Here is a 72089-nt window from a genome sequence, read left to right on the forward strand (position 1 = left end):
AGATAGATGTGATGGGCTGAGGGAAGCTGAGGGTTGGGATGGGCTGAGGGAAGCTGAGGGTTGGTATGTGGAATTGGAGACAAGTCGGAATGGAGTTGCTGTGTGAGAGAGAGAATGATGGTCAAAAGATAAAGGAGAAAAAAAAGTCAAAATAAAACATAATAAAAGTACATTTGAATTACACTAACTGGCAGTGTTTTTACAACTAATGCCGGCTGATAAAGCCAGTGACTGATGTGATGTACTCCTCAATGCCATCGGAAGAATCCCGGAACATGTTCCAGTCTGTGATAGCAAAACAGTCCTGTAGTTTAGCATCTGCTTCATCTGACTACTTTTTTATAGACCGAGTCACTGGTGCTTCCTGCTTTAATTTGTGCTTGAAAGCAGGAATCAGGAGGATAGAGTTGTGGTCGAATTTACCAAATGCTTTGTACGTGTCTCTGTGTGTGGAGTACAGGTGATCTAGATTTTTTTTCCCCTCTGGTTGCACATTTAAAATGTTGATTGAAATTTGGTAGAACTGATTTAAGTTTCCTTGCATTAAAGTCTCCGGCCACTAGCCTACCTGGTTAAATAACAGTGGGGAAAAATAATGTTTTTGTCATTCTTCACAATAGATAGCTAAACATGCTTTATCCCCCTACATTTATTTTAGTTCACATACTTTCTCCATGTGCATAGAGGGAACCACTATGTTTGTCCATGACTGAGGATTGTTCCATGTGTTTACTATGGGAAGGTGAAACTGACTATAGCCATTCACTGTCCTTGTTCTATGGGCATGATCACCCTCAAGCTCAGGTGGGAGAGAGGGAGGGAGGGAGATAGCAAGAGGGAGGGAGGAAGCAAGTGTGAGAGGGAGAGAAGGAGGTAGAGCAAGACAATGAGGGAGGTGTAGAGAGTCACATGGTTCTTGCCATTCAGAAGCCTGTATACAGGCTTTGAAATTACATGAAAAATATCTACTGTACCTCCATTGTGTTGTCATTTGGAAACAGTAGAGCTTGTTTTCCTTTCCATCAAGTACTGAGGAAAGTGGAATTTGGGTTAACCAAAAAAACGGCCACGTGAGTCTCATAAACCAAGGGCCTTTCTGTGACAACAAAGACGAGAGGAGTGCACTCCTCACCCCAACCCGCCATGAGTGGACAGCTGTTACCCCTCACTGGCTACATTCATCTAAATATACAAAGCACAATCGGTGTTCATTCATTCATTCTGACCCTACAGCCATTATTTTGTTTACATTCTGTCATATACCCATGCTCACCCCTCCTAAGAAAGGTTCACAAGTCAAGATCCATCCATTCAGCATAAAATTTGGCCCAAAAAACAATCAACATCATCTTAATGTGTTTGAACAGACACACATCCTCTGCGGTCCTGTTCACTATAGCAACTAGGACAGGCCTGGTGGCCTGTTGTATGAGAGGAGGATGAATCAACATGAAGAGCATGGCATGCTGCCTAGAGGGGAAAGTCCTGCTCAGCCAGAACATGCTGTTGACTTGCCGGGTGCAACGTGACTACTCAGGGCTGTGTATAGTAATGGCACAAGTCCAACATGGTGGGCTAAGGTGACCGACCCCTAGCATTAATGATGTGGTGTACAATGGCACTTACACGGTGAGCAACCGTAGATCCATATAGGCTGTATTCACCTTATAACCAAGTTATTTACTATCTAGTGTATCAAAATGTAGCCATATAGATTGAATTGTTGCATGCAGAATATTTCAAGCTCTATAGCATGTAACCAGGCACCGCATTCAGGCCCCATTGATACTGAGTTGGTCAGGCTTGGCAAGCTTACATCGGCACTATAATATAGCAGCTGTGTGTTAAAGACACGAGGCTGGAAACTAGACCAATACAGTGCCAACTGACATGGTAAAATGTTTTCTCTCAATCCAACAGGCACCACATTTACCATTTTGGTACATATTGCAAGCTGTGATATAACAAGTTCCAGGTGATTTGATTCATATGGTTATATCAGGCATTTGATAAAATGCAGGTTTCTCTGGTTTCCAGAGATAGGCACCTGTTTTGGCAATATGAGTGTGTCCAGGGCAGGCTTATATAATAGTGTAGACCTACAGATACACAGTGTTAAAATTTCAGGAGTTGTGGGGATGCTTCAAAGCCTATACTTTTAGGTGCTGCAGACAGGACCTCTGTATTGTGATGAACTGCTTCATTAGGTATGTTTGCTGCTGCAGCTCGATCAGTGTGTCCCTCACATGAAGGGTTCAGATTCAAAAATAGCTTCCTGGGGTCATAATGATACGTTGATAACAACAACTGTATACTAAACAGTATGACATTCTCACCAATCCAAATATATCCAGGCATATTTGTGTTCTCTCTCTCTCTCTCTCTCTCTCTCTCTCTCTCTCTCTCTCTCTCTCACTCTCATATATATATATATATATATATATATACATGTCCTGGGGCTCTGTGGGGTCTGAACACAGCCCCAGGAACAGCTTGCTTAGGGGGCTCTTCTCCAGGTTTACTTATCTGTAGGTGATCTCTCTCTCTCTCCGTGTGTGTGTGTGTGTGTGTGTGTGTGTGTGTGTGATGAAACAGTATGCACCCGTGATGTTCCTCACAAATATGCTTACCTTTTAAATAACTTTATTACCTACCACACCCTCCCCAGATTTGTGTCCCTAGCCCAAGGCCCGGTTCTGTTATACAGGTTCTGTGTTCTATGTATTGTATTTGGACAGTGAAGCAATTTAACAACACATTTGGCTCTATTCTTCAGCATTTGAGATATTATTTTTAATAATTTTAATATTAGGCAGCAGAACAGAATGAGAGTACTTTCATACATATCTGTTTTACTGTTTAGAAATAAAAACACAATGTGTCAAGTCCCCCATTTGAAAAAGTAATGTATTTGAACAAATTCACTTATAGTGCATTAAAGTTGTCAAAGTTTAGTATTTAGTCCTATATTCCTGGCACATTTCTACAAACTTATTGGATGCATTTGTGGTATGTTTCGGTTGTGTTTTGGATTACGTTCTGTCCAATAGAAACTGAATGGTGAATAATTTCTTGTGCCATTTTGGAGTCACTTTTATTTTAAGTAAGAATATATGTTTCTGAACACTTCAACATTCATACGGATGCTACCATGATTATGGATAATCATTGATGAACCGTGAATAATGCCTGTTCTCAAACTAGACACTCTAATGTACTTGTCCTCTAGCTCAGTTGTGCACCGGGGCCTCCCACTCCTCTTTCTATTCTGGTTAAAGCCAGTTTGCACTGTTTTGTGAAGGGAGTATTACACAGCGTTGTACGAGATCTTCAGTTTCTTGGCAATTTCTCACATGGAATAGCCTTCATTTTTCAGAACAAGAATAGACTAATGAGTTTCAGAAGAAAGTTCTTTGTTTCTGGCCATTTTGAGCTTGTAATCGAACCCACAAATGCTGATGCTCCAGATACTCAACTAGTCTAAAGAAGGCCAGTTTTATTGCTTCTTTAATCAGAACAACAGTTTTCAGCTGTGCTAACATAATTGCAAAAGGGTTTTCTAATGACCAATTAGCCTTTTAAAATGATAAACTTGGATTAGCTAACACAACGTGCCATTGGAACACAGGAGTTTGAGGTTGTGGACAGGTGTCTTTTATACTGATAACAAGTTCAAACAGGTGCCATTAATACAGGTAATGAGTGGAGGACAGAGGAGCCTCTTAAAAAGAAGAAGTTACAGGTCTGTGAGAGCCAGAAATCTTGCTTGTTTGTAGGTGACCAAATACTTATTTTCCACCATATTTTGCAAATAAATGTTCACCATAGGTACACTTCAACTATGACGGACAAAATGAGAAAAAAAAATCCAGAAAATCACATTGTAGGATTTTTTATGAATTTATTTGCAAATCATGGTGGAAAATAAGTATTTGGTCACCTACAAACAAGCAAGATTTCTGGCTCTCACAGACCTGTAACTTCTTCTTTAAGAAGCTCCTCTGTCCTCCACTTGTTACCTGTATTAATGGCACCTGTTTGAACTTGTTATCAGTATAAAAGACACATGTCCACAACCTCAAACAGTCACACTCCAAACTCCACTATGGCCAAGACCAAAGAGCTGTCAAAGGACACCAGCAAAGAATATGGGACCAACTTTTGACTACAAATGAATTTGTCCAAATAGTTATGACTTCTTTACATGGGGCTACTAGACCCATAAAGTGCCCTCATTAAAAAAAGTAAAAACCCTCAATTGAAAGATGACATTCTGTACCGTTGCATCATGAATAATTTGGGGCTTGATTTAATCCGTATCGTTGAAGATCAGGGTGTGATCAGGGTGTGCGATGAGACAAGATAGTAGCTACTACAACAATTGGATACCACAAAATTGGGGAGAAAAAGGGGTAAAATTAAAAAAAATAAAAAATAATAATGTATGTTGTGGTGTTCTCAAACTAGTTGACTGAAGTGGGCCATTTGGGGTTGTGCAACAGTCAAGTGGACCTTTGATAAAACAAGTAGGATGATAATGTGAGAGGGCAGGACATTCAATGATCTGATGGACATATGGTGCTTGAGATGCTCATACAGACCAGGGTGTGGTAGCTAATTATGTTTCTATTTCACTGGTGAGCATATATGTGAAATCACATTTCTGTCTGGCAGGAGATGACATGACCAATGGGGTTGCATATTTGTTTGTGATGTTGTGATGTCCTCATGAACCCGAACAAGGGTCAGTTGGCTATTCTGGAGCAATGAACAGCATAGTGAGTACAGCTTTGGGGATAGTCCCTTCTTGTTTTTATAGACACATACTTTTGTTTCAGAAGGGGATTTGAAATAATCTGAATCATACCATAGTCTGTATTATACCTAATAAAATTTAGTAATCAGGAGATGAATGAACAATGAACCTTTTAAAACAATGAACCTCCTAGAATTATTTACAACCATGATCGACCAGTAATATAATTCCATAAAAATAACATTTTTTTTTGCGTTCAAAGTGATTCATTCGTTTTTTTATGCCTCTGCACCCTGCAAAGCTCAAGTGGAATGTAATAATGCATCTTGTAGAGACTATTTACTTCCTCATCCATGTAAAACTCTCAGCAATGGTGGAGCATGTTAAATATTCCATGTATAGGAGTTCTCCCTGCCTGTCAACTTCATATTTCTGAGGTAGAAAGTGGTGAGTGGGGACAGGAATTATGCTGCTTTTGGTGTATGTTTGTGTGTGTGAGTTTGAGAAAGGGGGGAGGAGTCAGGTTGGGTAGACTTGGTGCATACAAGGCAGGAAGAACAGTGTTATGCTATAGCAAACGTATTGCTCTACAGACATGGATTGTGGGTAGTTGCAAAACTACTGGTAATTTACTGGAATCTTCAGTAATTTCAGTAATTCAGATAATCTATGCCATTTATTGTAATTTGGGGAATTTCTATTTGAATAATATACATATACTATTAATTAAAAAAAATCTGTGTCCATCTTGTCCATGCGTTTCTAGTAGATAAACTATATGGTTCAAGAGAAAACAGCCTAATCAATGAAAAAAAGCATCTAAATCAACAATGGCATTATTTTCAATGAACTCCGCAACTCTTTCAACTGTTGACTTTTTCCGCAACTGGAAAAAGTCAGTTTGACACAAAAATATTGACAACAAATACATACTGACATAGTCAAATAAGTGTTTAAAAAATGTAAAGGATATTTCATGCTGAAACCCTCATATTAAACACCAATGGTATTCACTTAGTTCATGGTTTATATTTAGGATAATGTTTCACAGCTTTGTCATTCAATTTTTTGCTTAAAATCATTTGATTGATTTCATTATTTTTGCGTTGCAAGTCCACACAGAGGGCCGGAGATAATTACAGACACCTGTGATAATCTGAAGTTCCCAAAAGGGTCTTGTGATAGATTACATACAATTCTTGAAAGATACCAAATTTCTGGTCGTTTACTGGTAAACTTAGAAAGTTTCCAGTAATATACCCTCCCTTTGCAAACCAAATTGTGGGTACTGATTTGATGTCAGATACTACAATCACCACCAAGGTGTTCTAAAACATGGCCATGGCACGGAGGAAATCATATTCCTGGGATTTAAGTCTATGCTTTATCACAACAACTTGTGGTTAGACTGCATCACGTGAGAACAACCCAGAGCACTCACAACGGAAGTTGGATATAATGTTAATATTGTCATAATGTCATATTAATAAGTATTTTCTTTAGTTGTTGTTCTATGATTATTGTGCATAGTATGTGGTTATTTCAAAAGTTGTACTAAATGTTGCTTAAACAACGCACCCTAACGTGTAAATGATTCATCACACCTCTGTCTGGCTCATTTCCCTAGGTCACCCTGTAAGCACAGATGGTTCCTATTCTGGTACACTTGATTTAAGCTGCAGGGACAGAGTGTTCTGCAGCGGATTGTGAACTTTGTGTCGACAATGCTACTCCTCCTCATCACTCTCTCCCTTTCTATCACTCTCTCTTTCTATATATGACACTGGTTTACAAGCCACTCATCAACATGCTTTAAAGAGCCAATGCAGCCATTTTTATCTGAATATCAAATCATTTCTGGGTAACAATTATGTACCTTACTGTGATTGTTTTCAATTAAAATGGTTGAAAAGAAACAAAAGCCAAGAGCAATTTCTCAAGCAAGAATTTTGCTAGGACTGTCTGTGAGTGGTCTGAGTGAGAGGTTTGAAACTCTTTCTTATTGTTCTATGTACTAATTTACTGCCTGGCCATGTCAAAACCCCAACCCACCAAAACAGTCTGACATTTAAGATAGTCTTTTGAAACCGCTCCTACACTAAAAGGGCCTCATTTTCACAATTTTGCAGTATTATTCCAACCTCATACTATGGAAATATATATAAAACACAGGAAAATCAAATTTGACTGCACTGGGCCTTTAATTATGTTTCTGTGGCCTATGACCCTGGCTGTGTATCAGTCAGCTGTCAGAATGCGGTACCTGACTTATTAGCCATTTCTGAAAATTACAGCATGTTCCTCTACCCCTCTCTTAGGGTGTCAAGTCCTCTGTGCTCCTCCTCTTCAGGCAGGCCGTTTTGACCTGTTAAATTACGACTTGTGGTAGTTCAAACTCAGATATGGTTGTGTGAGGCTGAAATATAGATATGGGGTATTAAGTTGAATGGAGCCACATTAAACCAATTACAATATCTGTTTTGCAAAGCAACGCCTGATAACAGCTCAGAGATTCTGCCAAATGGAATCAACCTTCGACATTTAACCTGGCCCTGCACACATTGTCAGATCGTTCAGATTCACAACATAAAAGATTTACCATCAGACAACTTCATTTTTGAGTGTAAAAACCTCAACGATAAGTTTATTACTTGGGACTAGACAGTAATTTTTACAAATAAATAGAAACACAACATAACATCATCAACAGTCAGTTACATTACATATCATGGACTTGCTCTAAAGATACACATTATAAACTGAGTGTACAAAACATTAAGAACACCTTCCAAATATTGAGTCACACCCACTTTTGCCCTCAGAACAGCCTCAATTTGTCGGGGCATGGACTCTACAAGGTGTCGAACGCGCTCCACAGGGATGCTGGCCCATGATGACTCCAATGCTTCCTAGAGTTGTGCCAAGTTGGCTAGATGTCCTTTGGGTGATAGAAAGAGCAGGTGTTCTTAATGTTTTGTACATTCCGTGTAGCTCTACAGTCAGAATAGAACATGCATTATTATTAATTCATGTGACAGACTCTGACATTGACATATGATTAGTTACTTTGTAAGACAAGAAAGTGATAGATTAAATTCTATAGGCAGATTAGTGTAGTAAAACATAAACAGAAATATGTTGGTAAGTTTTCAGTCTAATGAGCAGATGTAATCATTTTGAGCCAACGGGTTGAAGATACAAGTCTATCAGTCTTAGAATGGGAGGCTTTCATAGTCACAGGCTACTTCTATGATAAATGTATCAAACATCTATTATTAGCTTCCTGAAAGTTGTTGAAGGCAGGATGGTGTGAAGATACTGAATTACCCAACCAATCTGGGTTTGACTTACATGTGATGCTCTGTTTGTTTAAATGATAACGCTAATGAGTGTGCCTTTTACTTTTCAGATTTATGTTGATAATGCTTTGTTTAACCAAAGATCCTGCACAACGTTTCTGACCAAAGGATTCTCTTTACATTGGCAGTCTACCAGGCAGGCAGAAATAAGGCCACAAAGCTACTTACCGTAATAGTTAGAGAGATAAACAAACACACAACCAGACACAGTCATGGTTCCACTGCTACCATAGAAACAGGAGCTCACATTTCTTATTACTACCAAACAAGTGAAAGATTCTGCTGTGCCCATCAACAGGCAGCAAATACACATCCTGGACCTCACAAGACAATCTATATCTCATGACACAAGTAACATTCTTTAACCAGCAAAGCCTTAGTTTTGAATATTTATAACAGTGTAATACAAATCAAGCAAAATACACATTTTGACCTCACAAAAATCCACTATTTATACACAAAAGTATGTGGACTCCCCTTCAAATGAATGGCCACACAAGCTCACAGAAAGGGACCGCTGAGTGCTGAAGTGCGTCTCTCCTCAGTTGCAACACTCACTACCGAGGTCCAAACTGCTTCTGGAAGCAACGTCAGCACAAGAACTGTTCGTCGGGAGTTTCATGAAATGGGTTGCCAAGGCTGAGAAGCCGAACACAAGCCTATGATCACCATCCGCAATGCCAAGCGTCAGCTGGAGTGGTGTAAAGCTCGCTGCCATTGGACTCTGAAGCAGTGGAAACACATTCTCTGGGGTGATGAATCACACTTCACCATCTGGCAGTCCGACAGACAAATCTGGGTTTGGCTGATGCCAGGACAACACTACCTGCTCGAATGCATAGTGGCAACTGTAAAGTTTGTTGGAGGATAAATAATGGTCTGGGGTTGTTTTTCATGGTTCGGGCTAGGCCCCTTAGTTTGAGTGAAGGGAAATCTTAATGCTACAGCATACAATGACATTCAATACGATTCTGTACTTCCAACTTTGTGGCAACAGTTTGGGGAAGGCCCTTTCCTGTTTCAGCATGACAATGCCCCAGTGCACAAAGCAAGGTCCATACAGAAATGATTTGTCGAGATCGGTGTGGAAGAACTTGACTGGCCTGCACAGAGCCCTGACCTGAACCCCATCACCGTTGGGATGAATTGGAACGCCGACTGCGAACCAGGCCTAATCCCTCAACATCAGTGCCTGACCTCACTAATGCTCTTGTAGCTGAATGGAAGCAAGTCTCCACAGCAATGTTTCAACATCTAGTGGAAAGCCTTCCCAGAGGAGTGGAGGCTGTTATAGCAGCAAAGGCAGGACCAACTCCATATTAATGCCCATGGTTTTGGAATGAGATGTTCAATGAGCAGGAGTCCACATACGTTTGGTCATGTAGTCTATATCAAATTCTATTTTTGAAGGAATGTAATTCTAAAGTACATTTGGAAAGGAATCACCTACTCTCATCTTACTGTGAATCTCATAGCTGCAGACTGAGTCACTCTAAGCCAAAGCCCTCTGCGTTTGAGATGGCGATGGTTAACTTCTGCTTCAGTTCCTTCCTGCTTTTATAAGGTGGGAGGCAGATCTGGTTGAAGCAGGTGTGAGATATGGGTAACCTGAAACAGACAAGGATAACCTGTCTAAACAATTACTGTAAGGGCCCTTCTGTTGCCATTGCACTAAACCTGGCTGCATTATAACAGATTACAATGACACCACTAAATATCTGTCCACTTACACTCTACAATACTGTATGCTGCTCAACATATAGCATTTGCAGTCAACCAGTTAATTAAGTCAACATATAATAGCTGTTCTATTTAGATATTGTTCTATATGGTTGGATATATGTGAGAGTAAGAGGCAATGAGTGATGAGATGACTGTACAGTACCAGTCAGTGGACACGTCGATCTTGGCAATCTTGAAGTTGAGGTCGGCCAACCCTCCCACGGGGACACGGTCACTTCCTGTGGCGAAGTGGAGCAGCTTCTTCTGCAACTCCAAGGGGAAATCCAGCACCACGTCCCAAAAACAGCTAAACACACACACACAAGAAACAAACATAGCCAACGTGACTTTTCTGTAAGGAAAGGGGGGTGGGGGGTGCAGCTGGAGTAAACAGGCCTGGAAGGGAGCGGAGTAACTTACAGCTGTAAGGGGGCACAGGCTGGCTGCAGGCATCCAGAGAGTGGAGGAAGTATGAAGAGTTCAGTTCTAGGTTCCTCCAACAGAGTGAAAGGCCCTATAGCACTGCATGGGTGTGTCATAATGGCTTGTTGCTGTAGGCTTTGTGATATTGGATATTTTCTACTTCACAGCAGGATCAGGGTTTGCTGGCCAGGTGAAAGATGAAAAAGGTATGCATAGTTGTATAGATTGGATGCACTGGGTGTTTGTGTGCATGACCCTTACCGTACTGTGAGGTCAGCTTTGCTGTAGCCCTCGTACTGAGCTGCTCTCTGTAGGGTGCTCATGTCCAGCTCTGGGCTCCCACACACCAGCATCTCCACCTCCTCTGGCCTCAGCAGCTGCACAACCACAACATCATCACTAAGGAGTGCCCTATAGTGTAAACCAAAGGAGGCTGGTGAGGGGAGGACAACTCATAATAATCTCTACAATGGAGTGAATGGAATCAAACAAATGGAAACCATATGTTTGATGTATTTGATACCATTCCACTAATTCTGCTCCAGCCATTACCACGAGCCCGTCCTCCCCAATTTAGGTGCCACCAACCTCCTGTGATATAAACATAACGTCTTATATTATGCCTACTGTAATTCAGTAACATCACATATTGTACTATGCATCCAGGGCTTAGTTTGAGACATAGCTTTAGATGAGGGATTTATATCACACAGCTGAGCACAGAGCTCTGACTTGAGTCCCTGACATGAGGGATTTGCTGACAATGCCAACAATACATACAATGAGATATTTTTAAGTTCAGTGCTTTATCTTGTCTATCAGTATTGTGTTTGAGTCAATGCACATAAATTCATTTTGGCCTACAATGTGTGCTTCACAGTGATTAGCATATATTCTACATGACCATACATCTTGGTGGTAATATTTGATCTTAACTAGTTTAGGATTGGCTCAGACATACAGTAACTTGGCAGGGTGCAGACCATACCCACAGTGTGTGTGTGTGTGTGTGTACACTTGTGGACAGACCAACATTGAACATAGTCAACCAGCCACAGATCCTGGAGATGCACCAATATTAACAACGTTCTTACTTATTAACTCAGTGTGTTACAATACAGATGGATCTTAATTTAATTTGCAATGTAAAACTTGCACTGTATTTTGAGGTTTAAAAAAAGCTTCTGAAGTTTGTAATTTCCCTTACGAAACATGTGTGAACCCCTACAAAAATAAATGACAATCCACATAATTATTCACATTTCCTCTTGCTGAGCATTATTTTCCTGCTGCAGCAAACTGGCTCAAATTAAAGATCCTACATCTGTAACTCCAAACTATTCTGTAGGTCATCAAGTTCTTCAGTGTCAGCAGGTTTTCAACCAATACTGAATGCCTATTCTAGGATGCTTTAGTGTCTCTGACAAACAGATATGTCCCACTAACATTAGTATTTTGTTTATTTAATTACCAGGCAGGTAACAAACACTAAATTACCTCTCTGTCAGGAGATAAATAAATTGACAAATCTATTGAGAGTTCACAATCTGAACAAACATTGATTCCATTGTATTTTAGCTAAAGTATTTCAGGAATGTACAGTATGAGTAAGCATACACAGTAACAGTCGAAAGTTAAGACACACATACTCATTCCAAGGGTTTTCTTTATTTTTTACTATTTTCTACATTGTAGAATAATAGTGAAGACATAAAAACTATGAAATAACACATTTGGAATAATGTAGTAATCCACAAAAATGGTTAAACAAATATATATTCTATAATTGAGATTCTTCAAAGTAGCCACTCTTTGCCTTGATGACAGCTTTGCACACTCTTGGCATTCTCTCAACCATCTTCATGAGGAATTATTTTCCGACAGTCTTGAAGGAGTTCACACATATGCTGAGCATCATTTTTGATTGCTTTTCCTTCACTCTGCGGTCCAACTCATCCCAAACCATCTCACTTGGGTTGAGGTCAGATGATGCAGAACTCCATCACTCTCCTTGGCCAAATAGCCCTTACACAGCCTGGAGGTGTGTTTTGGGTCCTTGTCCTGTTGAAAAACAAAATTATAGTCCCACTAAGCGCAAACCAGATGGGATGGTGTATCGCTGCAACCATGCTGGTTAAGTGTGCCTTGATTTCTAAATAAATCACAGACAGTGTCACCAGCAAAGCACCATCACACCTCCTCCATGCTTCATGGTGGGAACCACATGTGGAGATCATCTGTTCACCTACTCTGCGTCTCACAAAAACACGTTGGTTGGAACCAAAAATCTCAAATTTGTACTCATCCCACCAAAGGAAAGATTTCCACCGGTCTAATGTCCATTGGTCGTTTTTTTGGCCCAAGCAAGTCTCGTCTTATTATCGGTGTTGGTGGTTTCTTTGCAGCAATTCGACCATGAAGGCCTGATTCACACCGTCTCCTCTGAACAGTTGATGTTGAGCTATCTGTTACTTGAACCCTGTGAAGCATTTATTTGGGCTGCAATCTGAGGTACAGTTAACTCTAATGAATGTATCCTCTGCAGCAGAGGGAACTCTGGGTCTTCTTTTCCTGTGGCGGTCCTCATGAGAGCCAGTTTCATCATAGCGCTTGATGGTTTTTGCCACTGCACTTGAAGAAACTTGAAATGTTCCGTATTGACTGACCTTCATGTCTTAAAGTAATGATGGACTGTCATTTCTCTTTGCTTATTTGAGCTGTTCTTGCCATAATATGGACCTGGTCTTTTACCAAAAAAGGCAATCTTCTGTATATCACCCCTACCTTGTCACAACACAACTGATTGCCTCAAACGCATTAAGGAGGAAATAAATTCCACAAATTAACTTAACAAGGCACACCTGTTAATTGAAATGCATTCCAGGTGACTACCTCATGAAGCTGGTTGAGAGAATGCCAAGAGTGTGCAAAGCTGTCAAAGGCAAAGCGTGGCTACTTTGAAGAATCTAAAATATTTAGATTTGTTTAACACTTATGTTATTTCATAGTTTTGATGTCTTCACTATTATTCTACAATGTAGAAAAAAATTAAAATATAGAAAAACCCTGGAATGAGTAGGTGTGTCAACTCTTGACTGGTACTGTTGTAGAATTACAGTAATTTCGGATAGAATTCCATCTATTGCAGAATGTGGATAGCAGGCGGACGCCATTTTCACCCAGATAAATTCCATCATTGACGAATTACCTCTGTTTTTTCCAAAAACAATCCAAATTGGCAACAAATGACGTGCCCATGTCTTTAGAAAGGCGCATTAGCCATAGATGAAAAGACCACATACGATAAACACGCTCCATACACTAAGGTTAGAGTAAAGAATAGATCAAACCCATGGTTTAAGTCGGACATTTCTGATGCTATTTGTAAAAGAGATGTAGCATGGGCTAAGGCTAGGTAAACTTATTATAGCTCTGACTGGCTGATTTTAAGGCAGCTAAGAAACCTGTGCATCAGACTTGTTAGAAGAACAAAATCGGATTACTATGTGACTAGTTTAAAATGACTGTTATGGGAATCCAGACAAATTCTGGAAAGTATTTAAAACATTAAAAGAACAATATGCACTCTACACTCCCAAATCAGATAGGGTTGGATACTGGTCTCATTACTGATAAGAACGCCAATGCTAATGCCTTCAACAATCACTTCATTGCAGCAGGCAATCTTGTTGAGAAAATGCCAACCACAAATGAAGGAAGAAAAGATACATATGCATTATGCATGAGTGCGGATGCTGATGGTCAGGGTTTCTCACGAAGCCTCTTCACAGAGAAGAAAGTTATTGGTGCCTTGCTAGCCATAGACACTAACAAAGCGATAGGGGCTGACAAATTTGATCCAGAGTTGCTGGCTAGAGCTGCACCACTTATCTCTGGTGCTCTTACTCATATTTCTAACCTCACGTTGACCTCTGGGGTCATACCTAAGATTTGGAGAACTGCCTATGTGCTGCCTCTGCACAAAGGTGGGGATACTGGTGACCTTGATAATGATCGACCAATCTCTAAGCTGTCTTGTCTTGTAAAAAAGTTAGTCATTGGTAAATGTACAGCTGCGATCTTTCTTGTCTGACAACTGCATACTGAACAAATTTCAGTCCAGTTTAGACCGGGGCACAGTACCATCACAGCCACCACACTGGTTATAAATGATATTGTAAGGACATTGGATAAGAAGTTGAACTGTGTTGCTTTGTTTGTTGACCTGTCAAAGGCTTTCGACACAGTTGATCATTCTCTTCTGCTGAAGAGGCTGACCACATTGGGGTTGGCCTCAGATACATGTTTATGGTTTCAGAATTATCTCAGTGATAGATCTCAGGCTATTATTACAGATGAGGTCAAATCTGAGTTTGTCACTGTTCACAAAGGAGTCCCGCAAGGTTTGATTTTAGGTCCTTTATTATTCACTATATACATAAATGATATCTGTATCTCAGTGAAAAAAATGCTGCTTTAATTTCTATGCTGATGACACAGTACTTACTATATGCCACAGCCCCATCACTCAGTAAAGCATTTGACTTTCAATTGCTTCAAGATGCACTTGTAGATCTTAGGCTGGTGCTTAAGTAAAACTAAGTATATGGTATTTTCACGATCCAAAAGTATACAATTTGAATTTCTGAACAATGCTAACCATGATGGCTGTCTTTTGGAACATGTTCCCACCTATAAATAACTTGGAATTTGGTTAGATGATAATCTCTTTTTTAAAACTCGTATAACTGAGCTGGTAAAGAAGCTGAAATTGAGAATAAGATGTTTTTGTAGAAATAAATATTGTCTGTCATCACAGCACAGAAAGAAAAATTGTACAGGCCACTTATGTCAGTGCTTGATTATGGTGATGTTTTATATATGCATGGATCAGCATCAGTAGTGAAGAAATTGGATGCATTGTATCATGCAGCGTTGCGCTTTGTTACTAATGAAAACTTTTGCACACATCATTGTCTTTTGTACATATCGGTTGGCTGGGACTCCCTGACTTTTAGAAGGGCCAGACAATAGGGGATACTTGTCTATAAAGCGGTCTTATAGAAATTTCCTAATTATCTTAACTCAAACATTCAGTGGTCAAACAGTATTTATCAGACTCGGTCACGGGACATGCTAGTGCTAGAGATACCCCGGATTCACTGAGGCAAAACGGCATTTGAATATCATGCTTCACACTCATGGAATGAATTTCAGAGAGAACTCCAGTTAGATGTTTTGGTGCCTGAAAGACAGTTTAAATGCACATTACATTAACTTCTTATTATAAACTGTGATTGCTTTTTGTAATGTGTGTTTTTCTTATAGAAGTTCATTTATTTTAATATTTTTAATCTCCATCTTGTACTTTTTATGTTTTAATTTTGTTTGGTTTTTAAATTCTTATTCATTGTTGTGTTGTTTTTTAATTGTTGTATCACAGGGCACAACTGTAAAAGAGACCTGATCTCAGCTTGTTTCCCCTGTTAAAATAAAGGTTAATAAATCAATCAATCAATAAATAAATAAATAAATATGAGGCTACCCTGCTGGCCAAGTCTGGGCCAAGGAGAACATAAGCTATTCTGTGTCTCTGGCTGATCGGTATTCAATGGAGGTCAGCTGTGTTAGATTTGTGCTGCTGTAACGAGATAAGTAAAAACATTCTTCCCAGGAGGCCCTAATCCCTATAGTCTGTCTAAATAACTAAATCAACTCATCACCTCTATTCTTGACCCACTTAAACGGTCCTGTTTCGCAATATAGGGTGGCTACAGTATCTGAGCAATGTCACTCAGTGCAAAATATACCCCAGCAGAGGGGGTCAGGAGGTGGCAGGTGGGTAGAAGTTGTGTATATTTACATTAACAGTCAAGAGAGACTCCTTCATACAATTGTGTATGTGTGAGACACAAGCATGCACACCACAGGTGGCTAAGTGGCACCTTACTTGGGGAGGACAGGCTCATAGTAATGGCTGGAATGGAATATATGGAATATATTCCAGCCATTATTATGAGCCATTCTCCCCTCACCAGCCTCCAGTGAGGTACACATAGTGATATTAGCTTTTTTCCTCCTCTTACTATGAAACCTGTATTAGAACTTTCGTCTGGAGGTTCTGACCACAGTGATGTGAATAACTTATTGTAACAACTTATTGTAACCCTCCAAGAACCTGGGAACCGAGCCGACCTTAACCCCACCCCCACAGAAAGCTTGGAGAAGTCCCGACTCACCATCAGAGCGTCTGACGCACACACACTGTGGAAGCCACGATAGAAGGCTGCAAACTGCTTGTAAATTGACTTATTAAGCAGGAAACCAGCATACAGCTGAACATACTCTGCAGAGAAAGAAAATAATTTAATAAATCACTCAAGCACCCATAAATTGAGACACATAAGTCTTGTGCACGTGACATTGAAGCATAAGTACAGTGTGATGCATTTCTTCAAGTTCCAAAACCAACAATGCAGTAATCGATATCAATGTAGCACTAAACACAAGGTAGAACTAAAACACACAAGAAATAAAGAAATAAGAACATGAGAAAGTAAGAAGCTACAGCTGAAGTCAGAAGTTTACATACACCTTAGCCAAATACATTTAAACTCAGTTTTCACAATTTCTGACATTTAATCCCAGTAAAAATTACCAGTCTTAGGTCAGTTAAGATCACCACAAAATTTTAAGAATGTGATATGTCAGAATAGTAGTCGAGAGAATGATTTATTTCAGCTTTTATTTCTTTCATCACATTCCCAGTGGGTCAGATGTTTACATACACTCAATTAGTATTTGGTAGCATTGCCTTTAAATTGTTTAACTTGGGTCAAACATTTCAGGTAGCCTTCCACAAGCTTCCCACAATAAGTCGGGTGAATTTTGGCACATTCCTCCTGACAGAGCTGGTGTAACTGAGTCAGGTTTGTAGGCATCCTTGCTCGCACACGCTTTTTCAGTTCTGCACACACATTTTCTATGGGATTGAGGTCAGGGCTATGTGATGGCCACTCCAATACCTTGACTTTTGCCAGAACTTTGGAAGTGTGCTTGGTAGGCATTTGTATGCATTTGCGACCAAGCTTTAACTTCATGACTGATGTCTTGAGATTTTGCTACAATATATCCACATAATTTTCCCTCTTCATGATGTCATCTATTTTGTGAAGTGCACCAGTCCCTCCTGCAGCAAAGCATCCCCACAACATGATGCTGCCACCCCCGTGCTTCACGGTTGGGATGGTGTTCATTGGCTTGCAAGCATCCCCCTTTTCCCTCCAAACATAAGGATGGTCATTATGGCCAAACAGTTCTATTTTTGTTTCATCAGACCAGAGGACATTTCTCCAAAAAGTACGATATTTGTTCCCATGTGCAGTTGCAAACAGTAATCTGGCTTTTTTTATGGTGGTTTTGGAGCAGGGGCTTCTTCCTTGCTGGGTGGCCTTTCAGGTTATGTCGATATAGGACTCGTTTTACTGTGGATATAGATACTTTTGTACCCATTTCCTCCACCATCTTCACAAGGTCCTTTGCTGTTGTTTTGGGATTGATTTGCACTTTTCGCACCAAAGTACGTTCATCTCTAGGAGACAGAACGCGTCTCCTTCCTGAGAGGTAGGACGGCTGCGTGGTCCCATGGTGTTTATACTTGCATACCATTGTTTGTACAGATGAACGTGGTAACTTCAGTCTTTCGGAAATTGCTCCCAAGGATAAACCATACTGTTTTCTGAGGTCTTGGCTGATTTCTGTTTAAAGGCACAGCCAACTTAGTGTATGTAAACTTCTGACCCACTGGAATTGTGATACTGTGAATTATAAGTGAAATAATCTGTCTGTAAACAATTGTTGGAAAAATGACTTGTGTCATGCACAAAGGAGATGTCCTAACAGACTTGCCAAAGTTAGAGTTTGTTAACAAGAAATTTGTGGAGTGGTTGAAAAATGAGTTTTAATGACTCCAACCTAAGTGTATGTAAACTTCCGACTTCAACTGTATATACAGGGTCAGTTCCAATACCTTATTAACAATGTGCAGGGATACTGGAGTGATAGAGGTCGATATAGTGCATTCGGAAACTATTCAAAACCTTTGACTTATTCCACATTTTGTTACGTTACAGCATCATTCTAAAATTGATTAACTCGTTTTTCCCCCTCATCAATCAACTCACAATACCCCATGATGACAAAGCAACAAAAAAAGCAAATGTATAATATATATGTTTATATATTTTAATATCACACTCAAGTACTCTAAAAAAATATATATATTTTATACATTTGCTTTTTTTTGTTGCTTTGTCATCATGGGGTATTGTGAGTTGATTGATGAGGGGGAAAAACGAGTTAATCAATTTTAGAATGATGCTGTAACGAAATGTGGGAAAAATTCAAGGGGTCTAAATACTTTCCGAATGCACTGTATGTATAAGGGTAAGTTGACTAGACATCAGGTAGAGGATAATTGTGACATAACATGGGGAACAGACAAATACACAGAAAGGTGAATTAGTGAACAGCACATCGCCGATTTTCTAACAGAAATGTGGTCCCGGAGGCCCGACGTGTGATTTTATTGTGGTGTGGTCTAAATTGACGAACAGAACTAGTTGAATCAGCTGCGCTAGAGATGGGATGGAACAAAACAAAGCACATCTGTGGTCCTGTACATGAATGTCTACCCTTCATATATTCATCTACAGTATAGGCCTACTCACCCTTTCTGTTCTGTTTGTTGACTGGAATCTTGTCACCTCCAGGTTTTAGGTTATAGGACCTGACCACCCCGAGCTCCTCTTGGAAAACCTAGATACAATGATACAGTCACTAACTTAAAATGATGAGAGTGGATTTCTTGGGAAAGGCCAAAGCTTATTGGTTTATGGTCAACATTCACTTACGGCAAACATGTGGGCTTAAAAATGGCCTACTGTAATCAGAAACCAGAGGTATAGATAATGTATTTGCTCTGGTGTTGAACTCAGCTGGTGAATAAAGGATATAGAACATATGATACAGTGCCTTCAGAAAGTATTCAAACCCCTTGACTTATTCCACATTTTGTTGTGTTACAACCTGAATTCAAAATGGATTATGTCGATTTTTTCCCCTCACCCACCTATACAAAATACCCCATAATGCCAAAATATTTTTTTGTTGTTGCAATTTTTGCAAATATATTGAAAACGAAATACAGAAATCTCATTCACATACTGTAAGTCTTCCAAATTTAGCGTAGGTGCATCCAATTTCCTTTGATCATCCTTGAGAGGTCACTACAACTTTATTGGAGTCCACCTGTGGCCAACTCAATTGTTTGGACATGATTTAGAAAGAAACACCGGTCTATATAAGATCCCACAGTAGACAGTGCATGTCAGATCATAAAACTATACCATGAAGTTCAAGGAACTGTCCGAGATATAACACTTCTAAGGCATACAGTACCAGTCAAAAGTTGATACACCTACTCATTCAAGTTTTTTTTTTTTTTTTTTTTACTATTTTCTACATTGTAGAATAATAGTGAAGACATCAAAACTATGAAATAACACATATGGAATCATGTAGTAACCAAAAAAAGTGTTAAACAAATATGAGATTCTTCAAAGTAATCATCCTTTTCTTCAAAGTAGCCACCCTTTGCCTTGATGAAAGCTTTGTACACTCTTGGCATTCTCTCAACCAACCTTCATGAGGTCGTCACCTGGAATGCATTTCAATTATAAGGTGTGCCTTGTTAAAAGTTAATTTGTAGACTCTCTTTCCTTCTTAATATGTTTGAGCCAATCAGTTGTGACAAGTTAAGGGTGGTATACAGAAGCTAGCCCTATGTGGTAAAAGACCAAGTCCATATTATGGCAAGAACGGCTTAAATAAGCAAAGAGAAATGACAGTCCATCATTACTTTAAAACTTCTTATGGCTTGGGGGCAGTATTGAGTAGCTTGGATGAATAAGGTGCCCAGAGTAAACTGCCTGCTAATCAGGCTCAGAAGCTAAGATATGCATATTATTAGTAGATAGAAAACCCTCTGAAGTTTCTAACTAAAACTAAAACTGTTTGAATGATGGCTGTGAGTATAACAGAACTCATATGGCAGGCAAAAACCTGATTAAAAAATCCAACCAGGAAATCTGAGGTTTGTAGTTTTTCAACTCTTTGCCTATCCAAGATAGTGTAAATTTGGTTTGATTGCACTTCCTACAGCTTCCACTAGATGTCAACAGTCTTTAGTACCTTGTTTGAGGCTTCTACTGTGAAGGAGGAGAGAATGAGAGCTGATTGAGTAAGAGGTCTGCCAGAAGGCCATGAGCGCATTCAGGTGTGCTCCCGTGAGAGGTAGCTGCGTTCCATTGCATTTCTAAAGACAAAGGAATTCTCGGGTTGAAACATTATTGAAGATGTATGTTAAAAACATCCTAAAGATTGATTCTATACATCGTTTGACATGTTTCTACGAACTGTAATGGAATATTTTGACTTTTCGTCAGGCCTGCACGTCGTGAATTTGGATTTGTGAACAAAAGGTGTGAACAAAAAGGAGGTATTTGGACATAAATTATGGACTTTATCGAACAAAACAAACATTTATTGTGGAACTGGAATTCCTGGGAGTGCATTCTGATGAAGATCAAAGCTAAGTGAATATTTATAATGCTATTTCTGACTTCTGTTGACTTCACAACATGACGGATATCTGTATGGCTTTTTTGGTCTCTGAGCGCCGTACTCAGATTATATGGTGTGCTTTTTCGGTAAAGCTTTTTAGAAATTTGACACAGCATTAAGGAGAAGTTTATCTAAAGTTCCATGCATAACTCTTGTATCTTTTATCAATATTTATTTTGAGTATTTCTGTAAATTGATGTGGCTCTGCAAAATCACCAGATGTTTTGGAAGCAAAACATTATTGAACGTAACGCGCTAATGTAAACTAAGATTTTTGGATATAAATATGAACTTTATCGAACAAAACATACATGTATTGTGTAACATAAAGTCCTATGAGTGTCATCTGATGAAGATCATCAAGGGTTAGTGATTAATTTTATCTATATTTCTGCTTTTTGTGACTCCTCTCTTTGGCTGGAAAAATGGCTGTGCTTTTCTGTGACTAGGGACTGACCTCTAACATAACCAGATGGTGTGCTTTCGTCGTTAACAACAAGTTTATCTTTAAAATGTCAAATACTTGTATGTTTCAGGAATTTTAATTGAGATTTCTGTTGTTTGAATTTGGCGCCCTGCACTTTCACTGGCTGTTGTCATATCGACCCCGTTAACAGGATCTCAGTCGTAAGAACTTAAGACATGAAGGACAGCCAATACAAAAAAATGTCAAGAACTTTGAAAGTTTCTTCAAGTGCAGACGCAAAAACGATCAAGCGCTATGATGAAACTGGCTCTCATGAGAACTGTCACAGGAAAGGAAGACCCAGAGTTAATTATGCTGCAGAGGACAAGTTCATTAGAGTTATCAACCTCAGAAATTGCAGCCCAAATAAATGCTTCACAGAATTCAAGTAACAGACACATCTCAACATCAACTGTTCAGGACTGTGTGAATCAGGCCTTCATGGTCAAATTGCTGCAAAGAAACGACACCAATAATAATAAGACACTTGCTTGGGCCAAGAAACACGAGCAACGGACATTAGTGGTTGCCACCTCTAGTGGTGTGGGGGCTGTGCTTTGGCAAAGTGGGTGGGGTTATATCCTTCCTGTTTGGCCCTGTCCGGGGGTGTCCTCGGAGTGGGCCACAGTGTCTCCTGACCCCTCCTGTCTCAGCCTCCAGTATTTATGCTGCAGTAGTTTATGTGTCGGGGGGCTAGGGTCAGTTTGTTATTCCTGGAGTACTTCTCCTGTCCTATTCGGTGTCCTGTGTGAATCTAAGTGTGCGTTCTCTAATTCTCTCCTTCTCTCTTTCTCTCTCTCGGAGGACCTGAGCCCTAGGACCATGCCCCAGGACTACCTGACATGATGACTCCTTGCTGTCCCCAGTCCACCTGGCTGTGCTGCTGCTCCAGTTTCAACTGTTCTGCCTTATTATTATTCGACCATGCTGATCATTTATGAACATTTGAACATCTTGGCCATGTTCTGTTATAATCTCCACCCGGCACAGCCAGAAGAGGACTGGCCATCCCACATATGCTCTCTCTAATTCTCTCTTTCTTTCTCTCTCTCGGAGGACCTGAGCCCTAGGACCATGCCCCAGGAATACCTGACATGATGACTCCTTGCTGTCCCCAGTCCACCTGACTGTGCTGCTGCTCCAGTTTCAACTATTCTGCCTTATTATTATTCGACCATGCTGGTCATTTATGAACATTTGAACATCTTGACCATGTTTTGTTATAATCTCCACCTGGCCACCCCACATAGCCTGGTTCCTCTCTAGGTTTCTTCCTAGGTTTTGGCCTTTCTAGGGAGTTTTTCCTAGCCACCGTGCTTCTTCACCTGCATTGCTTGCTGTTTGGGGTTTTAGGCTGGGTTTCTGTACAGCACTTTGAGATATCAGCTGATGTACGAAGGGCTATATAAAATAAATTTGATTGATTGATTGATTGATTAGACTGGTGGAAATCTGTCCTTTGGTCTGATGAGTCAAAATGTTAGATTTTCGGCTCCAACTGCCATGTCTTTGTGAGACGCAGAGTAGGTGAACAGATGACCTCCGCATGTGTGGTTCCCACCGTGAAGCATGGAGGAGGTGTTGTGATGGTGCTTTGCTGGTGTCACGGTCTGTGATTTATTTAGAAATCAAGGCACACTTAACCAGCATGGCTACCACAGCATTCTGCAGAGATACGCCATCTCATCTGGTTTGCGCTTGGTGGGACAATCATTTGTTTTTCAACAGGACAATGACCCAACACACCTCCAGACAGTGGTAGGCTTGATTACCAACAACGACGAGACGGCCTACAGGGAGGAGGTGAGGGCCCTCGGAGTGTGGTGTCAGGAAAATAACCTCACACTCAACGTCAACAAAACTAAGGAGATGATTGTGAACTTCAGGAAACAGCAGAGGGAACACCCCCCTATCCACATTGATGGAACAGTAGTGGAGAGGGTAGTAAGTTTTAAGTTCCTCGGCGTACACATCACAGACAAACTGAATTGGTCCACCCACACAGACAGCATCGTGAAGAAGGCGCAGCAGCGCCTCTTCAACCTCAGGAGGCTGAAGAAATTCGGCTTGTCACCAAAAGCACTCACAAACATCTACAGATGCACAATCGAGAGCATCCTGTCGGGCTGTATCACTGCCTGGTACGGCAACTGCTCCGCCCACAACCGTAAGGCTCTCCAGAGGGTAGTGAGGTCTGCACAACGCATCACCGGGGGCAAACTACCTGCCCTCCAGGACACCTACACCACCCGATGTCACAGGAAGGCCATAAAGATCATCAAGGACAACCACCACCCGAGCCACTGCCTGTTCACCCCGCTATCATCCAGAAGGCGAGGTCAGTACAGGTGCATCAAAGCTGGGACCGAGAGACTGAAAAACAGCTTCTATCTCAAGGCCATCAGACTGTTAAACAGCCACCACTAACATTGAGTGGCTGCTGCCAACACACTGACTCAACTCCAGCCACTTTAATAATGGGAATTGATGGGAAATGATGTAAAATATATCACTAGCCACTTCAAACAATGCTACCTAATATAATGTTTACATACCCTACATTATTCATCTCATATGTATACGTATATACTGTACTCTATATCATCTACTGCATCTTTATGTAATACATGTATCACTAGCCACTTTAACTATGCCACTTTGTTTACATACTCATCTCATATGTATATACTGCACTCAATACCATCTACTGTATCTTGCCTATGCCGCTCTGTACCATCACTCATTCATATATCTTTATGTACATATTCTTTATCCCCTTACACCTGTGTCTATAAAGTAGTAGTTTTGGAATTGTTAGCTAGATTACTTGTTGGTTATTACTGCATTGTCGGAACTAGAAGCACAAGCATTTCGCTACACTCGCATTAACATCTGCTAAGCATGTGTATGTGACAAATAACATTTGATTTGATTGTGTGGGCTATTTGACCAAGGAGAGTGATGGATTGCTGCATCAGACCTGTCCTCCACAATCACCTGACCTCAACCCAATTGAGATGGTTTGGGATGAGTTAGACCGCAGAGTGAAGGAAAAGCAGCCAACAAGTGCTCAGCATATGTGGAAACTACTTCAAGACTGTTGGAAAAGACTTCCAGGTGAAGCTGTTTGAGAGAATGTCATAGTTTTCATGTCTTCACTATTATTCTACAATGTAGAAAATAGTACAAATAAATAACCCTTGAATGAGTAGGTGTTTCCAAACTTGTCTGGTACTGTATGTAAATAAGGTATTTCTGTTTTTTGATAAATGTGCAAAAAATTGGAAAAACCTGTTTTCGTTTCATTATGGGGTATTGTGTGTACATTGATGAGGAAAAACATTTACTTAATCCATTTTAGAATAAGTCTAACATAGTGGAAAGTCAAGGGGTATGAATCATTTTCGAAACGCACTGTATGTCTGTCTATATGATATACTCAGTGGCCAGTTTATTAGGTACACCCATCTAGTAACGGGTCGGACCCCTCTTTTCCTCCAGAATAGCCTGAATTCTTCGGGGCGTGGAATCGTTGCTTCATTTGTATCAAGGAACTTAATGTGTTCCAGGAAAACCTTCCCCACACCATTACACCACCAATACCAGCCTGTACCATTGACACCAGGCAGGATGGAGCCATGGACTCATGCTGCTTACAAACAACTCCTGACTCTGCCATCACTATGACGCAACAGAAATGGGGATTCGTCGGACCTGGAAATGTTTTTCCACTCCTTAATTGTTCAGTGTTAGTTATAAAGTGCCAACTGGAGACGCTTCTTCTTGTTTTTAGCTGATAGGAGTGGAAACAGGTGTGGTCGTCTGCTGCAATAGCCCATCCATGACAAGGACTGATGAGTTGTGCATTCCAAGATGCAGTTCTGCACACCACTGTCGTACCTGCACCATTGTTTGCCTGTTTGTGGCCCGCCGGTTAGCTTGCACGATTTTTGCCACTCTCGACCTCTCATCAACCAGCTGTTTTCGCCCACAATACTGCCGCTAACTGGATGTTTTTGTCGCACCATTCTCGGTAAACCCTAGACCAGGGATATTCAACTTTTACCCTACGAGGTCTTGAGCCTGCTGTTTTTCTGTTCTAACTGACAATTATTTGAGCCCACCTGGTTTCCCAGGTCGAAAATCTGTCCCTGATTAGAAGGCAACAATGAAAAAGTGCAGTAGAACTGGCTTCGACGTGAAGAGTTGAGTTTGAGGGCCCTAGACACTGTCGTGCGTGAAAAGCCCATGAGGCGGGCTGTTTCTGAGATACTGGAACATTGTCACCGACGATCGTCCCACGCTCCAGTGACTGTCACACACTGTCACTCCAGTACCAGTGACACACCACCTATTAACTGCCATACTGTAATACTGAATTGATGAAGTCATGTAACTGAGTCACTCTTTAAAATCATTAAACAGCTCCTGGTCATCTTTTCTTTTTTTTACCCCCTTTTCTCCCCAATTTTGTGGTATCCAATTGTTAGTAATTACTATCTTGTCACATCGCTACAACTCCCGTACGGGGCTCGGGAGAGAAGAAGGTCGAAAGCCATGCGTCCTCCGAAACACAACCCAACCAAGCCGCACTGCTTCTTAACACAGTGCGGCTCCAACCCGGAAGCCAGTCGCACCAATGTGTCGGAGGAAACACTGTGCACCTGGTTACACCGGTTAGCGAGCACTGCGCCCGGCCCGCCACAGGAGTCGCTGGTGCGCGATGAGACAAGGATATCCCTACCGGCCAAACCCTCCCTAACCCGGACGACGCTATGCCAATTGTGCGTCGTCCCACGGACCTCCCAGGCTGCGACAGAGCCTGGGCGCAAACCCAGAGTCTCTGGTGGCACAGCTAGCGCTGCGATGCAGTGTCCTAGACCACTGCGCCACCCGGGAGGCCTAGCTCCTGGTCATCTTGATGGAGTCTGTAATTAAAACCTTGTGAGGCCAAAACCTTCTGAAGGTTTGGGGAACACTTTAGCCAAACTAATTGGACTAAGATCCTTTTATTTTGATCTATGTACATTTGTGTCCTGTTCAATAGTGCACTGTTGGCCTTGCACTGTTAATACATAGGAGAGGTCCATACCTGGAAGGTCAGATAGAAGTCTTCTTCCACATTGCCCTCATAGCAGAGCAGCTCTCCAAGCCCATGAGCCAAATCCTGAAATAGCAAATACTTTTATTATTTCCTTTCAAATGGACTGTACGTTGCACACAGCGTGACACGGGTCATGTATTACTGTGTGTGCTGCATGAATAAGCATGTTATGTTAGCAAGCTTCTGTTCTAAAGCTAATCAGCTGTTGTATTCAGCAAACCATTCAACACACGTAAAACACATGTAAGCCAGTAAGGGCAGTGGGAAAAATTAAGTTTAACAACAACAAAAAACTATTGGTTAGATAATTGAACAGTGCACCAGGGGTACTGTGATTCCTGAAATGCAGAGTCTGTTAGAGTATTTTTTTAAATATGAAATTATACTTTTGTTACATTGTTTGCTAGCTTCTCATTGACTATACAACTTTGCTAACACTAGCTAGCTAGCTAGCCAGTTTTCTAAAAATGTGTGTTAGCTAGCTAAGTCAGCCATGTTATTAATACAACTCTCATCTGCTGTCGACATCAGGATACGATTTGAGAGCTCTAGTTAGCTCGAAAAATGGTTAGTAGCTTTGGCTACATGCGGACAGTGAATTCAGAAACATTCAATGGCTAGACACACTACAAACAATTTTACCAGGTTCCCATTTAGCAATTGTAATGACAGTCCACCACAACATACCCGAGAGTTTGCTAATTAGCATGGGGTAATCAGTGTTTAAATTTCATTATATACTAAAAACACAGTTTGAGATTTCGCCAGTTGTTCATACGGGGAAATAGGCTTCCCATAAAAATCTTGTCAGATATTGCAATAGTAATCAAGGGGGCTGGGCTTAGCAAAAGGTCAATTGCCTTTGCAGATGGGACTGTACAGCAAAGCAACTTTCAACCGTCTTCTTGAATCAGCCCAGCTGCAAAGCAGTTACATAGGATGAAGGGACAGTCTCTGATCAGTGGTATAGTGGCATGGCTGTGCCTACCTTTCATGCCCCAAAGGGAGCCAGGGCAGGATTACTGTGGCACTGGGAGTATGCCAGGCCAGCCACCCTGCCTCATCAAAGCCACAGTGTTATTAAAACAAAGTTTTTTTAGGACAGACAGGGCAGAGAACAACGCCCCACTCTTATGAAACTATGAACAAAGCCCCAAGAAACTAGGAGGCAAACATCTGGCACAGTTTAACAATTAAAAGCAAATTCTTACACAGAGAAACACCATCTCAGCAATGGGTGTGTACATTTTAGAATAAGAGACCGTAGAGTTATTTTACATTGGAAAAAATGAATGAAAGGTGTAAAATACTGATACATTTTTATGAATTCAGATGAGTTTCAGAGATTGGATCCAGCCCAAAGGAAAACATTTGGGAGTAAAGAAAGAAAAGCTAAACTGTGGTTCCCCCAGCTGGTTAAAAAGGGTATTGTGATCCTCACTGGTCTGATTGACCTACTGTTGAGGATGCCTATCCTTAATGAGTACATTTCTTACTCTAAATGCTGTGCTTCAGATGAACCAATCAGAGAAGACATACCGGCATGACCTGCTGCAGGTCGCCCAGGGTGGCGGTTGCCATGCCGATGGGAGTATTCTGGTCACATGGCACAATGGGTGGAGTCAAGAGCTTCTTGTAACAATAAGGAGGGAAGTGGATATCCAGAGCAATGCTGTTGTACACAGCGAGACCCATGAGCTGGCACAGAGTCAAGGACCAGACATTGATTCACAGACCGATCAGGCCATTTTAGGTGATCAGTGTTCACCAAAGCAGGATCAGTGTCTTATATTAATGAATGTATTAGTGCAACACAATAACACAGGAAACTTAAACATAACGTACAGTACCATACGACTGTGAATGTTTGGGCTGATGCCCAGTAAGCACACAGAGACCAGACTGCACAAAGAATGTTTCTAAATTACACCAAGACAGAGTAAATGACTACATTGTGTTACTGTGTGTGTTCAGACTACGTCAGCCACCGCCCCTACCCCACAAAACCCAGCAGGTGGACAGGACATTTATCCCATTAATTCTCCATCACCTACGCACGCACGAATGCATGCAAACACGTTCCTAGCTGCCTAGTCTCCATATTGCCTCCAAATGAGGAAGCTACTCTGGATGTATTTCAGAGTTAAAGCCCACACAAAGATCACTTTATAATGTGTCAACTGCAGGTAGAGTGGGTGCTTGGATTCAAGAGTACACACACAAACACACATGTATGCAAACTGCACAGACACACACAACACTCTAAGACATGCACACATACACACTTTGTGCACACGCTTTCACACTCACAGAACCATGAGAAATTCAACGGGGTTGCCGTAGTGAAGGAAATACACTGCCACCTACTCTGAAACTCTAATGTCATTGGCTTTCCAAGTACTTCAACGGTTGGAAATCTCACCGTACAATATTAGGCAACACTGAGGGAAGGAGCTTCACACAACGTTATTTTGGGGAATTTGAGGGCAAAGACCTAATACACTAAACAAAAATATAAAATGCAATGTAAAGTGTTGGTCCCATGTTTCATGAGCTGAAATAAAATATCCCAGAAATCTTCTATATGCACAAAAAGCTATTTTCTCTCAAATTCTGTGCACAGATTTGCTTACATCCCTGTTAGTGAGCATTTCTTCTTTGCCAAGATAATCCATTCACATGACAGGTGTGGCATGTCAAGAAGCTGATTAAACAGCATAATCATTACACAGGTGAACCTTGTGCTGGGGACAAAATGCCACTAAAATGTGCAGTTGTCACACAACACAATGCCACAGATGTCTCAAGTTGAGGGAGCATGCAATTGGCATGCTGACTGCAGGAATGTCCACCAGAACTGTTGCCAGATAATTGAATGTTAATTTCTCTACTAAACAAGTATCGGGTGGCCAGTACGTCCAACTGGCCTTACAACCGTAGACCACGTGTAACCACGCCAGCCCAGGACCTCCACATCCAGTTTCTTCACCTGTGGGATCATCTGAGACCAGCCACCTGGACAGCTGATTAAACTATGGGTTTGCACCACCAAAGAATTTCCACACAAACTGTCAGAAACAGTGTCAGGGAAGCTCATCTGCATTCTCGTCATCCTCTCCAGGGTCTGGAGTTTAGCGTCGTAACTGAATTCGGTGGGCAAATGTTCACCTTGGATGGCCACTGGCACGCTGGAGAAGTGTGCTCTTCATGGATGAATCCTGGTTTCAACTGTACCGGGCTGATGGCAGACAGTGTGTGTGGCAAGTGGGCGAGCGGTTTGCTGTTGTCATCGCTGTGAACAGAGTGCCACATGGTGGCGCTGGATTTATGGTATGGGCAGGCAGGCATAAGCTACGCACAACAAACACAATTGCATTTTATTGATGGAAACTTGAATGCACAGAGATACCGTGACGAGATCTTCAATGGGCTTCAGGCCCATTGTCGTGACATTCATCCGCAGCCATCACCTCATGTTACAGCATGATAATGCACAGTCCCATGTCGCAAGGACCTGTACACAATTCCTGGAAGATAAAAATGTCCCAGTTCTTCCATGGCCTGCATACACAGACATGTCACCCATTGAGCAAGTTTGGAATGCTCTGGATCGACGTGTACGACAGCGTGTTCCAGTTCCCGTCAATATCCAGCAACTTCTCACAGCCTCATCAACTCTATGCGAAGGAGATGTCACACTGCATGAGGCAAATGGGGGGTAATGAGAGAGGTAATGCCAAGACAACCGTGTGGCTCAGAGCGGTAATGCCAGTGGTCCCATGTGGCTCAGTTGGTAGAGCATGGCGTTTGCAACAAGGGAACAGTTTGAAAAATAATCTCTTCCTTTGAACCTGTCCCTGTAGTCTCGTTTTGCAAGACGTGTCTCTACCCATCCCATTGCAAGTTAAAGCAATATGCAGGCTCAATTCCAGCACAAGACTACTGCAAAGTGTACAAACTGCAAACAACATGCACAAAGTAGGAACAGCATGCAGTGTGCACTGTCTCTGCACCGTGCAAAGCACAACTCTAACATCATGGAAACACACTTTCAGTGTAAACAAATCTCAGCGGTAAGTGGCTGTGATCCACCATCCGTATCAAAGTCTGTGAGCTATAAGAGGCTTCTTCCTCATCCATCTGGCTTTTATTTGACAGGCTGCCTTTTACTGCCTTGAGCTCTGAGCTCTCGAATAGGAGAGGGATTCAGAGGCCTCAGATGTAGTCTCAGATCTATAACTCTTGGCCTGTTCTGCACGCAGAGACATACAAATGGTATCCATGAGTTCATCTGACTCTGGACAAGTAGAAAAGGGCTTAATTGCCAAAATCTCACACTATCCCTTTAAATCTCCACCCGGAACAGCCAGAAGACAACCCCTTGGAACCTGGTTCCTCTCTAAGTTTCTTCCTATGCTCTTTCCATGACCGCCTGACAGACTGCCAAGACTACGGGAACAGGTTGGCTAATTTAGCACTTAGCTAGCACACAGCCCCGCTAGGCCACTAGCCACAGACTAATGTTTTTATTTTATTTTTTTACCCCTTTTTCTCCCCAATTTCGTGGTATCCAATTGTTGTAGTAGCTACTATCTTGTCTCATTGCTACAACTCCTGGCTCGGGAGAGACGAAGGCTGAATGTCATGCGTCCTCCGATACACAACCCAACCAGCCGTACTGCTTCTTAACACAGCGCGCATCCAACCCGGAAGCCAGCCGCACCAATGTGTCGGAGGCTACACCGTGCACCTGGCAACCTTGGCTAGCGCGCACTGCGCCCGGCCCGCCACAGGAGTCGCTGGTGCGCGATGAGACAAGGAGATCCCTACCGACCAATCCCTCACTAACCCGTGCGACGCTAGGCCAATTGTGCGTCGCCCCACGGACCTCCCAGTCGCGGCCGGTTACGACAGAGCCTGGGCGCGAACCCATGGACTCTGATGGCACAGCTGGCGCTGCAGTACAGCGCCCTTAACCACTGCGCCACCCGGGAGGGTGAAAGTGAAACTGAGGTGAAAGTTAACAAAATATTAAATGGATAGTGAGATTTTTCCACTTATCCATGGGTTCATCTGACTCTGGGTACCATTTGTATGTCTCTGCATCCAGTTTGAAGGAAGTTGCTAACTAGCGTTGGCGCAATTGCTAACTAGTGTTAGCACAATGACTGGAAGTTGCGCTAACACTAGTTAGCAATTGCGCCAACTCTAGTTAGCAACTTCCTTCAAACTGGATGCAGACATACAAATGGTATCCATGAGAAAAAGTGCTTAAATCTCACACTATCCCTTTAAATCTCCACTCGGTAAAGCCACCCCTTGGAGCCTGGTTCCTCTCTAGTTCTTTCTAGGTTCCTGCCTTCTAGGGAGTTTTTTTCTAGCCAATGTGCTTCTGCATCTGCATTGCTTATTCTTTGGGTTTTTAGGCTGGGTATCTGTAAAGCACTTTGTGACAACTGCTGATATAAAAAGGGCTTCATAAAATATATTTAATTGCTTAATTGTAACATCCCACTAGGAGGCAGACGCCCAATAGGCCGGCCAATCACAGCACAGTGGTTTCTGTGTTGGCGCTGCAGTCACTTGTTATCAGTCCTAACAGCACTAACACACCCATGGATTCCACTTCTGTATCGACAGTGTCTTCTTCAGGCACTGCAACCCAGTAGATCAAGTCAAGAGAGGACAATCCTAGGTCAAAGTTTGCAAGTCATGAGTTCTCCATGAGGTCTTTACAGACAAAGGAAGACTACCTACAGATAAAGGATATTGCCCACTCCAGGCTGTTTACAATATAAGTATATGTAATACATATGTTAACTAAAACACAACAGGTTTAACATTCGTAGATAAATAGGAATGTACAGTGGGTTAAGTGAGGACAAGATGTCAGATTAAGTTGGCTTACACTGACATGACATATGAATGTAACAGCATTACTAGGTCAATATGATGATTTGGTGGCCGCTGGCATCCTAATATATAGACAGACCAGCTGTCCAGATCAGCTTTATCTCAGGAGTGTTAGGAATGTTATGTTCAGTGGTTTGAAATGTTACTTTTTCGTATCTCTTACTTATTGAATGCAGGAAACAACCTCATGCTTAACATTATATCATGAAGATTCTGTTATTGTTCATGTCTTGCAAAAGGGGTTTACATAATACAGTGAAAATGTCATCTAAGTCCTATTAAATATAGATAATAAGCATATATTGCAATGGTTAGACTGATTTATAGCATCGCAAATACATTAAGTATCAGTTTCTCCAGTGTGGTTTTCCAGCACTGCCTCATCTGTGTGTGTGGTGCAGATTGCTGCATATCTGAAACCGTTGACACAGTAATTCCTGGGTTAGGAATGAAAGGATACAGTCCCGACCAATTGAAACTCTGAGTAGTTGTCACATTTCCAGCTGCTGAACCAATGACATCGCGAATCTTTCAAGTAGGTGAACATGCCTGAAAAAACAAACAAGTTTGATATATAATCCAGTGTAGGGAGCATAAATGGGACTGGGAAAACCCCTCCACAGGCCTAATGTAACACAAACGTCTGTTCAATGTCTAGTCTAATAATATTATATATAGTAGTATTCTAAAAGTTGACCGAAAACATTCACAGGTGCATTCAACAGTTTCCTTAACCAGATGAAAACTCTGACCTTCAAACATGAAACATTATTGTGCCTAGCATTAACTTTTTGACAAGGAAAAAAAACTTGAGTGTAGATGGGTTGGTTCGCGTTTTTAATGAGCGGGCACAGTTTTCATATAGTCTAGGCAAGCAGCCCGCATCTCTGAAAATGTATCTATGGAAAGAATAACTGGGCTTGGAGGACTGAGAGAAAAGGAGAGACCCAATGACTCCAAAAGCAACAAGCTCACGCCACTGTTTCAAAGTTATTAGGTTTTTATTGGGTATGTGAGAATGGCTTTATGGCTAATATCCTAATTCTGCTGAGATTTAATAAAAGCTGATTTGCTTTCCATTTCTTCCAGTATCTCAAATGAGAGGGAAAAACATTTGATGAATCTTGCATGGGTTTTAAGCAATATATGGATTCTATGTGACAGTTTCTAAATGAGGCCAATATATTCTGTCCTGCATTCCATGTCTCACCATAGTCAATGTGGAAAATCTGTCGAACCAGCAGCAGGAACCACTCCTTGGTGAGGCCGCCCATGTCGAGCCCCGCCTCTCCTACGAAAGTGACCTTGAGCTTTTTCTTCAGGTCTGCTCTCTTCCTGCTCAGCTGGACAAGGCGAGGGAGGGGTGGAGGGGGAGGGGAGGAGGGGAGACACAAACCCTGCGTTTTACGGCCAGGAAGGTTTTCCAAATCAAGCCGTGGTGACAGAACCTCCAGAGCAGAATACCAGATGGGCTTTAGAGGGGGAAGCAATGGGTCCACTAACGGCTCTGTGCTGTAGTGTTATGTGCTTTCTATCACCATTAGAACCAGATAACTTAATAAAGTGTACATTTCTTTATAATATATTTCTTTATAATATATATATATATATATTATATATATATATATATATATATATATATATATATATATATATATATATATATATATATATATATATATATATATATACACACACACACACACACACACACACACACAGTTGAAGTCAGAAGTTTACACCTTAGCCAATTACATTTAAAAACTCAGTTTTTCACAATTCCTGACATTTAATCCTAGTAAAGATTCCATGTCTTAGGTCAGTTAGGATCACCACTTTATTTTAAGAATGTGAAATGTCAGAATAATAGTAGAGAGAATTATTTTTTTCAGCTTTTATTTCTTCCATCACATTCCCAGTGGGTCAGAAGTTTACATACACTCAATTAGTATTTGGTAGCATTGCCTTTAAATTGTTTAACTTGGGTCAAACGTTGCTTCAATATTTCCACATAATTTCTCTTCCTCATGATGCCATCTATTTTGTGAAGTACACCAGTACCTCCTGCAGCAATGCATCCCCACAATATGATGCTGCCACCCTGTGCTTCACGGTTGGGATGGTGTTCTGTGGCTTGCAATCCTCCCCATTTTCCTCCAGACATAACAATGGTAATTATGGCCAAACAGTTCTATTTTTGTTTCATCAGACCAGAGGACATTTCTCCAAAAAGTATGATCTTTGTCCCCATGTGCAGTTGCAAACCGTACTCTGGCTTTTTTTATGGCGGTTTTGGAGCAGTGGCTTCTTCCTTGCCGAGCGGCCTTTCAGGTTATGTCGATATAGGGCTCGTTTTACTGTGGATATAGATACTTTTGTACCTGTTTCCTCCAGCATCTTCACAAGGTCCTTTGCTGTTGTTCTGGGATTGATTTGCACTTTTCGTACCAAAGTACGTTCATCTCTAGGAGACAAAATGAGTCTCCTTCCTGAGCGGTTTGACGAGGTCCTGGATGATTTACAGTCTCTTATGTCTCTCTGGAATGCTACCCTTGCTCGGATTTCATCAACCTTGTTGTCAAGAGACTGGACATTGGCGAGTAGTATGCTCGGGAGCGGTGCGCGATGTGCCCGTCTCCGGAGCCTGACCAGAAGACCGCTTCGTCTGCCCCTTTTACGGCGTCGTTGTTTTGGTTCGCCGGCTGGGATCCGATCCATTATCCTGGGTGGTGGGCAAAACACAGGATCCGCTTTGGGAAAGTCGTATTCCTGGTCGTAATGATGGTGAGTTGACGTTGCTCTTATATCCAGTAGTGCCTGGGGGCAAACTACCTGCCCTCCAGGACACCTACACCACCCGATGTCACAGGAAGGCCATAAAGATCATCAAGGACAACCACCACCCGAGCCACTGCCTGTTCACCCCGCTATCATCCAGAAGGCGAGGTCAGTACAGGTGCATCAAAGCTGGGACCGAGAGACTGAAAAACAGCTTCTATCAAGGCCATCAGACTGTTAAACAGCCACCACTAACATTGAGTGGCTGCTGCCAACACACTGACTCAACTCCAGCCACTTTAATAATAGAACAATTGATGTAAAAATGTATCACTAGCCACTTTAAACAATGCCACTTAATATAATGTTTAAATACCCTACATTACTCATCTCATATGTATATACTGTACTCTATACCATCTACTGCATCTTGCCATCTTTATGTAATACATGTATCACTAGCCACTTTTAACAATGCCACTTTTATATATTTACATACCCTACATTACTCATCTCATACTGTATGTATATACTGTACTCTATATCATCTGCTGCATCTTGCCTATGCCGTTCTGTACATCACTCATTCATATATTTTTCTGTACATTATATATATATATATATATATATATATATATATATATATATATATATATATATATATTTTTTTTTTACCCCCTTTCTCCCCAATGTCATGGTATCCAATTGTTTGTAGTTACTATCTTGTCTCATCGCTACAATATGTACATATTCTTCATCCCTTTACACTTGTGTGAAATTGTTAGGTTAGATTACTCGTTGGTTATTACTGCATTGTCAGAACTAGAAGCACAAGCATTTCGCTACACTCGCATTAACATCTGCTAACCATGTGTTTGTGACAAATAAAATTTGATTTTATTTATTTTTCCCATGATGTCAAGTAAAGAGGCACTTAGTTCGAAGGTAGGCCTTGAAATACATCCACAGGTGCACCTCCAATTGACTCAAATTATGTCAATTAGCCTATCAGAAGCTTCTAAAGCCATGACATCATTTTCTGGAGCTGTTTAAAGACACAGTCAATTTAGGGTATGTAAACTTCTGACCCACTGGAATTGTGATACAGTGAATTATAAGTGAAATAATCGGTCTGTAAAAAATTACTTGTGTCATGCACAAAGTAGATGTCCTAACCGACTTGCCAAATCTATAGTTTGTTAACAAAAAAATGGTGGAGTGGTTGAAAAATAAGTTTTAATGACTTCAACCTAAGTGTATGTAAACTTCCGACTTCAACTGATTATATATATATATATATATATATATATATATATATATATATACACACACACATTTTATATTTATTTACAGAGGACAGTGTTTCAACAACGTGTTAGGAGGTCTTACCTCATCCAATGAGTCACTGAGTAGCTGGGCCCGTCGTACCTTGATGTTGAGGAACAACAGGTTCATGTCCACTCTCTGCCTGCGAGAGACCTTGTTCACCAGGCTTTGCTGGAGAGAGAGAAAAAACACATAACGAAAAGGTTTTAATATGAATGCAGGTCACTGTACATCATATGCATCTCAGTTCATGCACAGCTCAGGGACAACTGTGTTGATAGAGGAAGGTTGACAGAAGATAATAGGCTGTCTCTCACTCTGGCCATGCTTATCATCTGCTGTTCTGAGTCTCTCTGGATGATGGCTTTCTTCACCACCGTTGACAGGATAAATGGGAACTGGCAGAAAGAGAACCTGAGGAGGAGAAGATAGGAAGAAAAAATGCACTTGGGAAGAAGATTATAAAATATGGACCCCCTAGGATTTCCATAAAGAGGAAGAGAGTAGCCCACAGTCTCTGGACTGCTCCACAATCAGTTCCATCTTTAGAAACAGGAATCATTGTGCAATATCCTTCTCTCTCCATAATATGTGTCCCTTGACGGTCACACCATGTGGAGGCGTGATGTGCTCTGTTTTGAGTTTCGGCTCTGACTCACAGAGCTGTTCCACTGAGGGTTGTCACAGCAAGAGAAGAGCTGGGGAAGGCTAACCTTCAGTAGCGCTGCATTAGCACTTTTAGCTGTTCATATGATGTATGGCACACAAGAGGGAGCTGTATCATCAAAAACTTGGAACGGACACACAGGGAGAGGAAAAACATGTGCAGCTTATGAGAAGTATATCTAATGTGCCGTGTGTTCTGCTCTCAGTGCCATGTGCTGTCAATCACTGGCTGATATGGGAAATGGGAAAACGACATGCTGTGGTTTACAATCTTCCCAGCAGGACTTCCTAACTATGTTCAGAATTGGAAGATGTTTAACCAATAAGTTATGGCCTATAAGAAGGGCTAAGAAAATGTCCTGATTAGGAAAAACACTGGACCCTGAATATGGGATCCGAGTGTTGATCCTGTAAACTGGGGACTCACTTGTTGGAGTTGCCGTGGCTCTGCCAGGTGCGGTACTGCTCCATGATGTCGATGTGGTCCAAGGTGATGTTGTAGAAGTCCGTGAAGGACATGATAGGAGGCGTGGATATGCTGTTAGCTGCATCTGGTGGGACAGGGTATACAAGGGCATTAGAGTTTATCTACACATGTCTAAATGACTTTACACCCGAGATAGAATCTAGGTAGAGATTCTATATGCATGAAAAACCACGTCACCCCTCCGGCCCTCCTGACAGCACCTGAACCTACAGCCTCCCTTGAACAATGACACTTTCACTTTGTCTCTGGTATGTGTATCAGGTTTTACAGAACATACTGGATAACACAGGGCACATTTGTAGCACTGTGGGGTTACCCAGAATCCACTGAACAGCTCCAGGGGTACACCGGGTAAAATACCCTGTTCCTGATGTTGTGGACATGACTTACTGAAGAGGGCGAGGACCTTGGTGGCAGCAGGGATCCACCAGGAACACCTGGTCAGAGGGGGCAGTTCATCAGGAGGAGCAGGTAACAGACGAGTGGAGATGAAGTGAAGAAAACGCTCCACCAGCTGCCTGAAACGCCTTGGAGACAGTCTGGGGAGGGGCGAGGAACAGGAAGCACGCACGCGCACACACACACACACACACACACACACACAACATTTAGGTTACCACAGGCCAGAGTGAACGTTAGGTAGTGTCTGGGTGTGACAGCGTGTAGGGAGAGACTGTGTATTGCCTACTCAAACTGGATACAGGCTGGGTGTTAGTCACCTCTATGAAGATCAAATACTTCACTACTCAACCCCTATTCATAACTGCGGGCTGTGTTAGTGTGAAACAAACACATGGTTTATAATAATACATGTTTTATAATCCATGCAGGGGTGAGGCTTTAAGACACACTTTGCAGACTGCACTTACTTTTTAAACCAGTGCACTAGGAAATGGTGGTCAGCCTCGGACAGGCCAGCTATCTGTCTCAGTAGGTGGGCATAGATCACATAGGTACTGGTGCTGGAATACTGAGGGTTCTAGAAAACAAATAATCACATGTCATCTGTTCTAAAAATCCAGAATGTACTGCAAAATTGCCTTGCACCAATACAGAGAAAAGAGAGGCAAGAGAAAGCTTTAAAAGCTGACTATAGTCCAGTCTATTTCATCGGTTTCTATGCACTGAACTTCAGTGAAAACCATAAAACATTCAGCCTCTCCGAAAGAACAGCATCACACAGGAAACCGACATTCCAGCAGTCCAGGATGACCTCACCCAGTCTCCATGGAGAACAAGGAACATGACATCAGGGATCTGGCTGATCAGACGTGTGCTGTGTATCTCCCGGTCGAACAACCACCCACATTCTTTACACAAACGTGTAACAAGAGAATAGGCCTACACTTATATAGAGGAAATTGAACAAAAAACAGAATTGCTATAGCCAATCTTGTTTACAATTGTCCTGCACTGTTAGTTACAGCAAGTACAGACTTACTCAGAGTATTTCAATTAATGACATCATTAGCATTTTCCCTCGACGGACTAGGGTTACTAGATTTTATGTGAGGTGAAACAGGTGAAGTCAAATCAACGACTCTAGTCACACAGCTAGCTCGGGGCACAGAGAGTAGTTGTTGCAGTACTGCTGTGGACTGACTGCCTGACATACGACTGGAGTCAATGGGGTGTATGGAGAGGGAGGAGGCCTAAGGATTCCAGCTGGTCTTGCTTAACCTGGCCACTGTACTGTACAGCTAGGCATTAGACCAAGAAGAACATCCACTGCCACAGCACACTGAAACAAGACATACTGAACCAGCACTACCATCTGATATAAGCATCTAGACATCAGACCAAAACCAATAACTACTGTCTCTCTATGAAAAACAGAGACACTTAGACCACCAAAACAAACAGAGACTCACTGCACTACAGCCAGAACTATCTTCAAAACTGACGTGAGGGCAGAAAGAAGTCCTGCCACTGAATCCAATGAGCCAGAACGGCTGCCTCTGTATCACTTCACATGTGACTGCAGTGGGATATAATACCACAGGGACTAGAGTACCACAGGGGCTAGAGTACCACAGGGGCTAGAGAACCACAGGGGCTAGAGTACTACAGCGGCTAGAGTACTACAGCGGCTAGAGTACTACAGGGGCTAGAATACCACAGGGGCTAGAGTACCACAGAGGCTAGAGTACCACAGGGGCTAGAGTCCCACAGGGGCTAGAGTACCACAGGGGCTAGAATACTACAGAGGCTAGAGTACCACAGGGGCTAGAATACTACAGAGGCTAGAGTACCAAAGGGGCTAGAATACTACAGGGACTAGAGTACCACAGGGGCTAGAGTACCACAGGGACTAGAATACCACAGGGACTACAGTACCACAGGGACTACAGTACCACAGGGACTACAGTACCACAGGGGCTAGAATACCACAGGGGCTAGAATACCACAGGGGCTAGAATACTACAGGGGCTAGAATACCACAGGGGCTAGAATACCACAGGGGCTAGAATACCACAGGGGCTAGAATACCAAAGGGGCTAGAACCAAAGGGGCTAGAATACTACACTGGCTAGAGTACCACAGGGGCTAGAGTACCAACGGGGCTAGAATACCACAGGGGCTAGAATACTACAGGGGCTAGAATACCAAAGGGGCTAGAATACCAAAGGGGCTAGAATACCAAAGGGGCTAGAATACCAAAGGGGCTAGAGTACTACAGGGGCTAGAATACCACAGGGGCTAGAATACCACAGGGGCTAGAATACCAAAGGGGCTAGAATACCACAGGGGATATGGGACCCTAACAGTCCCTTTAAGCCTGTGGCAGTGGTGGTTTGGAAAGCACAAAATAACCCACTTTCCACAGGAAATGACAGGGATTAATGGAAACCAAGAATCTGATGACGGGAGCATTATAGCCATTTATTCCTGTCCTGAAATTAACTGTTTAACAACATGGGGATTTACTGAGCATTTACACCAATCCAAGATTGTTCACAAGGGAATTGAACACAAACGACAAAGCATAAAACATAAAACATTATTTATACCTTATAAAATGAAACTTTTACAAACAAAACGTACTGGTGCATGTACTTAATAAGATGTTATCTTAAGAAGTAAATGTTACCTGAACTAAGATGAAGTATGCCCTCAGGTCATCTTTCGTTCTGGGACTGAAAACACAACACATTGTTTTCAGCAAAAGGAGGAAATCAAAATGTATACCGTCAGCCTAATGAGACATCATATTTCATCCAAACTAGCACATTGTGGCAACAAAAAATGGCAACAAATTTGAAAAGAAATGTTGTGTGTAATTAGATGCCAAACTGTATGAATGTCATTTAGTTCTCATAAGCAATGCTCTATTTATGGTAAATGGTTGCTGCAGTGTAACAACAGGTAGCATAGTAACAGTAAATGGTAGTAGCGGTATAAATTGAAAGCAGCACTCACCCTTTCCACTCTCTTAATAGGCTGTTAATGATTCCCTTCAACACTGATTTCTGGATGTCTTGGGGCTAAAACAACATAAACAAACATGAGTTAACCTCTAAATTGGATGAAATTACCCAAATTCTGCTGGTTTCAGGAAGCACTTTCATGGTAAAAAATCTGAATAGGACTTCATTTGTTTTCTCATATGATATCCTCTTCCATAGAAAGGTCACGTTGGCAGTACTTACTGTGCAGAGTAAAGCATCATAAACTGCATTCAAAAATTTTGAGTTGACTCCAGAATCCTCGATTGTGTTAAATGGGGCGTTAGCTTCTCTCTAAGAAAGGAGGAAAAGGAAAATTGTACATTTCTCATTGTTAAAATGTTTTTATTTCAGGCCTTTTTAACAACAGCTCAAACAACGGGCACTTGCTACAGCCAAACCCTGGGCTTGTCTGCAGTGAGGACATATAGTGTGTGTGTGTGTGTGTGTGTTGAACAATGGCAGTGTGTGTTGAACCATTCTTGCTCGATGCCAACTAAACAAGGTTCGGACCTTATAAGTGCATTTGGAATGTATTCAGACCCTTCCCTTTTTCCACATTTTGTTACGTTACAGCCTTATTCTAAAATGGATTAAAAATGTGTTTTTTTCCACATCAATCTAAACACAATGCCCCATTAGGACAAAGCAAAAACTGGAATGTAGACATTTGTGCCAATATATTAAAAATTAAAAACACCCTTGTTTCCATTGATCATCCTTGAGATGTTTCAACAACTTGATTGGAGTCCATCTGTGGTAAATCCAACTGATTTGAGATGATTTGGAAAGGCACACACCTGTCTATATAAAGGCCTCACAGTTGACAGTGGATGTCAGAGCAAAAACCAAGCCATGAGGTTGAAGGAATTGTCTGTAGAGCTCTGAGACAAGATTGTGTCCAGGCACATATCTAGGGAAGGGTACCAAAACATTTCTGCAGCATTGAAGGTCCCCAAGAACAGAGTGACCTCCATCATTCTTAAATGGAAGAAGTTTGGAACCACCAAGAAAGACTCTTCCTAGAGCTGGCCACTCGGCCAAAGTGAACAATCGGGGGAGAAGGGCCTTGGTCAGGGAGGTGACTAAGAACCCGATAGTGACTCTGACAGAGCTCCAGAGTTCATCTGTGGACATGGAGAACCTTCCAGAAGGACAACCATCTCTCCAGCACTCCACCAATCAGGCCTTTATGGTAGAGTGGCCAGACGGAACACCCTCCTCAGTAAAAGGCACATGACAGCCCGCTTGGAGTTTGCCCTTAAGGCACCTAAAGGACTCTCAGACATGAGAAACAAGATTCTCTGGTCTGAAGAAACCAAGACTGAACTCTTTGGCCTGAATGCCAAGTGTCACGTCTGGAGGAAACCTGGCACCATCCCTACGGTGAAGCATGGTGGTGGTAGCATCATGCTGTGGGGACGTTTTTCAGTGGCAAGGACTGTGAGATCCTCGAAGGAAAGATAAACAGAGATTGAAGGAAAGATAAACAGAGCAAAGTACAGAGATCCTTGATGAAAACCTGCTCCAGAGTGCTAATGGACGTCAGACTGGGGTGAAGGTTCACCTTTCAACAGGACAACGACCCTAAGCACACAGCCAAGACAACGCAGGAGTGACTTCGGGACAAGTCACTGAATGTCCTTGAGTGACTCAGCCAGAGCCCGGACTTGAACCCGATCTAACATCTCTGGAGAGACCTGAAAATAGCTGTGCAGTGATGGTCCCCATCCAACCTGACAGAGCTTGAGAGGATTTGCAGAGAAGAATGGGTGAAGCTCCCAAAATACAGGTGTGCCAAGCTTTTAGCGTCATACCGAAGACGACTCGAGGCTGTAATCGCTGCCAAAGGTGCTTAAATAAAGTACTGAGTAAACAGTCTGACTTCTAATGCAAATATGATATTTCTGGATTTTCTTTTTTTATACATTTGCAAAAAAGCAGTTTTTGTTTTGTCATTATGGGGTATTGTGTGTAGATTGATGAGTTTGAAAATAATATATTTTGGAATAAGGCTGTAACGTAATGAACTTTTGGAAGAAGTCAAGGTCAGTACTTTCGAGTGCAGCTTTTCTCTTGGTTTATGTACCGTTGATTTCCTCATGAATAACACATTCCAGAACACATGCTCTGCATGCTTTCCTTAAGAGAATTCACAATGGAGAAAGAGGTGCTGCAAATAACAATCATTTAATACGAGGAACTAAACCAAAGGGTGTGGAATATTCTAAAATTGATAAGGTATGTTTGGGGAAAGCATAACTCACAACATAATAACAAAATGCCTGCATGAGCCATTTCAAGAGCCATTACCTTGAAGGCAGCATTGATCTCTAGAAAGGAGTCAAAGGTGGTTAGGTAGAAATCCCTCACATCCCTCCAGTCCCCTGAGGTTGTGGCTCGCTCCATGTCTTCCCTGCAACACAGTGGAAGGAATCCATCAATAAATCATTGTCATAGTGAATCATAGCCCAGTGAGCAAAAACTGGTTGAATCAACGTTGTTTCCACGTCAATTCAACAAAAAAAATGTAATGTGTTGATGTTGAATCAAAGTGGAAAACTGATTGGATTTGCAAACAGTCAATGATTTTCACCCAACTTTTAACCTAAATCCAATGACATGATGTTATTTCATGTTGAATTTACCTTAGTTGACAACTCTACCAAATTGAAATCAAAACAAGACGTTGAAATGACGTCTGTGCCCAGTGGGAAGTTGTGACGATCATAAAGGTATGCTACTCACTGTTAAAAGGTCAAATGGAGGTCATGGAGAGAGGTGGTGTTACTCACTGGAACTCTTTGATGGTCTTAGTGCGGAGGGGGATGACAGGTTCAGAGGGGAACGGGGCCTTCACCTCGGGGGGAAGTGTGTCGATGGAGATCCTCTGTTTCTGCCTCACATCACTGCAAATAGGAGGTAGCTCCCTCCCTGGGAAATTACAAGACCCACATAGTTAGTTCCCTTTACACAGAGTATGATACACATGACTATTGTGTTGTGTGGCAGATATGTACATATATTTGTTACTGCTTGCAAAGACTGCTAGCTTCCACAATGGACATGATTCACAAGGCTTTGATTGCGAGATCCTTAGATTGCGACTTGCTCAGACTGGCTTCACTAACAACACTAATTAAACTCGACCCAATCAGTCTGTAATCACATAGTACATTCACTGCATGACCTTAGTTAACCAAAGCCAACTTTCCGTTAAGTATGGACACATTATTGCCTCTACCAATCTTTTTCAGGACCTAACAGGCCAGGACAACAGTGTATACCGACTAATGACAGCATTCTCACAAGAAGACACAATGAAGTTGTTAAACTATTTCTGCTGGCTGTTGCCAGGTCATAACAATTGACGACGTCCATCATTACCTCAGATAGCTGACCCATCTCATCTCACCCTATTCATGTTGCCCATGCTTTTGTTTTCCTATCAAAACCCTTTTATGCATAGAAATCTCATTTGAAGATCAGAGGAAGAAAATCTTAAACTTCTGCCAAATATCATGTGTTAATTTACATTGGTAACAGAGTTTCAATTTCAGTGAGGTTACAAATATCAAGTGATGGAACATATTGATTTGCATAAATGGCAGAGCAATCATATAGTTTGTGCATAACAATAAATCAGGCAAGGAATCTAAACAACTACATTTGAAATGACAAACGCTTGGAAATGCTTTCCTGCTGCATGGTTCCTCTCCACCAACATGTATACCCCATGAAAACAAGCCTTCATATGGCTTTCATTTGACAGAGATGTTCGCATAATTATTTTGGCATCAGTAGCAGCAGCGACTAAATGGATTTAGTGTGCACTGCAGGCCTGACAACTGTTCTTTAATATACTGTCATTTTGTTCATTTAACTAAATAAACAATGTCTCCATTGCCGTACAGTGGTGAGTGACATATCATTGTATCCAGTGGAGAGACCAGCTTCTGTGTGAATATAGGGAAGCCCATCAGGAATCAGGTTGGAAAGAGGAGAGATTATTGTAGGATCCGCGAGGGCAACGTTTCTCCAGTGTCTTTGTAGACCACCACAGTGTGTGAATCTGCCCAGTGTTGTTAACTCACCATGTCGTCCACCTGGTAGACACTGGTTTGTGCCCACGCTGAACCGGCCTCCCGTCTCCCTCCGCTGGTTAAGGGAGGAGATGAACGTGCTGAGGGAGGGAAAGGGCTGTTTCGCACCACGCCCCAAATCCTGTCACAAGAAGATTACATCATTATGGGAGGAAAACTGAACTGAAAACAATGTACAATTATGTATGTATGCCGGTGTGTTCTTGTGTGTTCTTGTAGTGGGCTCAGAGTTCAAAGGGCCTTTGAGTCTTACACTTTAACAGCTATGGAGTCATGGAACTCCTGCTACAGTTTGTGCTGTTGGGAAACGTTTCATATAGGAGTTAGAGGTTAACTTTGCTCAAGAATGACTTTGTGATGGTGACAGGCGTGCTCAAGTTCAAGCCCTCCTCTCCCTTGTGTGCTCTTGACTTAAAGGCCCAATGCAGCCATTTTTATTTTAATATGAAATTATTTCTGGGTAACGTGGTACCTTACTGTAATATTGTTCCATTAAAATGGTCAAAAATAGCTTTTTTTTTTTTTTTTAGCAAAAAACACTTTTTCAAGCAATCAGTTTTCTAGGACTGTTTGGGAGTAGTCTGAGTGAGGGGCCTAAGGGAGTGAAAAGTATCTGTTATTGGTAGAGAAAACTCTTTGTTATTGGTCTATTAACTTTCTATTAAACCTGCTGATTAGAAGATCCAGTGTAAATTGTATTTTAAACCTGCAAATATCAGGAATTTACACTGATAAAAAAGTCACACTTTTACAGTGTTAGTGTCATCAGCAGTTGTACAATATGATACAATCACAGGAAAAAAACATTTTGACTGCACTGTGCCTTAAAGTCTGATTTGCCCCCATTTTCTTGATAATTGAATGAGCTCTGTTGCTATTAAACTTCCCTCTTGTCATTAGACTATGTTTGTTAATCAAGTGAAGTTATTTTCCTTCAGTTTGTGTATTTATTTAGGTTGATTACTGTGTGTGTTCTTGTTTGTTGCTGCTTCTCAGAGCTCCAATTGGACACGCAGACATGTGAATGTACACACACCTATGAATGTGATATAGCCACCGTGTTGGCTAAATGATTGATTTCAACCAGTTGTGCACCACTGCTCATTATGGCTATGTTATAGCCCAGGAAGTGGCACAAGGTATTTCTACCTGGCTCTGCCAGTGTTCTGTACACAACAGTTGGCAACATTATTTATCCTAACAACTGCTACTACCGCTACCGTTATTTTGTGAATAGAAAAATAATAATTGCACTTTATCCTTTGCCAGAGGAAACCCTATTAGGCCCACACATTAGACTCATGAGTCAACATGAATCATAGGGATAGAATACCATATCATATAATTGGCATTTATTTCATTCAGTTAAGTGGTCCACGTGATTTTTCCACCCAAGGTGAATCCGACAACCAGTTTAGAAAATATATATGATGTCAATTTCCTATTTCTTGCTGCTGCTCTCACCAATGCCTACAGCCAACTGTTCTGGTAGCCCAGACAGCAAGGAGGGTGGGAGGTAGGAACTGAGTGCAGTGGACAGATTGAGAGAGAGAGAGGAGGGCCAACTAAAAGCATATGCACAGCAGCAGGTCCTGACACCTTAAAACTCTCCACCGAACGAAGAGGAGGGGGAGAAAACACATGTCTTACAGATGACATGGAGAGAGGGAGAGAGAGAGGGAAGGGAACTTCTCAAGTCCAGACAATCCTAATGAGATCACTGAGATTAGAATTACACCCATAAAAATCTTCCTTGATTATGCCATTAGCACTCCACATGGAGTTACTCTGATACAGACAGTAATATTGTCTCCAATGTCTCATATTGTAAAAACTATTGTTTAGCACAATTTCAAAAACATTTTCAGTTTGTGCTAATCAAACTGACATCTATAAAAATAAAATGTAAAAACCTGCACCTCAGTGGAATATGGTAGATGCTTAATTTCAGAGGGATAAAAGATATCTCCTCCCCCGTATCCCGTTGTCTAATTCGATCCAATGGATTCTATTCAACTAATTCAACATTCGTGTGTACAAAAGGGCAGATCAAACAAACTCTTCATCCGAGACACAGACAGGAACAATATCTCCAAACAGCACACTCCATTAACATACAGAAAGAGACTGCCACACAGAGATACACCTAGTGTGTATTATCTCTCCATCTCTCATATTAAAACGCTCTCAAAGAAGTATGCATTTACATTTGTACATTCTAGTAATTTAGCAGACACTCTTATCCAGAGCGACTTACAGTACCTAGTGTTAAGACCATTGTTTTTGTACTGGTCCCCCATGTGAATCAAAGTGTCATGCTCTACCAACTGAGCTACACTGGACACACTCTTAAAGAAAAAAAACGAACAGTACGCGCATGCACACCACACAAACATTAGACACACACAAACCTTTCAGTTGATTTTAGAGTTGTAGTTTACCCATTGCTCATAATAAGGACACATCTTCTAACAACATCAATAACCAGAAATGCCTATAACGTCTGGGTTATACTTTCCATGCGTTCGAATAACTGCTTAGTTTGTTTACATTTTATTAGTGTTGCTTTTAGTGTGCCTTTGGTATTTAAAAAAAAAAAACAGTTAAACATTTCCTTTCCCAAGCGGACTCAGAGGATCTAATAATGTTTTTGTTTACGGAGGGAAAAATAGGAATAATGTGTTATTTATGGTGAGGCGAGACACACAAGGCAGTTGCTGTGTTCAGCATTATGTGTAATGATACACAGGGCCAGGCTGGAGTGTGTGTGTGTGTGTGTGTGTGTGTGTGTGTGTGTGTGTGTGTGTGTGTGTGTGTGTGTGTGTGTGTGTGTGTGTGTGTGTGTGTGTGTGTGTGAGAGAGAGAGAGAGAGAGAGAGACAGATATAACAGCATTACGACATTTCCAGATATTAGGCCTACATTAATCTGAAAATGATGATGTGACACAATAACACATATTGTATCATGGGCGAAGTGATTCTTGGTGTGGCTCCTCTCCTCTGAATTACAGAATTGTTCTTTATATTACAACCCTAACTTCTGGATAAAAACATCACACTCCTCTTTCCTCTTCTCCTCCCTCCCCCTCCCTCCTCGACCACTCCTGTCCTTCTATTCTGTTATTCATGGCTGTGCCAAAATGCAGCACTTTATGAGAGAATAACCGTCTGTGTCTGTGGAAAAGTCTGCCTCACTCCTAAATCTCTTCCCATGTTGCTCTTCCAGGACGTTTACTATCTAGATCACTACAATGATGCTACCGTGTAATGAGTGTGTTGGTGGGAATGTGTGTGTGTGTGTGTGTGGGTGAGAGAGAGGGAGAGCATTATGACATTTCCAGACATTATGCCTACATTAGTATGAAAAATGATGGGTTCCATATTGGATAGTTAAAGGGGAAATCCGCAGTCAAAACAATAACAAAGCGGTCCCACCCGCCTCTGTACGGTAAAAAGTTGAGGGATTGGCCTGGAGAAATCTAACCACTCTTAAATTCACAAAGCTTTTGATGTAAGGACTGACCATCCAAGATACAAAAATTATAGTTAAGCATTTGTTTGTTTACATTTAAAATGTTTACAAACATTGGATTCAAACAAGCTTATATTTTGGGTTATGTTGGGGTATGACAGTTGAACTAAGCTCATGAGGAATTTACAAGTTATATTCCTCAAGAATCAATTAATTTATAAGTCCAAAAACGGATGTAGCAACTGCGGATTGCCCCTTTAATTTAAAAAAACTCTTCCAATGTACCTCTTTTGAGGGGGACTGTTGGGGAACAAATGTCAATGCTTTTTCCAATGACAAATATCCTGGTTCATCAAACTGTGTGGATTATTGGTATAGGTCCTATTCTGATACTTTAAGTCCTTGAGTCCACTTACTTTGTGAATTAAATCACTAAGCATCTTGTTCCACAGGAGAATTAAGCAATAATGCCTGAGGAGGTGTAGTATATGGCCCATATACCACGGCTAAGGGCTGTTCTTTTTCACGACGCAACGCGGAGTGCCTGGACACAGCCCTTAGCCGTGGTATAGTGGCCATATATCACAACCCCCAAGATGCCTTATTACTATTATAAACTGGTTACCAACATAATTAGAGAAGTAAAAATACATGTTTTGTCATACCCCTGGTATACGCTGTCAGCCAATCAGCATTCAGGGCTTGAACCACCCAGTTTATAATGCCATTTATAGTAGGGATGCTGACAATAACAAATTATAATAGTAGCCCATACTGCAAAATAAATACTTCACATTGTTTGACTGGGCCAGTTCAGTAATGTCTTTAGGTTGTAGTTGAATAAAGGAAATATTGTGTAAGAAAAAACATTACAGAAAAGAGCTCAAATAATTAACTATATTTTACAGCAACAAGTTGTAAGCATTTTCTGATTGAATGTAAACAATTTTGCACTTACCATAGTTGGTGACGTATGGCATATTGGAGGGAGCTTTTCCCTTTCCACCTCCGATTGCGCACAATTCTCTTCATTCATTACAGAGTGAGCTTCTTCTTTTTTAAAATAGAAAGTTATTTATTGCACTACAATGAGTCTACGGAGACGTTTACGCGTTACTTCGCTGTCGAAGAATATGCATAATATTGCAGCTCTCTATTAAAGGATATCGCCCACTATATTGTCAGGTTCAGGAGATTCATAATGGTCCACCGTCGTCACAGTTTCTCCGGCAGGTGGGCTCATGCGCAACCTGTCACTAACAAACTGTTGCTGCACGCAAATTCCAGAATTTTAGATGACAAGAACACAAGTATTATTTATAAGAACTACGGTACCGTTATCCTTTTTGTAGTTAACTGTTACTTTCAATAATCATATGTTCCTCTTACGGCGCGGTTTTTGGCATCCCTTTGGAAGGCAGCACCGCTGTAAACTGGCGCCATGTTGTTAGAAGGCGGTGCATGGAAACGAGCTTGGAAACGGAGGCAGTCTCCAAGATGAGACATCCTGCGTCATCGGGGCAATTTAACTAACATCCATAATTAGAGAAATAACCTAGATATTTGCTCCCTAAAAGTCATACCCTATTAATGGGATATTTAATTCGTGGCTCTCTGGGAAGTCCTGAATATGCCAGTTTCGCAGCAGTTTGCAGAACTCCCCTACCCAGCTAACAACAAACGTTTCCACAACTTTAGTAAAACTGTTCCCTTAAGAGTCTCATTAGGTCATCAACTAATGTTTTCATAGGAATGTTCCTGTGACGTGCAATGATTGTTTCCAAGAGACCATTCCCTTAAAATAGAACTTACCCAGAACGTGGTTACCAAGTTCTCAGATATTAAGATATTGTTGAAGACACGTTTCATGGGAACGTGCCAAGAACATTCATTTTTTCCAGTTTTCTGTGGGTTAGGAGAACATTCCATCAACAGCCCACCAAACATTCACAGAACATGGTTACCATGTTCTCAGAATATAATATATCAATGTTCTAGGCAAGTTTCATGGTAACGTTGCAAGAACATTTGTGTTTCCAGTTTTCTGTGGGTTAGGAGAACATACCATCAACATCACACTAATCTTTGTTACCCAGAAGTAAAATTCTCATGAAAGTTGTCACTTCCTGTTTACACTGGAATCTGTCCACAAGAGATTAACATCACACTCAACATACACAGAACATGGTTGCCAAGTTCTTAATATATAAGATATTGATGTTCTAGACACTTTCATGGGAATGTTGCAGGAACATTTCTGTGTATCAGTTGTCAGGACTTTGCCTGATGGTCCCAAAGAAACATTCTCCCCCACACCTGGGATTTGAACTCACAACCTCTTTGTTCACGGTTAGGGTTGCAAAGCTACCAATCATTTACCAAGTTACTGGAATCGTCAGTAATTAACAGAAAATCTATGGCAATCTATCATAATTTTGGTAATTTATACTTGAATAACTTTTTAAAATTGTATTCCTATATAGTATTCATGTATTCAGTATTCATGCGAAATGCTTGTATGAGGTGATGGTGGCTGATGAAGGGCACGACAATGGGCTTCAGGATCTCGTCACGGTATCTCTGTGCATTCAAATTGCTATAGATAAAATGCAATTGTGTTCGTTGTGCGTAGCTTATGCCTGCCCATACCATAACCCCACCGCCACCATGGGACACACTGTTCACAACATTGACATCAGCAAACCGCTCACCCACACAACATCATTCTGCCATCTGCCCGGTACATTTGAAATCGACATGAATCCATGAAGAGCACACTTCTCCAGTGCCAGTGGTTTATCGAAAGTGAACATTTACCCACTGAAGTCGGTTACGACACCGAACTGCAGTCAGGCCAATACTCTGGCGAGGACGACGAGCACCCAGATGAGTTTCCCTGAGACGGTTTCTGACAGCTTGTGCATACATTCTTCAGTTATTAGCTGTCTGGGTGGCTGGTCTCAGACGATCCGGATCTTGCAGGTGAAGATGGATGTGGAGGTCTTGTGCTGGTGTGTTTACACGTGGTCTGCAGTTGTGAGGCCGCTTGGACGCTCCCACCAAATTCTCTAAAATTATGTTGAAGGCAGCTTATGGTAGAGAAAGTAACATTTAATTATTTGGCAACAGCTCTGGTGGACACTCCTGCAGTTAGCATGCCAATTGCACCCTCCCTCAAAACTTGAGACATCTGTGACATTGTGTTGTGACAAAACTACATTTTAGAGTGGCCTTTTATAGTCCCCACTACAAGGTGCACATGTGTAATGATCACGCTATTTAATCAGCTTCTTGATATGCCACACCTGTCAGGTGGATGGATTATCTTGGCAAAGGAGAAATCCTCACTAACAGGGATGTAAACAAATTTGAGATAAATCAGCTTTTTGTGCGCATGGAACATTTCTGGGATCTTTTATTTCAGCTCATGAAACATGGGATCAACACTTTACATGTTGGGTTTATATTTTGTTCAGTGTATGTTAATGTCATTATTTGGCAACAGTTACCACACACCATTATAACAGCAAAATCCTTAATTCTGTAACTAAACACACCTATATTGATTAGGCTACCAGTCTACTGTCATATTCTACAGCAGGGGTGTCAAATTCATTTTTCCCCGGGGTCACATTTGGTCTTAGCCCATTGGCGCCCTGCAAATGTGTTGTAATGTTATATGTTTGACATCCCTGTTCCAGAGAAAGATCTATCTATCTATCTATCAATCTACACTATACAGTATATACAAAAGCAAATTAGTAGATTCGTTAATTTCACTGCCATGCAAACTCCATAGACAAACATTGGCAGTAGAATGGCCTTACTGAAGACTTTCAATGTGGCACCATCAAAGGATGCCACCTTTCCAACAAGTCAGTTTGTCAATTTTCTGCCCTGCTAGAGCTGTCCTGATCAACCGTAAGTGCTGTTATTGTGAAGTGGAAACATCTAGGAGCAACAACAGCTCAGGCGCTAAGTGGTAGGCCACACTAGCTCACAGAACGGTCCTGCCGAGTGCTGAATTGTATAAACATCATCTGTCCTCAGTTGCAACACTCACTACTGTGACATCCCTCCACCTATGGCTGCTGTGATCTCCTGTCTGGTAGTCCACTTGTTGCAGGAGCCCAGTGGGCAGAGCTATGAGGATCGACAATTGATGTGGCACACCTGGGCAGGCTTGGTCTGCAGGCTATAAAGGGTGACCACATCAGCCAACATTCTCTCTTCCCTGACTGGCAGGCTGGCTTCCAGCAGTTTTTTCGCCACCCTATAACACATACTACTGGTCCTACAAATGTCTACAGCTTATGTTACATTTTTATATTTAGTTTAATAAATATATTCATTTTTACATTTAAGTCATGCACAATCTCCCTTTGTTATGAACTATGAGTCATGTCGTAACACAGTGGGGGCTCGACCAATTGGAGATTTTGCTTATATGGCAGTTTTGGTAGTACGTTATTTATAAAATTGGCTATTTTGTTTTGTTTGGCATTTGGTTTGGACTCCCTGTTTTGTGCATGGTTAGCTTGGAGCACCGTGTAGGGGTAGTAATTGGTGCTAAATTGGGTTCAGCTGTGTTGCTACAGTTCTTCAAGTGCAATGTGGTGCTATTTGTTTGGCAGTCTTCGTTAAAGCCAAAGTTTGGGAGTATCAAAGCCGAAGTTTCTTTTTTCAGGGTTTTGTGTAGGCTTTAGGGGTTTTGTTTTGGTGGATTCTGGAAGGGAAGCAGCTTTTGTCCTCTGGGTGTTGCCCTACAAAGCCATTTGTTTGTACCTATTTCCTAATCACTGGGGTTTTAGGTGCTGTTACATTGACTTGGTAAGGATCGCCACTTCAGTTGGTAGGACCACATATCCCCTTGTAGGTTTCAGTGACCATTTTTGTTTTCTCTCTAGTATCGTGGAGACCGCAGGTAAAGCCAATTTGTGATAAATTGCCCCTGGATCACTTCCTTGGATTCAGATCAGTCACTGGATTTACGGTTGTCTTACTGTTTCTGATGGAACCAGTGCATAAATACCCCCTGCCAGTATCTGCACGAAGACTAGGGTTGAGATTAGCTAGTCAGTTAGATAAGCATATTAGTTAGAATGGGGCCGGGGAGTGTACATTAGTGTAAACCATGTACCAGCCCTAGTTGTGTAGGCTTGTCTCAATCTAAATTGGTAATTACATTTTTATAATTGCTAGTAATCTAGACAAGTTTATTTAGTGCCCATTTGAAGCACTTTTGGAGCAGTGCACCAAAGAGCAGATGGCACAGATTACTGAACACTACAATATTGGATTGAAAGATATTATGAAAGCCAGTCTAAAAGCCAAACTAGTTGAGGAAGGAATCCTAACTGTTCGAGAGCCACAGTTTGTTACTCCATTTGCATCACTATGTGTCACTTGTTTAAGTTTTGAGCGACGAGATAATGCTACAACTAGAAATAGAGCAGATTAATACAAACTGAGTTGGTAAAACGACAGATGGAACAGTATAAGCTAGACCTAGTCAGCAAGGGTCAAATTAGTCATCAGTTTTGCCAGTAACCAACTATCCAACTGAGGACATTGTAAGAAATGTTTACTTTTTCGGGGTAATGAGAAGGACCGGGAAACATTTTTCTCTTTGTTTGACTAGTAGTAGAATCTGGTCTGATGCAGATCGTACTTTACTGCTACAGTGTGTATTAACTGGTAACGCTCGTCTATGAAACGGTGACACCAGCAGTGTTAAAAGCCTACAAATTGGTCCCAGAGGCTTGTAGGCAGTGTTTTCGCAATTGGAAATTAGGTGACAAGCAAACCTATGTAGAATTTGCATGAAATTTAGTGTTTCAGTTTAGTCATTGGTGCTCTGTCTCAGAGGTAGATAGATACATTTGAGGAATTGTCTGATCCGGTGGTACTTAAGCAGTTTAAGAATTCAGTACCAGAGCGTGTTAGTGAGCACAATATAGAACTGCTGCCTGACTAGGAGTTTATCAGATGAGTATGTCTTCATCTATAAAAGCTTTTTTATAAAGTACTTTTTTATAAAGTACTTTTTTATAAAGTACAGAGTACTTCTCCGCTCGCCAAAAATGTTCAATGTTGTGAGCAGATCAATGTTTTCCTAAGGTTGATCGTGGCATACGAGGTAGAAATGATCTAATTAGAGTTTGTAACTACTGTCAAGGTAAGGGACACTGGAAAAATGAATGTCCTGGAAGCTACAAATTCTGGTGGCAACTCAAAAGTACAGTTCTCTGGCCTAGTACTTTATCTCAGCTTGAGAAGCATGCAGAACGTTTTTCAAAAAGCCACTGCTTATGACTATGCTGCTTACATTCCTGAAGGTTATTTCTCCCTGGTAGGACGTGATGAGAAAGTGGCAGTCAAAATATTGTGAGACACAGGCTCTGTGGAATCATTTGTTTGTGAATCTGTATTGCCATTCTCTTGAATCAAATACAGGCAGTGGCTATTTTAGCATGGAAATCTTAGTGGGGAAAACAACAAAACATGTGGGATGCATGCCAACAAAGCCACAACACTAAACAATATGTTAATTGCACTATAACGGTGACAAACGGTGCCCACAAACTGATATGGCCTACATAAAGCTGTCCCAACAGCAGATTCCCAAAGCCTTACCACTGTTACACCTGGCTTTCAGCTGAGCTTTGTCTGGCAGTGAAACAGTTCATTCAGCCTCATTTACTGCCTTAAAAAAAACATAGCTGATATGGTAGACTTGCTTAAACAAATGTGGTTTCTACTGACAATTGAGATGTACAAACTATGGCATAGGGGGACGAGAAACCAAGAAGAGGCAATCCATAATTTTGATTACGACAATGAGCAAGCGACGACGGACGTAGTCAATATAACTATTTGTTCAGCACTTTTGAACAGCAACAGAATTCAGAACACGGTCCATTCTTACAGTAGAAGTCAGAACCGTAGGATAAGTAAAGGGGGCACATAAATAGACAATGAAGGCTCTTACAATATTCGATGATTACATTTCTCTAAAACAGGTTATAGGCTAAATGTGCACCACCAAGTCAGAACAGTAGGTGAAAGTAAGAGGTGAAAATATACCAAATTATTAGGGTGGGAGACATTGAACGCCGTTTGGGTCTTTGCGTGTCAAAAAAGATACCGTAATATAACACTATTTGACACGTTAAATAAGCTTTTAATTTGACACCTCAAATAACACAATTCTATTATAGAATGTTGTGTGTGCTGAATTTGCACTTGCAAGCCAAGCACCACCACTACTATCAGTAGCACTGTCAAAACTGTACAAAAAAGTAGCCAAACAAGCACACACCGGGCCATGAACAATGTGTTTACAATACCACGTTGGTGAAAATAGACCAAATTATTAGGGTGAGGTACATGGGCTACTAACAGCTTACTACACAGCATACACTTAGTATTGCTTTCTTAGCTACAGTATACATTTCTCTTCCATTACATAATTTATGCAGCAGCATACAATACATTTTTGGACTCACCTTGTGAAGGTGGCAAATTTAGTCATCAAACTTTGTCAACAAAGTATGTCTTTCTCTGGATTCATGGTGGGAACTCTGGAAAAAAAACCACAGCCACTCCATTGAATAGCAGGCTAACTTTAGTGGTTTCTTTGCAACTCTTGCAGTTAGCCACTGACTCCTTTCAAACGACTCATTGTTGAATTTGCGATTTCCAACTTGTTGTGTAATCTTTATGTCCAATGGCCAATGAGCACCGATATGTTTTATCTACAATTTCTCTTTGTTATTTCTCTTCATATAACAAGGATTAAAAAGGATTTGCCAGTAGATTGTGTACTTGATTTATGATGACTGCAAGCTAGTCCAATCAGTCCAATCAAAGCTACTGTAGATATGCGATTTTAAATCATTTTATCTGTGGCCAACGACCTTGAGCCTTCTTGGAAGGGCATTTCTAATCTAAGTCTATGGCAGGACCCAAAGGGCTCACATTCTTGATGTCTACCCTTACTAAAGGCGGATGACATGTGTCCTCATGAGTGACAGAACACTGAGCCAATCACGGTGCAATGCTCCGATTTTCTGCTGACCAGCCCCACCACTACAGAAAGCACTGAGCTAGGCTGAAACACCTGCATTTTGGAGCTACCTTACTCAAGAAAACAAAAAGGGACCATGTTTGTGTGGCTTTATTAACTCAATGATATATATATTTTTATGTTGTTTGCAAACTGATATGTGACCATTATTAATGCCAAAATAACATACATAACAGGCAAGCCCCCTCCAGAAAATCATTTTTTTTAATAATAAATATATATGCACATATTTAATTCCATTTTATTTTTTGCAAAAAATGTAGGGTTGCCACTGGATACAGGTGATTCTACACTAATCCGTGGGTTGTTTGTTTTTCCTGTTCCTGTGCATACAGTGCAACTTGACTCAGATCTTATGAAAGGTGTGTTTTGTGGTGTGTCCTCATCTACCAGTGGTGGGTATTGATCTCATTATACAGGGCTTCGGTGCCCCCACCTTATGTGGCTACACAGCAAACCCCTGTTCTCCCTGCTCCTGAGGAGTCAAACCCCTGCTCCTGAGGAGTCAACCCCCTGTTCTCCCTGCATCTGAGGAGTCAAACCCCTGCTCCTGAGGAGTCAAACACCTGTTCTCCCTGCATCTGAGGATTCAAATCCCTGTTCTCCCTCCATCTGAGGAGTCAAACCCCTGCTCCTGAGGATTAAAATCCCTGTTCTCCCTCCATCTGAAGAGTCAAACCCCTGCCCCTGAGGATTCAAATCCCCGTTCTCCCTCCATCTGAGGAGTCAAACCCCTGTTCCTGAGGATTCAAATCCCTGTTCTCCCGCCATCTGAGGAGTCAAACCCCTGTTCCTGAGGATTCAAATCCCTGTTCTCCCTCCATCTGAGGAGTCAAACCCCTGCTCCTGAGGATTCAAATCCCTGTTCTCCCTCCATCTGAGGAGTCAAACCCCTGCTCCTGAGGATTCAAATCCCTGTTCTCCCTCCATCTGAGGAGTCAAACCCCTGCTCCTGAGGATTCAAATCCCTGTTCTCCCTCCATCTGAGGAGTCAAAACCCTGCTCCTGAGGATTCAAATCCCTGTTCTCCCTCCATCTGAGGAGTCCGACAACTCTCCAGATAGTACAGTTATCTGTGCAGTGACATGTGCTGGGAGGTGTCAGTAACTGAACAAAATTCTGTCTGTTACAGAAGCGTTTTACTCACCTTTGCCTGGGCATCTCTTGTCTGTTTCTCGTGATGACTTGGTGAAGGAACAGCAGGACGACCCCTCTTTGAAGGAGCTGTTTGACAGTGTTGCCAGCTGATGGGACAGACAGCTCTGCACAAGGTTACTGGCTTCAAAACAGTATGCTTGTTTGCAGGTGCGTGCCTCATGGGGAAAACTTTGTAGGTGATCTTATCATGCAGATTGTAGTTTCGCCAGACAGTGCTTCAAATCTCCCATGATAATGTTGCTGGACATTTGGGAGTTAGGAAAACGTATGACCATATTTTGCATTTATTTTTCTGGGCAAGGTTGAAATGTGACATCTCTGCTTACATTAAAAAAAAACGTCACACATGCCAGTTGACTGGTAAGCCAAATCAGTCAATTAAACCTGCTCTTCTGAATCCTATTCCTGCCATTGGTCAGCCTTTTGAACATTTGATCATTGACTGTGTTGGTACTTTGCCCCATTATGTCTGGCATTAGCTATTTGCTTACAGTGATGTGCCACACAACCAGGTACCCTGCTGCTTATCCGCTACGCACAATAACGAAGTCTGTTGTGAAGGCTTTATCTCAGTTCATCTCTGTATTTGGCATTCCTAAGGTCATTCAGAGTGACCAAGGCTCTAATTTTACCTTTCATGTTTGCACAAGTGCTACAGCAGCTTTGTGTCTAGCAGAACCAGTCATGTACAGTCCCAGGATGCGTTAGAGTATTTTCATCAAACCCTAAAGTCTCTCCTGGCTGCATACTGTATAGAGCTAGATTGTGATTGGGAAGAAGGTTTGCCATGGTTATTGTTGGCAGCTAGAGAAGTTGTCCAGGAGAGTGTAGGATTTAGACCAAATTATCTGTTTTTTGGACATGCAGTGCGTGGACCTCTGGCTGTGTTGCATGACAGCTGGGGAACAGTAGAGCCACCACTAAATTTACTTGGTTATGTTAATGGTTTTCGTAATTGTGTTCTTAGCTGGTGAAATGGAAAAAGAGAAACTGGAAAGTGCACAAGTAAAGATTAAGCATATTTATGACCGTCGGACTGAAAGGAGACAATTTTGCCCTGGTGCTAGGTTTTTAGCTCTGTTACCAATTGTAGGTTCTTCTTTTTATGCTAAGTTCACTGGGCCTTTCACAGTGGTGTGCAAAGTGTCTGAACAGAACTATCTGGTTGCAACTACTAAGAGCAGGAAGGCCCCCAACTTTTTCATGTGAATTTGTTGAAACCTCACTACCATTGTTCATCGGCATCGACTCCTGTTAAGTCAGGTGATAGTTAACTTAGTTCTGCCCTTTCCGCATTCTCAGTTGCCCTAGACTCCTTTCCGCCTCATACTTTGTATGAAGAGGGTAGTTTGAAAAATTCAGAAGCGTTGGGGATTCCTTTCCTCTACCTCATATGGAGGATCGTGTTGATTGTGTTGAAGTGGGTTCTGCAAAGTTTCGGAGCAAGTTCAATCTCCTTAAAGGGTACTGGCAGGTCCTCTTGTCTACTAGAGCAAGGGAGAGTTGTGCAGTCATCACAAATTATTGGACTGTATTCTTATACAGTTATGCCTTTTGGTTTGCATAATGCACCTGCAACGATGTATGGTGTACTTGGATAACGTGGTCATTTATAGTGACACCTGCTCTCAGTATGTCCAACGTATACAAGCACTGTTTGATAGGTTGGCTTGGGTACGTTTGACATTTAATCTTAGTTTAATAAATGTATTCCTTTTACCTTTAATGTATCATGCGCGGTCTCCTTTTGTTGTTACAAACTATGAGCCAGGGTTCCAAACTGCCTCTGGAAGCAACATCGTTGGGAGCTTCATGAAATGGGTTGCCATGGCTGAGCAGCCACACACAATCCTAAGATCACAATGCCAAGCATTGGCTGGAGTGGTCTAAAGCTCTCCGCCATTGGACTCTGGAGCAGTGGAAACGCTTTCTCTGGAGAGAGGAATCACGCTTCACCATCTGGTAGTTTGACGGATTCATCTGGGTTTGGCAGATGCCAGGAGAACACTACGTGCCCCAATGCATAGTGTCAACTGTAAAGTTTGGTGGAGTAATAATGGTCTGGGGCTGTTTCATGGTTTGGGATAGGCCCCTTAGTTCCAATGAAGAGAAATCTTAACACTACAGCATACAATGACATTCTAGATGATTCTGTGCTTCCAACTTTTTGGCAACAGTTTAGGGAAGGCCCTTTTCTGTTTCAGCATGACAAAAAATGTTTGTACCTTTATTTAACTAGGCAAGTCAGTTAAGAACAAATTCTTATTTTCAACGACGGCCTAGGAACAGTGGGTTAACTGCCTGTTCAGGGGCAGAACGACAGATTTGTACCTTGTCAGCTTGGGGGTTTGAACCAACACTCTAACCACAAGGCTACCCTGCCGCCCCAAATGACAATGCCCCCGTGCAGAAAGCGAGGTCCATACATAAATGGTTTGTCGAGATCGGTGTGAAAGAAGTTGACTGGCCTGCAGAGAGCACTGACCACAATTCCATTGAACACCTTTGGGATGAATTGGAACGCCGACTGCGAACCAGGCCTAATCGCCCAACATCAGTGCCCAACCTCACTAATGCTCTTGTGGCTGAAGTGAAGCAAGTCCCCACAGCAAAGTTCCAACATCTAGCGGAAAGCCTTCCCAGAGGAGTGGAGGCTGTTGTAGCAGCAAAGGGGGGTACCAGCTCCATATTAATGCCCATGATTTTGGAATGAGTTGTTCGATGAGTATCTTGATCATGTAGTGTATCTATCTCCCTTTCACTCTCTCACTCACTCTCACTCTCTTCAATTTCCCTTTTCAGGACACACTTTTGATTCAGGCCTCTCTCTGACATGTGGACTGTCCATATGGACCTCTCGTCTCCCTTTATGCCTTGTGTTGCATAACTGCAGATGTGCCCGGTCGTGAGTCGTGCCTGTTGACTCTGCTGTGCAGGTGCGGAGAGAAGGGAAGGGCCGCCGGAAGGAGATCCCAAAACCACCGTGTCCAAACGGGTGAGTCTGTGGCAGGGTTCCTACTCCATCCTTCCTCCCTCGTTCCATCCCTCCCTTCCCTCCCAAAACCACTGGCTCCTGACTGGGCCACTGTTTGCGGACCAGGTGTGAAAACAGTGCAGGCATAGAACCAATCAACAGCAGCGGCAGCCCCGGCCATACCTACAAATATATCACAGTTTGAGCATTTTCTCTCATACCTTTTTTTTTTACTCCTCGTTCATATACTGCTGAATTAGAGAGATTATATGGAGGGAGAATTAATCATTTAAGTACAGTGTATGTTTGTCTAGTACATTTTAGGGTTGATTTATTTGACATAAACTAAGTTAATCACCAATTGCCCCCCACCAAACAAAAGGTTGTGTCACAAAGTTTTTTTTGCAACTCTCATACATGGAAGTCAAGTACATATAAACATTAATTGGATAAGTGGTTTGAAAATAGACTATAGTTACTATAACTAATACTATAGTTATACCAAACGTGAGTCGTACAATAGTTACATTGGGGAGGAGTCAATGGACATCCACCCACTGCAGATGGAAGAGGTCCCCTACCTAGTTTAAATTGATCGTAAATGCTATACTTTCACCTCTACTCCTATTGTTGGAGCACAAACTACAAAAATATAGAAATACTATTTTTTTCTCTTGAATACTTTCACTGACATCAAGCTGATTTGTAGCTTACAACATTAGACATGGTCCAAGCATGACAGTGGTACAGATACAAAGCAAGGCACAGGAATGTAATAGGTTAAGTTTTGTGGAGGAGAGTATTAGCTCTGAAGTTAAATCTATCATACTGTTGTGAGAGTTATACCCTAGTCTCTGCAGTCTTTTATTGATGGTTAAGAGGTGCACTCCACTCCTGGGTGGGTGGGTGGGTTGGTTGTTAGGGGTAATATTTAGTTTGATTCATAGCAACCCAAAATGCGTGGGAGCTTAGTCTGTTCACAGAGCCTGCTGTGACTTTTTCTTACAGCACACTTTGTTCATTGTGTAGGGCAGAGAGGTGCACACAGAAGCACAAGGTTACTCCAGTTCATAGCCTGGTTGTGCCTGTTTGAGTAATTAAGCCGGCATATTATGCAATGGTTATTGCTAACATAGTACAAGAAAATGTGATGCATTACATCCACCATCATGAAGAAAACTGAGAACAGTTGCTTTTAATAATGCACAAATATAGAACCAGACTGAACTATTCTAACGAACCTCAACAATTTTTTGTGACATTTCTGGGGGAAATACTAAAAAAGCCTCACATCTACTTGGACCACTATAGATCCTGAATCCGGCTCATTCCAGTCCCATTCTGCTATGCATTGTCCTCAGTAAATCATTTTTTAAAGAAACAGCTACACCTGCTGAATTATTGCTGGCATTACCGATATAATGTAGGCTTTTGCTGACTCAAGTCTCAAAAAGGCACATAACAAAATGTTGAATCAAATCATAGTGATGTCATAGGGTAGGCTAAATCCATTGGAATTCAATCCCTTTTTGACAGCATCCATTTTGATATAAACCAAACTTTCCATACATGTTTGCCAATGGAGGAAGTTGTCAGGAAGTGACTTTTTGGATGTGAAACATTCAGGAGATAAATATGCTTAAAGTTGACACATTTCGCATACCCCAGATATCCATGTCAGTTAAGAAGTTTCGGTGGCTGGCGGGCTGGTTGAATAAAGACAAAACAATACCATAAACGTATAAATGTGTAATTCTTGTGCAATTTATATTTCTGGGCTACATTGAGGGTTTTTTTTCTCATTATTTTAGGGTATTATTTAAAAAATGTTTTTATTGCATTTTATCCCCTGGTCCTTAAACATCTTTGCTCTGCGAAAGAAGCAGAGATAACAGAAAACTTGACCGATGTCAACTAGATAGAAGCATTCATTCTATAGATTCATAACATCATTATTTTGAACAAGGGGTTACGTATATTTCGTCTTCTAGGGCAATATATAATGACAGAAGAGAAGCTGCATGTATCTAATTATAGAGAAGTTGACTTATAAATAGGCTACTGAAATGTCGGAAATTATACGCAGAAACATGTCTAATTCAGGCAACAACAACTGCTCCCCCTGTCAGAAAATCGTTCTGCTGTCTCTGACTGTAGCTAGCCTACAGTGTATTTTCTATATTAGTGTTAAAGCCAATTTATGCTTGATCTGCAAATGTGGTCAGAGACTCCATTTGGAGGGTGTGACGCAATTGCGGAGCCTTCAGAGGCATGAAGAGGCCAAATTGACCTCTGTACCGCATCGCTGTGCCCCTCCCAAATTGTGTAACAATCTGGAGGGCTCCATATAGCTCAGCATTGACATGATTGGTTGATGGTAGTTGGGGGCAGGAGGTCCTGTATAAACACAAACTCACGTCCTTGGCAACTTCCTTCACAACAGCTCTGCTCAACAGCTCTGTGCTGCTCCACAAAGACTGCACGGCCAATGCAGATGTCGATTTGACCATGCAGTGCGTTTTAGGGTCTGGTGCAGGCCTCACATTTTCACTTTATCACATATAGTTAGGCGGTTGCAGATGGGTTACTAGTAGTGCGGGCAGGTGCAGGTAAAAGGCACTACATGGTCAATCTGAGGTCTGCATTGGTCATGCAACATTTACGGTGATACAGCCTCTGCAGAAGTCAGGGCATTCACACTTCTTGCTTCGCGGAGCAGCGTAGAGCTGTTGAGCAGAGCTGTTGTGAAGGAAGTTGTAAAGGAAGTGAGTTTGTGTTTATACAGGACCTCCCACCCCCCCTACCATTAACCAATCATGTCAATGCAGGGTTATACGGAGCCCTCCGCATTGTATAAAAAATGTGTAGGCGCACAGACTTCACAATTGCGTCACACCCTTCGAGTACGGAGCCTTCGAGTACATTTCCAGATCAAGCATAAACTGGCTTTAAACAAACAGCTGACTTGTGCACCACTAGCTGGCACAACACAAAAACCTCAGATGATGTAAAATAGGGTCTAACTGCAACATATGCTAACATGAAGAAAATCTGACTTTACAAGTTTTTATATAGGCCTAATAATTTTTACAATTTATTTTCAAGAAATTATAAATAGTTTGGCAACCCTGTTTGTAAGCATTTAAATTATAGCAATCTCAAGAGTTTATCTTTTACACTGATGAAGACATGGATGTCTCATGGTAAGGTGGGCTATGCAAAATAGGTCAACTTTGAGCACCTTTGTCTCTGAATGTTTTGTCATTTAGGTCCAAAAAGTCACTTCTTGAGCACTTCTACAATGAGCAAACACGTATGGAAGATTTCGCTCAAATCAAAAGGGGTTCTGCAAAAGGGGTGTTTTTTGTGGTTGCATTAGACTCTTGCTGTGTGTGTGTGTGTGTGTGTGTGTGTGTGTATATAATATATATATAATGCCATTTATTAACCATATTCATTGGTGATGGGGCTATCTTTGAGGATATTTTATATTTCCATAAAGTTAAAGAGATGTGTTTAAATAGATTATTACTCAATAAATTAGCAATTCAAGTTCTGACTTCTAACTTTGTAACAATGTAACAAACAAACTACTTTTAGTTTTTATGGTTGCCTAGTGTTTAGAGCGTTTGGCCAGTAACCGAAAGGTTGCTTCAGCAGTGATAAATTCATGAAACAGCTCTCTATCCACCGGTTGAGTACCAAACCCACTAAAAGTGGCAGTAATAAAGCCTCTCTTGGAAAAGCCAAACCTTGACCCAGAAAATATAAAGAACTATGAGCCTATATCGAATCTCCCATTCCTCTCAAAACAATTTGAAAAAGCTTTTGCGCAGCAACTCACTTCCCAAACAATGCATACGAAATGCTTCCGTCTGGTTTTAGACCCCATCATAGCACTGAGACTGCACTTGTGAACGTGGTAAATGACCTTTTAATGGCGTCAGACCGAGGCTCTGCATCTGTCTGTAACGGTTTTCTTTATGAGAAGGAGAGTCGGACCAAAATGCAGCGTGTAGATTGCGATCAATGTTTTAATGAACAAACGTAAAACACGAATCAATGCAAACACTACAAAATAAAGAACGTGATGAACGTAACGAAAACCTAAAACAGCCTATCTGGTGAAAAACACATAGACAGGAACAATCACCCACAAACACACAGTGAAACCCAGGCTACCTAAATATGGTTCCCAATCAGAGACAATGACTAACACCTGCCTCTGATTGAGAACCATATCAGGCCAGACATAGAAATAGACAAACAAGACATCCAACATAGAATGCCCACCCAGTTCACGTCCTGACCAACACTAAAACAAGGAAAACACACACAAACGATGGTCAGAACGTGACAGTACCCCCCCTCCAAGGTGCGGACTCCGGACGCACAACTTAAACCTATGGGGGAGGGTGTGGGTGGGCATCTGTCCGCGGTGGCGGCTCTGGCGCTGGACGTGGACCCCACTCCATAACAGTTTTAGTCCACCTCCTTAGCGTCCCTAGATAGGTTACCCTCCTTAAAGACCGCTCGGGACAGAGGGGCAGCTCGGGACAGAGGTAGCTCGGGACTGATGGGTAGCTCAGCACTGAGAGGAAGCTCAGCACTGAGAGGAAGCTCAGGCAGGTGGTTGGATCCGGCAGATCCTGGCTGGCTGGCGGATCCGGAAGAGTCTGGTCGGCTGGCGGATCCGGAAGAGTCTGGTCGACTGGCGGATCCGGAAGAGTCTGGTCGACTGGCGGATCCGGAAGAGTCTGGTCGACTGGCGGATCCGGAAGAGTCTGGTCGACTGGCGGATCCGGAAGAGTCTGGTCGACTGGCGGATCCGGAAGAGTCTGGTCGACTGGCGGATCCGGAAGAGTCTGGTCGACTGGCGGATCCGGAAGAGTCTGGTCGACTGGCGGATCCGGAAGAGTCTGGTCGACTGGCGGATCCGGAAGATTCTGGTCGACTGGCGGATCCGGAAGATTCTGGTCGACTGGCGGATCTGGAAGATTCTGGTCGACTGGCGGATCTGGAAGATTCTGGTCGACTGGCGGATCTGGAAGATTCTGGTCGACTGGCGGATCTGGAAGATTCTGGTCGACTGGCGGATCTGGAAGAGTCTGGTCGACTGGCAGATCTGGAAGAGTCTGGTCGACTGGCTGCTCTGGCTGCTCCATGCTGACTGGCTGCTCCATGATGACTGGCAGCTCTGGCTGCTCCATGCTGACTGGCTGCTCCATGCTGACTGGCAGCTCTGGCTGCTCCATGCTGACTGGCTGCTCTGGCTGCTCCATGCTGACTGGCTGCTCCATGCTGACTGGCGGCCCTGGCTGCTCCATGCTGACTGGCGGCCCTGGCTGCTCCATGCTGACTGGCGGCCCTGGCTGCTCCATGCTGACTGGCGGCCCTGGCTGCTCCATGCTAACTGGCGGCCCTGGCTGCTCCATGCTAACTGGCAGCTCTGGCGGCTCCTTGCAGACTGGCAGCTCTGGCGGCTCCTTGCAGACTGGCAGCTTTGGCGGCATCCTGCAGAAAGGCAGCTCTGGCGGCTCCTTGCAGACTGGCAGCTCCTTGCAGACTGGCAGCTCCTTGCAGACTGGCAGCTCCCTGCTAACTGGCAGCTCCCTGCTAACTGGCAGCTCCCTGCTAACTGGCAGCTCTATGCTAACTGGCAGCTCTATGCTAACTGGCAGCTCTATGCTAACTGGCAGTTCTAAACAGGCGGGAGACTCCGGCAGCGCTGTAGAGAAGGAAGGCTCTAACAGCGCTAAACAGGCGGGAGACTCCGACAGCGCTGGAGAGGAGGAGGGCTCCGACAGCGCTGGACAGGCGAGGCGCACTATAGGCCTGATGCGTGGTGCTGGCACTGGTGGTACTGGGCCGAGGACACGCACAGGAAGCCTGGTGCGGGGAGCTGCTACCGGAGGGCTGGGGTGTGGAGGTGGCACAGGATGGGTTAGACCGTGAAGGCGTACTGGAGATCTTGAGAGCGGTGCTGGCACAGGACGTGCAAGGCTAGGGAGGTGCACAGGAGGCCTGGTACGTGAGACTGGCACCATCTTCACCAGCCGACTAACACGCACCTCAGGACGAGTATGGAGCGCTGACCCAGGTGCCATCAAATCCCCGACACGCTCCGTCGGGCAAATTCCATGTTTAAAACACCAACACAGCAACTCCCTCATTTCTCTCTCCTCCAATTTCCCCATTAACTCCTTCACAGTCTCTGTTTCGCTCACCTCCAACACCGGCTCTGGTTCTGGTCTCCTCCTTGGCTCCTCACGATAAACAGGGAGAGTTGGCTCAGGTCTGGCTCCTGACTCTGCCACACTCTCCCTGAGCCCCCCCCCAATAAATTTTTGGGGCTGACTATGGGGCCTCCGTCCGCGCCGCCTTGCTTGCTTCGCAAACTCCATTCTCCTATATCCTTCCGCGCACTGCTCCATCGAATCCCAGGCGGGCTCCGGCACTCTCCCTGGGTCGACCGCCCACCTGTCTATCTCCTCCCAAGAAGTATAGTCCATACTGTTCTCCACTTTGGGCTGTTCTTGCCTGTTGACACGCTGCTTGGTCCCTTTTTGGTGGGTGATTCTGTAACGGTTTTCTTTATGAGAAGGAGAGTCGGACCAAAATGCAGCGTGTAGATTGCGATCAATGTTTTAATGAACAAACGTAAAACACGAATCAATGCAAACACTACAAAATAAAGAACGTGATGAACGTAACGAAAACCTAAAACAGCCTATCTGGTGAAAAACACATAGACAGGAACAATCACCCACAAACACACAGTGAAACCCAGGCTACCTAAATATGGTTCCCAATCAGAGACAATGACTAACACCTGCCTCTGATTGAGAACCATATCAGGCCAGACATAGAAATAGACAAACAAGACATCCAACATAGAATGCCCACCCAGTTCACGTCCTGACCAACACTAAAACAAGGAAAACACACACAAACGATGGTCAGAACGTGACACTGTCCTCGTGCTCCTAGACCTTAGTGCTGCTTTTGATACCATTGATCAGCACATTCTTTTGAAGAGATTGGAAACCCAAATTGGTCTACATGGACAAGTTCTGGCCTGGTTTAGATCTTATCTGTCGGAAAGATATCAGTTTGTATCTGTGGATGGTTTGTGCTCTGACAAATCAACTGTAAATGTTGGGGTTCCTCAAGGCTCCGTTTTTCATTATATATTTTACCTATTGGTGATGTCATTCGGAAACATAATGTTAACTTTCACTGCTATGCAGACGACACACAGCTATACATTTCGAAGAAACATGGTGAACCCCAAAAATTGCCCTCCCTGGAAGCCTGTATTTCAGCCATAAGGAAGTGGATGACGGCAAATGTTCTACTTTTAAACTCAGACAGAACAGAGATGCTAGTTCTAGGTCCAAGAAACAAAGAGATCTTCTGTTGAATCTGACAGTTAATCTGGATGGTTGCACAGTCGTCTCAAATAAAACTTTGAAGGACCTCTGTGTTACTCTGGACCCTGATCGCTCTTTTGATGAACATATCAAGACTGTTTCAAGGACAGCTTTTTTCCATCTACATAACATTGCAAAAAACAGAAACTTTCTGTCAAGAATTATGCAGAAAAAATGTATCCGTGCTTTTGTCACTTCTAGGTTAGACTACTGCAATGCTCTACTTTCCGGCTACCCAGATAAAGCACTAAATAAAATTCAGTTATTGCTAAACACGGCTGCTAGAATCTTGACTAGAATCTTGAAATGTGATCATATTACTCCATTGCTAGCCTCTCTACACTGGCTTCCTGTTAAGGCAAGGGCTGATTTAAAGATTTACTGCTGTGTTTTTTGTGGTTGCATCAGACTCTTGCTGTGTGTGTGTGTGTGTGTGTGTTACATGGGCATTACATGGGCTTGCTCCTACCTATCTTTCCGATTTGGTCCTGCCGTACATACCTACACGTATGCTACGGTCACAAGACGCAGGCCTCCTTACTGTACCTAGAATTTCTAAGAAACAGCTGGAGGCACGGTTTCTCCTATAGAGCTCAATTTTTATGGAATGGTCTGCCTATCCATGTGAGAGACGCAGACTCGGTCTCAACCTTTAAGTCTTTATTGAAGACTCATCTCTTCATTAGGTCCTATGATTGAGTGTAGTCTGGCCCAGGAGTGTGAAGGTGAACGGAAAGGCACTGCAGGAGGGGTGTGTCACTTGAGTGGGCTGAGTCATCTCCCCCTGGGTTGTGCCGTGGGGGAGATCTTCGTGGGCTATACTCGGCCTTGTCTCAGGATGTTAAGTTGGTGGTTGAAGATATCCATCTAGTGGTGTGGGGGCTGTGATTTGGCAAAGTGGGTGGGGTTATATCCTGCCTGTTTGGCCTTGTCCGGGGGTATCGTCGGACTGGGCCACAGTGTCTCCCGACCCCTCCTGTCTCAGGCTCCAGTATTTATGCTGCAATAGTTTGTGTCAGGGGGCCAGGGTTAGTCTGTAATATCTGGAGTATTTCTCCTGCCTTTAAGTTCTCTCTCTCTCTCTCTCTCGCTCTCTCTCTCTCTCCCTGCTGGCCATGTTCTGTTATAATCTCCACCCTGCACAGCCAGAAGAGGACTGGCCACCCCTCATAGCCTGGTTCCTCTCTAGGTTTCTTCCTAGGTTCTGGCCTTTCTATGGAGTTTTTCCCAGCCACTGTGCTTCTACACCTGCCTTGTTTGGGGTTTTAGGCTGGGTTTCTATACAGCACTTTGTGACATCAGCTGATGTAAGAAGGGCTTTATAAATGCATTTGATTGATTGATTGGTTGCTGGATCAATCATTGAGCTGACAATGTAAAAATCTGTCGTTCTGCCCCTGAACAAGGCAGTTAACCCAATATTTCTAAGCCATCATTGAAAATAAGAATTTGTTCTTAACTGACTTGCCAAGTTAAATAAAATAAAAATGTGTTAGTCATTGTTACAAAAAGTCTTAGGAGACATTTTTTCGACACATCCAGTAAGGGGAGCAGGCCACACCCGGACAAATTGGGCGTGGCTTCCTGCCCTTTCGGGAAGTCGAGAATAAAGTCTCCAAAGAGTTTTTAAAACTCAGCCAAGCCAACAAAGCGGTGAGTGTTGAGATAGCGACGAAGAAAATATGTATTACGAATTGATTAAATGTAACGAGTTTGATAGCTACAGTAGTTATAAAAAATATATATATCGTCACCGTTAGTTAGCTAAACAACGAAGTTAGCGTTAGCTGACTCCTAGTCAATGGCTAGCTAACTTAACGTTATCTAGCTAAATTAATTAACGTTAGCATCTAGCAAGGGAACATTAGAGACTTAGCGGCATAATTATTGAATGGCATATGTGTTTAACTTTCCAATGAATCACATTTATGTCCCGGGAAGCCACCATGGCTAGTAACGTTAGCTATCTTGCTAAGTTAGCTGTGTTTACATGTAGCTACCATGTTATCTAGCGATAGTTAGCCGCAGTATAAATTGTTTGTCTTGACCGACTAACGTGGTAGCCAGGTAAAGACTAACGTTTAACATTAGTTTAGCATTTTCAATCTAGCTAACGTTTAGCTAGTTAGCTGGCCAAATAAGTTTTAAAAGCTAGCTTGGGTCTTGTCTAATCAGTTGTAGCTAACTTAGCATTATGTGTTTCAGTTGCGCTAACTAAACATGTATGTTGCTGACCTTTATGGATATACAGCTGGATTATACACTAGCTAACTAGGTAAACCTTTCACATCCTGTTATATCCGTGCCACCTAGCTAAATGTTATGTCTCGTCTCTCAACACAGGGGCAAAGATGCACTACTATCGTTATGAAAATGAAGAGGTCAGCTGCTGCTACAAGTACCTCATGTTTAGCTACAACATAATATTTTGGGTAAGTAGCACTAGCGGTAGCCCAGTAAACCTTTAAGGCAGGCAAAATGCCTCTCTTTAGAACCCGAGAGAGAGTGTGATACTTACTCATCTCTAACATGTAGGCTCAGCATTCCCGAACAGTCCTATTACAAGTCAGAATGTTGAACAAACTTCACTTCAACTTACTGTACCTATTGTCTGCTGCTTTTCTCTGTTGTCTGAAGTAATCAAAATATCCACAGGAAAGTGTTATCAACCAGACTGAGTACGCTGGCTTGTATTTCTGGTTGTGTTTTCAATACTGACAAAACAAACACATGCACAATATGGCTGAACCACATACTGAACCTGTCCCATCCCAATCAGCTGGCAAACTTCACAAACACTTCAAGCTGATTGTGAGGAAACGTGCTTCGGTTGACTACGTTCGGTTAAATTCGGGCTATTGGTTACATATTGTTCAATGTGTCAGGAGATTAAAAAGCCAAGTGACAGATACTACCGGCACTGCAAAAAGTTGAGTTAACAACACTTTCCTGTAGATACCTTATCTCTACCACCTACCGTCAAAAGCACAGACAACCGGTTAAGTAAGTGTAAATATAATTCTATTCAACATTCTGGCTTGTAGGCTCCTGTGTCTTTTTTAGGCAGACCTCTTTCCTCTTTTGAATATAGGCATACAAATACTATGACACCCCCTTGTCTCATTTGGTGCTAAGCAATGAATGTAGCTATGAATATACTGTTGGCCATGAGCAGTACCTAAATCAGATACTAGAATACTGCAACAATAGGTTGGTGCCCATTGTTTTCTTTTCATGCAAGAATTTCTAGGATTCCCATGTAGGAAACACATTGATTCACTTCAACCATTATCTGCCTTGGAGGCCAGATGGCAGCCTCTGCAGGCTGACCCGGTGCCACTGTCTATCTACACAGAGTACTTTTTTCCATCGCCTCTCCCTCTGATAAAATCCTCCACTGGTAACAGCCACGGCTTTGGTTTATTTTGTCAATTAAAGAATAGTGCAAAATATTGCTTTGTGCTGTCACTTTACACATTTCTATCAATTCCCTGCCAACATCGAGTTGAGAATGAACATTGAGAGCCCATACTTCCTGCTTTAGAGTGAACAGGACTCAGTCTGATGGGTGCTAGTTTCCTCTCTTGGTGTCAACAGGAAATGTAGAAATGTTTCAGTTTGTTTTCTGGTTAAGTGTTACTTCGTCTCTTGATAGGGAAGGGGGTGTGGTAACCATTTGTGACTGCTCATCCTGTTTTTAAAAATGTATTAATTATGTTGCTCCCCCTTT

General features: G+C 42.2%; 2 protein-coding genes across 2 annotated transcripts in view; one reads left to right on the forward strand and one right to left on the reverse strand.

Annotated features, from left to right (window-relative positions):
* Positions 1–7370: 7370 nt before the first annotated feature.
* On the reverse strand, positions 7371–50192 carry LOC110529991 (putative E3 ubiquitin-protein ligase HECTD2). The gene is made up of 21 exons (XM_021612720.3): positions 49664–50192; positions 45224–45353; positions 43925–44063; positions 43443–43545; positions 41334–41423; positions 41104–41168; positions 40775–40820; positions 38553–38662; positions 38074–38222; positions 37624–37747; positions 36848–36944; positions 36594–36701; positions 33637–33769; positions 32887–32975; positions 28053–28211; positions 26502–26576; positions 18990–19077; positions 16500–16606; positions 10522–10637; positions 10001–10144; positions 7371–9723 (listed from the first exon to the last, which is right to left on the reverse strand). Exons 1-21 carry the CDS (start codon positions 49739–49741, stop codon positions 9603–9605), a joined length of 2271 nt encoding a protein of 756 aa, XP_021468395.1. The 5' UTR covers positions 49742–50192; the 3' UTR covers positions 7371–9602.
* Positions 50193–69890: 19698 nt separating this feature from the next.
* tspan14 (tetraspanin 14) overlaps positions 69891–72089 on the forward strand; it is an 11011-nt gene continuing 8812 nt past the window's right edge. Inside the window, exons 1-2 of the mRNA XM_021612736.3 lie at positions 69891–70012; positions 70703–70791. Coding sequence (XP_021468411.2) covers positions 70711–70791 — 81 coding nt within the window. The 5' untranslated portion in view covers positions 69891–70012; positions 70703–70710. The remainder of the gene's footprint in view (positions 70013–70702; positions 70792–72089) is intronic.

This window comes from Oncorhynchus mykiss, chromosome 1 (assembly GCF_057628025.1).
Source record: "Oncorhynchus mykiss isolate SJ-2025 chromosome 1, ASM5762802v1, whole genome shotgun sequence".
NCBI classification, from domain to species: Eukaryota; Metazoa; Chordata; class Actinopteri; order Salmoniformes; family Salmonidae; genus Oncorhynchus; species Oncorhynchus mykiss.

Excerpts from the sequence above, each read along its gene's own strand:
- LOC110529991 (XM_021612720.3), bottom strand. The coding sequence starts at position 49,741 with ATGAATGAAGAGAATTGTGCGCAATCGGAGGTGGAAAGGGAAAAGCTC. Across the intron at positions 33,770-36,593 it reads TCAGTGACTCATTGGATGAG|CTGAGCAGGAAGAGAGCAGA; the intron begins GTAAGACCTCCT and ends CGCCTTGTCCAG. Across the intron at positions 10,638-16,499 it reads GTGCGTCAGACGCTCTGATG|CTGCTGAGGCCAGAGGAGGT; the intron begins GTGAGTCGGGAC and ends GTGGTTGTGCAG.